Source organism: Diadema antillarum, unplaced genomic scaffold (genome assembly GCF_040938485.1).
Source record: "Diadema antillarum isolate AM-2024a unplaced genomic scaffold, OU_Dant_1.0 scf00000141, whole genome shotgun sequence".
Classification (NCBI taxonomy): Eukaryota; Metazoa; Echinodermata; class Echinoidea; order Diadematoida; family Diadematidae; genus Diadema; species Diadema antillarum.
Window position 1 is genome coordinate 1,495,147 of NW_027271030.1, and position 72,089 is coordinate 1,567,235.

General features: G+C 38.0%; 2 protein-coding genes across 2 annotated transcripts in view; one reads left to right on the forward strand and one right to left on the reverse strand.

The window, feature by feature from the left end:
- Window positions 1-2,656: 2,656 nt before the first annotated feature.
- Window positions 2,657-29,718, reverse strand: LOC139721327 (protein dead ringer homolog). Its single transcript, XM_071632647.1, has 7 exons — window positions 29,683-29,718; window positions 28,132-28,968; window positions 27,200-27,272; window positions 11,740-11,923; window positions 5,150-5,412; window positions 3,506-3,712; window positions 2,657-2,826 (listed from the first exon to the last, which is right to left on the reverse strand). The coding sequence occupies exons 1-7, from the start codon at window positions 29,716-29,718 to the stop codon at window positions 2,657-2,659; spliced, it is 1,770 nt and encodes a 589-aa protein (XP_071488748.1).
- A 38,359-nt stretch (window positions 29,719-68,077) lies between these two features.
- LOC139721272 (monocarboxylate transporter 12-like) overlaps window positions 68,078-72,089 on the forward strand; it is a 7,990-nt gene continuing 3,978 nt past the window's right edge. Inside the window, exon 1 of the mRNA XM_071632594.1 lies at window positions 68,078-68,329. Coding sequence (XP_071488695.1) covers window positions 68,078-68,329 — 252 coding nt within the window. The remainder of the gene's footprint in view (window positions 68,330-72,089) is intronic.

The window sequence follows — 72,089 nt, forward strand, 5'->3', positions numbered from 1 at the left end:
CCAATATGAGACATAACCTTCACACTGAATGAAAGGTTGAACCAAAGACCTCGTATGCTAATATACAAGCATTACTTGCTTTAAACACCCTTTAAAGCTTGCCACTCTGTTTCAATATTAAGATCTATACAGCCTCACACACTTTTCAGCTATACCAGAAGTATCCTTTCAATGTGCATACAAAGAAAATAAAGCAAAGTACAAATGAAATCACCATTACCAGCACCTCATTCTTCCAAAAATATCAAAAAAAAAAAACATGTGTGTAGCACTCAATCCATATTGCATCACTCTATCCCTGATCACAACACATTCAAATCGTGACAAAACTAAAAATGCACCACAAAATAAGGCAGAACCATTTCCCTCAAATTACGCAAATTACACAGCATTACACAGTCAAAATAAAAATATGTGATGACTTTCGTAACAGCAAGTCCTAAAATTTGCATCTGAACTTGCACTAGTTGCCGTAAAATGTAGACATGCTGAGCGAACATGAAATGTACCGTGAAACATTATAATACACTTGAGCAAGTTAAACTCATTATCAGGGATACTGCTAATGAATTAGATGGCTTAACTCTTCTCCTTTATGCATAATGGACTTTGATCAATAATGTATATCACCTTGCGCTTTAGATGTAAAGAGGCATGTCTCAAGACTGAATACAAAGCGAACATAAATCCGAGGAGAAAACATGGATAATTCCACTTTAAAGCAATATTGCAGCTCATCTTTCATTCTACCCTCTCATAAGAAAATGATTGTCTCAAATACGTCCAATCCTGTGTGGCGCATATCTTGTCTCATCCATAACATGAGTGATTCATATTAACGTGATTGGAAAACACACAAATACACATATTGCACTTCAGCTTCAACTTTAAATATTTCCTCCCACTGTTGAGCTCAGGCAGCATATATGCTAAATTTTTGATCGTCTCTCTGCAAATTGAAACCAAAATAGGCGCAGGTCTCTTGAACTCTTCCATTTCCATAATTCCGCCTGCTTTATAAATTAAGAAAAGAAAACTGAAAACAGCATAATAATGCACAAGATTGCTTGCTTAATGGTTTCTTTTTTGTTCATGTTAAATTGTTTATCTCTTGTAGGGCCAATGAGGAAGTAAGTATGGGAGGGACTGAATGCCATAGATTGGTTTTTGAGATTTGTGCTGTTTTTTGTGGGTTTTTTTTTTTCAGTCCATGTACCTTTCATCAATAATCTTCTTTTCTTCTTTTCACAACACAGGAAACTATCTGGATGAATAAGTCTTCTAAAGGTCACTGGAGTAGTTCATATCTTGTTCTTATTTAGATCGGGTGAAAATGAGGAAGTATGTGTTCACTGAACATCATGATCCAATCGTGACTAAGCACAAAGATCTCCAGCTGACAGCTTTGGTGCAGCATACCTCTTGTAGTTTCTTGCTGAGGTCACATGATATGGTCATGTAACAATGTCACATGACTTTGGTCTGATGTCGTCAAGTCATTACTATGTGTTAAAAAGTGCTGGTATAGAATTGAAAGTCAGTATGATGCTTCCATGCATTTCGCCAACACGAGGTAACAATGACCTTTTATCTCATGTTCAGTCTTTGAGTTACAGTTAACCCGTTGAGGATGGACTGATTTTGCTACAACACGCATTTCCCATAGACACCTGCCTGAGTGTACTCGGGACTCGTCCTCAGTGGGTTAATTAATGGTTCAGATGAATTCATTATCACAACACAAGAATAAGCAAACTCATTATGAATACAACCGCCTAATTCAAATATCAAAATAAATAACATTTCCGTCATTCACAAACTCTCGAACAAATGAATACAAACAGAAAATTGATTACAAGAAAATTCATCGATTGTCAAAATACGCTATATGTACAATATGTTCATTTCAGGAAACATTTGATTGAAACTATGCTCAGTAGTGAGATAGAGGAGAGATAGCACTGCCTCACTTCAGGAATGTTCATATCTGACAGCGTTCCTGTACCTAGCTTACAACAAGCCCAAGTGCTACCAAATCCTACTCGGCCTCTTTTCTCTGTGAAGCCATTAGTGAATAAGTAAGTTGGTCACAACTATCAGTATGATAGCAATTTTAAACTCTCGGTTCCATCTTGTTTGTGATTTTTTTTTTGTTGTGTGTTCATCCCTCAGAACAAGAAAGCAAAGCAGCCCTACTTTCCCCTTTTCTGCCAAAAAAACAAACAAACACTTTATTTCAAACTGATTTCAGTGGAAACTACCTAATGTCATAGATGCTACACTCATGGAATATCCATTCTGCTGCCTGCTGAAACTTTCCATGAAATAGTTCCACACACAGATAATTGGGCAAAAGTATTAACCAATGGTAGGAACTTTGTCTCTTCCTACTTACAGCATGACTGATTTCATACTGTTTTTATAAATATAGCACACAACAGTGCAGATATCTCATCGCTCCGAACCACACCAAAAATTTATCAGCGCCCCTTGCTTGGACAACAAAGTAGGTTGTTAGTGTTTTGTGTCATGTGAAATGCAGAAATTAAAGTACTATCAAAACTTATTTTACCTCTACATTTTCTTGGCTTTTCTTACTCTTTTAAGTACTTTACACATATTATACAACAATTAAGACGTCCCTTTCTCACGATCGTTACTTGGGAGAAGCACTGGACCGTGGGATTGGTATGCCAATCAAGGGGTGTCCCGGTGCACCCCTGGGGTACAGCACGCCCTGGTAGAACACCCCATTGAGCTCGATGCTCATTACCAGTGAGTTGTCACCTCGCACTTCAAACAGAGGCATTCCAGACTCGGGGTGGGCTGGAATAGGTTCAGAGAAAGTAAATATGAAATATAGTCACAAGCAGTCAATATTATATTTCATAATTATGTATACATATAATATCATATGTTTGTGTATACATTATACAAAGGGAGAACTTTGGAGTGCTAGTATTCGTTTTTTCTTCTTATCTCTTATCGTTGAAAAAATACATCTGTAAGGTGATTAACACATGACTGTACAATGTGGCTGAAAAGTGATCTACAAAAGTCAGTATCTATCATTAGCATTACATTCATCATCATCAATGTAACACCTGGACGTCTTTTGAATGCCATGAGTACATCGACTATGTGTTTGTGTTGTCTGTATTAGAGAGAGAGAGAAACTCCATGTTCATTGCCTACTGTAGTATCATGTATAAGAAATACTCAATGTGTAGTGTATGTGTGTGCACGTGTACACAATGTACAGTGTATGTACATATCGTCGGTCTTATACCAAAAGGGCCTTGAACCACTTCCACTGTTATGCAAAAAGGCCCGTAACACTATAGACTTTGTACACTCTTAGTGCCCTTTTGGCATAACAAGGGAAGTCATTCTTTACGGCCCTTTTAGCATATAAAGGCCAATGATATGTGAGAGATATCAGATCAAATAATGATAAACATTGTCTTCTGTGTCTGAGTATCAGTGTGTATGGTAGCCAACATACCTCGCGCACTGCTGACTTTGAGGTGGGCAGTGGGCATAAGCAGGTGCTGCTGCTGGAGATGAAGGAGGCGCTGATGGTGCTCCTCTGCCAGTAGGGAGCGCTTGGATGGGGGCGGGATTGCACCCCTCTCTGCCAACTCTGCCAGCATCGCTGCATGGCTGAGACTTCCCTGTCTGGGCAGGGTGAGGGGGATGTGATCATCCTCACCTGTAATGGACAAGAACAATATATTTTTAACCCGTTGAGGACTGGCTGATTTTGCTACAACACGCATTTCCCATACACACTTGCCCGAGTATACTCTGACTCATCCTCAATGGGTTAAAAGGGAATTTCTGAACTCTGAAACCAAGACTTGCCTGGACAAGGCAAGAGGGCCATGATCACCTTTTTTTTCCATCAGTTATTGAAATGATGAATGAATCTCTATAGAGTTTCTCTCTGTGTGAATGACAAGAGCCTGGAAAAATGAGCCTTTAAAATGTCCCAAACAACCACTAATTATGTAATTTGTGATGCTATTTCACCTACACAAATGTACCCATCAAACACCACTCTTGTTCATTCTATGGCCACTGATAGCATCTTTCTTTTGTCCATTTATTTCAGTCATTTTGATTGCAGTCTGTTTTCTTGTGTGTCTAATCATCTCTTCTACAATGGGACAATCTGTATGACAGATCAAACAAACATACCTCACTTTACCATAACTTCTAGTGATCTTTCCCTCAGAAAGAATACACCCCAGGACAGACCCTATTCAGAATTGGGCTTAACATCTGGACTCTCCAAAAAGGGGTCCTGTGTGATGCTGACATTGCAAACACATTGCTAATGGTAAAGACAGCCTAAAAGATCAACTGCTACACTTAAAGGGCACTGGAGCCCTCCCCCTAGAGTACATGGTACAAGCACTGGCATTTTTCTTACCACAAGTGATTTATGATTACAAAGTTGCCAGTAAGATAAAGCTTAAAGGTAGGGAATCCCATTTGCATGCCTTAAATGAAGAGTTGTATAAATACAGTGGTATGTTGAAGAGAATATCATTTTAGAAACTCCCATAAAGTATTGAAAGTGGAAGGTAACATTTAGTACATTTTTTTGACGGTTAGATTTTGAATTGAATTGTTTTCGGGGCTCACCGTAAATTCCAGTACATTACTAGGCTACCTTTGCAGACCCATGTACTGCATGTGTGTCCATCATGTATATTTTGTGAAGAAAGTTCATCAACACTTACAAACATTTCTATATATACATTCTTACCACACACTCTATATGTTATTACATCAGCTCTTGTACTTTTAGATTTGTGTTTATAGATCACAAATACAGAAGAATGCAACAAAAAGGCTTAAGTGTGGCTGACTCACAGAACTACTGAGTAGTTGAATTTTGTGCATTATTCAAATTTTAGATAACTGTTGACTTCCAAATTTCTAAGCAGTGGCCTAAGCAAGTCCCCTGAGGTTCATATTTAATGTTTTGCTGCATTTTGGGAGGTCTGTCAAAGGTATCCCCTACCTTTAAAGCAAACCCTCCAACAATTGTGAACACAATGTTATTATATCACATTGGTGTAATACTGCTGTTTGTTATAGTATTACTCTTATAGCTGCTGTTGATTTATACATTTTGTACCTGGTGATGTTGATGGTGATAACCTGGATGGAAGAGTGGGAATTCTGGATGGATGTGGAATCATGGTAGGCGGAGGAGAGCCGGTAGGGGTGTGAAGGTCCAGCCCATGGTAGGCCAGTGAGGGGGGCCGGGAATGCATGTGTGGGCTGTGGTAGGAAGGGCGACGCCCCTCCCGCCGGTTACCATCAATAGCAGACTGAAGCTCGGAGGGAGAGCTGAGGTTCTTCTTCTCACACTCATATGGGTACAGGTACTTCATGTATCTGGTAATATATAAAAGCGGATACAAGATCAAGTTAGGGTAAACACAATAAAGGACATTGAAGCATAATGCAAAGTTCGGCTGTCAGGTAGGAGTTTGATAAAAAGCGAACAAACGGCAAACATGATACATTTAAAACCTATACATCATGCCGATAGTGTGCAGGTTAGGGTTATGATTTCCAAGAAAAACCAACATGGAACACCTAGGCACTTTTATTTCAGGGACATAGGAAACAATGAATCATCCATTATTCTGTAGCAGTTGATGGCTACAAATCACGATGCAAACTTAGCTCCAGGAATCAAAAACATTATGAAGGTATGCTGTGCATCAAGGTTCTGGGTATTGATATCAATTAACTAAAATGCTGTTAGCAAAACTACAAAACATTCTATGCTAATATAGGTCAATTCAAAGCATCTTATGATATGAGTACATGATGAATTTTCCAGATTTTTTTTTCTAATTTCATTCATTTCATTTGAAGAACTTGATGGAACTTGTACAAAATCAATTGGATTTTAAGAACATGTTCTTCAGAATCTTATAAAGAACAGCTTCTTTAGAATCCTACACATGGCTGAATATAAGAGTTCAAACAGTTCATAGCAGCACACAGAAAACAAGATATCTAGAACAATAATGATTAAAGTTTGTCGTATATGAAAGTACTCAATAGTATGCTTCAAATGTGTAGGAAACATAAACACAATTCCTTAAACAGTGACCTTGATAAATGCCCTAATCATTGAGAAGTCATGAGACCTAAATTGTAATTCTAAATGCCACAATACCATCTGTCAACTCCAATCAAAAGTGCCTGTGAGTGCATGCACAGTCTAGGCCAAACACCCTGTACACATTTATGAGAAAAGTCTGTATTCAGAGAGTACAAAAGTATATTCTCCTGGAAATGTAATTTTCCACAGATCATAATTATTCTCTCCCCTCCCCACCCCCACTATCACTGGGCTCATGAAGAGGAAGCTTGAATTATAAAATTCGTCCGGTGGTGGTTGGATACATGAAGGCAGAAAGTTGGCTTGGTGTGATACATTTTACTTAACCTGTTGAAGACTAGTTGCGAGTATATTCAGCCAGGTGTTTGTGGGAAATGTGTGTTAAAGCAGAATCAGTTCATCCTCAACGGGTAAAAAACGAAACTGAAATTCATCCAACATTGATTAGAGTGAATTTCACCAAAGCAGACTTTCTATCTGCTAAAACCTTCACCAATTAAATTTGCTTTTGCTGGTATACTCTGCATCTATATCTCTTTTCACTATACTAATGTAGTCTTATTCCAAACCAGTATGGGAGGAAAAATATTCTTGCTCACACATCTAATATAAACAGAAATGCCATTCATACTTGAATCCCACACACTGTTTTGTAACTGTCGTACATGCCACACTGCTTTCATTCAACAGACTGTTTACTTTTAAAAGCTTCTCTAGTCATCTATTTTATATTTAGCAAGAGACATGTAGATCATATGAATCATCTGTATTTAAAATTTAATGCAAACACATCACATTGTGATATGCAGAGCACACTTTGTTTGTCTTCTCACAAAGGTGATGTATTTCACCTGACATTTTTATTCGTTCTTATAATATTTTCAAAGGGAGACATTTTTATGTGCCTCAGAGAGTTATGTCAAAGAATGTTTCCAAGTGCTCTGCACATTCATGATGGAACTTTTTTGATACTAAAGCACCTCCCAGGTGAAGATTAGCAAGATTTACTCACCTTATCACGTTGCAATTTTCTAAAAATTCGGAGAAAGAAAATTGTCAAAGCGCCACAGATGGTTAAAAAAAAGAGTTTGACCTACAAGTACTCATAGGGGTAGGATGGTGAAATACATTTAGTATCCTGCTTTGTTTAGCTTGTAAAAGACTAACATGTAGATTGTCTACGTATATAGGCTCTTGTTGTGTACAATTTGGTGTTTTATTATCACATACATTATTTTATTTTACTTTTTGTTCTTTTGTTTGTTTTCACTTTTCATTTAACTCACACTTGTACATACTCCCATATACTATAATCTCTCATATCCTTGTATCATTATGTATAATCTACAAGAATTGTATTCACAAGTCTGTTATAGTGTTGTTTATGTTCCCTCTTTGTTTCTACTTTCATACCCGAAGAGTGGGCCGAAAAAGTCTTAAAATTCATCTTCTACAATTATATTTTTGCTATCTCTTCTTCTTGTATGAAAGAAGAATATCTCTCCTTGCATAGAATACATTCTTCAGTTGACCAGGTATGGCACTATAACCCCTTTCCTCTCTCACTCTCCTTCCCTCCAGCTTTCTGCATCAACTTTCTTATGTTCATTATCAGTAATCTTTCATTTGATACTCCTCGTTGAGACTCTGGGATCTCGTTCACTCTCTCTTCCTAAAGGGCACACAGATACCTCGAGAGATTAAAAAAACTTTTTAGCAGTTTGCCACAGTTGCGAACACCGCCTGATCCGTGGAGCCACTCACTCATCGAGACACGCAGAGCCCCCGGTTACACCTGGGCTGTTTCTACACCACAAACATTATTTAAAGCACAGGCACAGGTGGTAAAAATGTGGGTCGCAATAAGGTCACAATAACTCTGTCAATAATGTTATCAATGAGAAGGATCGTTCCAATCTTCCTATCATACTCAACTTTGCATTGACAGCATATCCAAAGCAAAATCCCTCTAGTTTTAAACCACCAGATAAATCGTCAAACAAATTGAGTATTTTGTACATTTTTCCAATTTCATGATTATTTACTCTATGATATTTACTGTTTCAAATAAACTTCATTTTCAATTTTGATTTTACAAAAAAAGGCAATTGTACACAATCATATGAAGCAGTTATTAATACAGATACCTGGTACTAAGAAATTGTGAATCAGTCCATGTGATGAACTGCTAATTAGCTGCCACCTTTATGCATAGTAATGGGAGTAAACTGTCCCTATTCTTGAGTTTTGCAAGTTTTATATGCCGCTATCCATTTACTTCGAGACCCACTGTAACTATTTCCTCATCATTAAAGCCTCTTGTTCTTTATAGTTTCATGAAATGATTGGATAGGAGAATTCTGTGCCAGTTTTAACAGATCAGTCAAAGAAATGAATAAAGAAAAATCTTCAAATCAGTATCATTTCAGCTTTAAAAATTCATATCTGATTCTTCAAAAGGTGGCATCAATGTAGGAAGTGTTAACTTTGGTAACAGTGGAAGAAATATATCAAAAAGTAACAATGCTTTTCATAGTTTTCTAAGGCAAGTCTGAATATCCTAAACTACGCTTAATTTGTCGTCTAACAGAAATTGGTGAGTCCATACAAAGTCTGTTGGGTTGAACAATCAAGTAAGGAACAGGTTGATTTGTAACACCAGTCTCAAATCTGTACATGATTCTTCACTGACATTATACATGTACATCTATAAAGAAAAAAAATGTTAAAAATGCATAAAAGATTTTATGTCTTTCATCTTTCATGTCTAAGTGAACAAAACTTGTTTCACTTCAGTCTTGAAATTTGAACTAGGTTTCTTTTATTTCTTTTTAAGTTCTAACTCTGCTCAGGTCCTACACGAAGACTATGACTTTTATAATGAAAAAAAAAAATGTCAGGTGTTGCTGAATCTATACCAAAAACAAAATAGTCCCGCTAATTCCAAAGAGAGCATGTCCAGACTCCAAATGAGGTGTATTTTGCAGATGAATTAATCCTAATCAAATGCACCTACTACTTCCTAAAAAAGTTCTCCTTCTCTGCTCCAGTATCTTTGGTATGACAAAGCAATGGAGTTCATGCTGCTCCACTTTGTTTACAGGTGTCCGAACTTCAAGGTCTGTCTCTGTGGACAACAGTGAAAGATACATTTCAACCACAAGAACCTATATATCAGAGCTATGGCCTGACAGCTTTCAAATCTTGTATGTCCAGCCAGGACTATCCTTCCATTCCCATGTCACTCCAGTGGATACAAAGTTCCCACAAAGAATTTGACTTCGACTTTCATACAGACACACACTTCTCCTTTTTGATATTCACATATAAAATAAGTATGCCATCTTCCAACTGACTTTGTCTCATGTATCACTACACTTTTTGCTTGAAGTGCTTGCACGTCATTAATTTCTTCCGGAACCATTTATGAATTACCATGCTAAATCTAATATACCATTTTTAGGGCTCTATCAATGCCTCAGTCGTTTCGTTTGCCACATTGCACAGCATTCTGGGATCTCATTACAGTTTCGAGGAACTGCCCTCATAAATATCTCTTCATAAAAAATACTGGTACAGCTGTATGTTACAACACAGCCCCCACAATGTCAAAATAAATCCCTCTTTAAAACTTTGAGTCAGACACAGTTCCTAGATCACAAATTACGGAGTTATATGTCCTGCTCCTAAAATTACTTCAATCACCTTCTTTTCCTTGATTGTTCTAAGTTCTTTCAATATTGTAAATGAATAAAGACAACAAAATTGAAGACATCAGCAGACCTGATGAAGTAGACCACTATTGTTGTGATGATACAATTCTAAACATGTAACATTAAATACAGCACAGCTATTACTCAATCCAATTTGCCATGAGATCTACCCCAGGGTTAATGGAAAATAGAACACTTTACTCATTCAATAATTGCAGACTAATATCAAGCAAATGTGAGAATCTTTTTTTTTATTTGCTATACCAAAGTGACTTATTTCTCAACTTGAAATGACATATGAAATTTGATTTGACTCAAAGTGACTGTGGACATAAGACCTACGTATCCATGTTTGAGAGTTTCTATGCGCAAGACTTCAAGGTGACTTTGTCTGTAGTGTTCAAAAAGATCTCTGCCAAAGAAATAAAATGTTTCATTGTTTCCTGTCAGCCCACATTTGCAAATATAATAGCCACATACCCTTGAGGGATAGATATCCATTTATATTTAGTTATATTTAGTTACATGTTTATTTTTTATTTTTATTATTATTCTTTTTTAAGAGCATGGTGAGGATACTGGACTGTCACAAGTGCATGAGAATTTCAAAGTGTGCAATTTATTACCCTTTGCCAACCAGTGGGTTTCTGTAGTGTTAGTACCTGATACCTGACACAGTAATGAATGACTACAGGTCTATAGATGTATCGTCAAAGTTGAAAATGAAGAATTCAGATTGTTTGAAAGAAGGCACAGCCTTGTTGGTTCATGTTAATTTTTTTCCAGGTTTTGCTTTCCTTCATTCTTTCCATCTTCCATTTTAAGGACAGGTTCACCATCATATAGAAATGGATTGAGTGATTGCAGCGATATCAGCAGAACACATCAGTGAAAGTTTGAGGAGAATCAGTCAATCCCTTCAGAAGTTATGAATTTTTGAAGTTTCAATGCCACCATCATTGGATGAGAAGAATACTACAGTTTGTGATGTCTCATGCATAGAACGGTATAAAGAAAACATAAAGAAAATTCAATATGAATTCAAATTTCTCACATAATAAATGAGCATATATTCCCATTAACACATGTTGGTAAAAAGTAGAGGGAACGATTACTTAAAAAGTGAGTTTGTGGAATTCTCTTTTGTTTTTCTAGTAGTAGTTTCTGTAGTAGTCTCAAACTTTCCTCAAACTTTCCTCAAACTTTCACTGATGTGCTCTATAATGGTATTGCTGCATTCACTCAATCCACATATACATGAAGTTAAAGAACAAGTCCATCTTCACATACATGTGGACTGAGTGAATGCCGTAATATCACTAGAACATATCAGTGAAAGTTTGATAAAAATTGGACAGTCCATTAAAAAGTTATTAATTTTTGAAGTTTCTGCGCAATCACTGCTGGATGAGATGACTACTACAGTGTATGTCACATGCATAGAACAATATAACTAAAATATAAAGAGAATTTCACAAAATTTAATTTTTGGAAAAAATTACACATTTCCTTGACTTGTCACTGACATATTAGGGCAATAATGTTCTCCCTTGCCTTCTGAAAGAGGCAAGTCAAGTGTTCTTTCATAATGCGAGAAAAGTGAAAATATGTTGAATTTTCTTTATATTTTCTTTATATCGTTCTACGCATGTGACATCACAAGCTGTAGTGGTCTTCTCATCCAGCAGTGACTGAGCAGAAACTTCAAAAATTAATAACTTTTGAACAAATTGCCCGATTTTCCTCAAACTCTTGCTGAAACAACTGTATGTTCTACTAATATTGCTGCATTCACTCAATCCACATGTTTATAACAGTGAACTTGACCTTTAAACTTGTCAGTGATGAGAATGAGATGAGGGATGAACTCACTGTGTCCTGAGAGTGAAGGCTGCACTGGTGATGGAGGCAGGGAGGTTGAGCCCCTTAGTGATCTCCCTCCACTGCTTCTTGTTAATCACTTCTACCAGTCCCCCTTTAGCCACCACCAGGTTGTACAGCTCATACAGGTCCAGCACCTGTTTGGCCATGATAGGAATCCTGTTCACTGGCGTCCCTGCAGTTCAGGCATCAAGACAAGCAACGAAGATGAGAATAACCTTTTGAAAATGACTAGTAGAAGCAGTGGCAGATCCAGAGGAGGGCGCACTGGCGTCCCCTTATTTTTTGTTACAAACAAGAAATAATAAGAGAAATCTTCTTTTTTTTTTTGGGGGGGGGGGGTTGCACGCACCCCCTTTAATTTTCCCTCTTTATGGAATTCCTGGATCCGCCCCTAAGAGGGTGACAGCCATGCAACAATAACTCAAACACTGTGATGGTACACTCTCCAGTCATCAATGTTGAACTACTGTTAGTGTAGACACATTTCAACAGTAATATTAATTTCATGGGATTCAGATTTGTGGAAATATGTACTCCTTATCAATCTTGTTTGCATGGTTTTCCAAGAGAGAAAATAGATTTCATAGAAGCATATTTTTTACATAATCTGAGAATCTTTTAAAAATCATGAAGATAATTCTTTCTGTAATATTTTCTTTCTGCTTCAAGAACAGTGAGTAGAAAAGAAACCCTGAGAGATTTTGTGGTTTCTGTTTTCCCAGGTCTTTCAGAATCTTTCTGAAAACATCCACACTTGAGACTGGCAGAAAGCCTCAAAGCATTGATCTACTTTTGTGTTTTGATAGCTTCTACTCTGCAGTGTAGGTGAACAACTAGAAACCTGTCCCCTGCCCTGAGAAAATAAAATTAAAAGAGTCAAAATAATGAAGTAATATCATACATCCTTCATCTGACAAACTCTGACCACTGGTAACCACTAAGAAATGACTTTGTATCGATAACATCATAAATTATCAAGCCACGAATGTCTAGGGTAACCTAATCATACCACACAAGGGTGTCATTCGTTCAATTTTGAAGATCATTTTGTTTTCACTTTAATTTCTGTCTGTAATTCCAAGGCTTTGACAATTAGACCCACTAAAAGCGTGTCCACAAATATAAAAAGCCACATCTTGTTTCAATTAAGCATCTCAATTATAGCCCACATACGGAGGTATGCATTGCGATGACAAGATAAGAATGGTGCATAATTTACAAATCCAATCTTCATTAGAGCGGTGGTAAACACTAGGCTGAGGATTAAGTGCTAGCTCTCGATGAGTGCTACAAATTGCACGACTAGCTCGAGGTGTAACAAGATCCCATGCTGTGAGGATGCTGAAAATATGGGTTTAGGAAAACACGCAGCAAATCTAATCACCTCCATGCAATGGCAGGAAAAGCCGTATAAAAGGAGGTTATTGTCTCAAATACGGGAGGTGGAAATTGTATATCAAAGGCCTAATTCATTTGCATTGATACAGGAAGCTGGGCTAATTGTGCATCTTCGATATAATGCGTGGCCACTTAGCTCAGCGAGACAAAGCCAGCGGAGTTTTCGCCGCTTCTTTTTCTTCTCTTGTGTGACTTCACTGAATTCCCGCACATGCGTCGGCTCCTTTGTTAGGATTGGCCCAGAAATGGAAGAGGAATGTCGGCGACAACTTGCCAGGCATTTGCAAGATATTGATTTCTCTGGTCGGGGGTGATTAATTCGGCATGAAAACCAGAGGAGACAGTAATTAGCAGAGAACATGGTCTTTTTTTTCACACTGAGTGATGTATTTTTGCCAGGATGCCCAAGGACTATCTTTAACGGTGTAACTACCAGTGTTATCAACATCATCAATTTTCATCAACATCATTGGTATCATCTTCTCTACAAACATTATATAGATCCACCACATTTTTTCACCATCAACCTGCTGATGAGGTTAGGTCGAACACATAAACACACACTGATATATCAAAGAAAGAAATCCTTTGCCTTGCGGGGCTTTATCCTCCCTTGTCCCGTTATTGACAAGCGACTAAATCCTGCCCACTGAATCGGGAAGGATCAAAACCCCAAGACAATGGTGTACGTCGATAAAAAATTGATGGGGGGAAAAGTAGGAGCTGGAGAGAGTGCGTTACAATCCTTGCCGGCAGTGTGAGAGAGTTCTGTGCTTTGTAAGTCTTTTGTCCTCCCTGGGTTTAATTCTAATGGCTAACCCTGTTCGACCATTGTCCCAACCTGTCGATACGCACTCTCTCTCTTTTCTTTGGCCGCACAGGACATATGTTCCCACACAATGGGTAACAAGTCCTCCATCTGTCAGGTGTGTGCCATCCTCGCAAACCACAATGACATTTTTCATTTGATCTCTCATGTGCCTTTGTTGCGCCCCACCACGGAGCGTCAGACTTTCCTATTGATTTCAATTTTATTGTTTATCTAATTCTGGTAAACAAGCTTGTGCCCCAACATGAAGGCCACCATAACCAATATTGGATCAAAGCTACGAGTTCAATTCTTGGCTCACACTCCCGATGTCCTTCTGGAGGTTTTACTTTCACATACTTGTTACAGATGAACACACTTCATTTCCATTTTTCACAGCAACATATCACATTCTTTGCGAAGAAATTCCCCCTTTGAAAAAAAAATCAAATAAAAGTTGTTTTCTCTTTTTGATAATTTGATATTCATTTTAGCTGTTAACTTAATACAATCTTTTGATGACAATTTGTCAAACACATGTTGTACTGATCAATAGCATACTTTCTCATAACTTTTGCTAACGTTATCTCAAATCATAATAATACTTTTAAAAAATGATAGTCACGATCTTCAGAAGTGTCTCAGAACTTTGATTGCAAAATACTATTTGCATAGTACAGGATGAGGGAGAGGTATACACCAATAAAACTTGATGATCTTTGAGAACAGTTCCAAAATATCAGGGGGAAAGTCTATTGTATCTTGCTACTAAATCTGGATTTATACCATACAGGTATCAGAACACACACACACACACACACACACACACACACACATACACAAATTATGTATACAAGCTAATGGGAGAATATGATGTAGTATTTTGAAAGGAGAATTGAGAAAGGGGCAAAACTCTCACTTAAGTCCCAGCCCACTATCAGGTGGACCAGAGTCCGATCTTAGCCTACAATCGCCTTACTCCGCTAACCCTAAAGGATGATCGGAAACAACGCGGTAGCCTCCACTGTAATCATTGAACTCGCCACGCTCGGAATGGACCGCAATCTTTGCAGCCAAGCTTGCCATGATCTTGAAATCAAATAACTCCAACATTTTGACAACTGCCTTTTTTGGGCTATGGTATCAATGTCTGCTTGTCATCGACCTAACCTGTGCGTACTTCCCATTAATGGAGGCTTTCCGATAACCCACATCTCTCCACAGCAAGCTTTGGGCAGAGAAAGAGAAGGGGGCTACAGATATTTATCATTTCATACCTGTTGAAATGTGGAATGAATATTTACCTTCCTTGTTCTTTATTCCCGGGCGACAATTCATGGTTTATGTTTTCCCATGGTTTCTAATCAACCAAGGATGAATTTAATCCTGTCTCACCCTAAAAAAAGACAATATCGATGGACATGAGCTTCAGGGGTTTTCTTTCCAAATGCATCTTATTTCAATCTTGCAAACGTGTACGATGACTATACCCCTGAGAAATACAAATCTCTAATGGAGACCACACAATGCACAATGACAAACATAGTACTTAACTTGCCATGCAAATAATAAAAGGTTCAGTTTGCATGCTGAAGAATACTATTTCTAAGAGGTTCAGAGTTGCATCGAGTGCAGATTGGGGAATCAAATTTTTGCTCGGTAGAGGCCTTCCTAATTAAAGGAAAATTGATTCTAAAAATGATATAATGGTACATTATATTTTCTGCGATGTAGAGTGTACATGTGATAAATCACAACTGGTTTACCTAGCTCAAATGCAGAACAGATTTTAATGGTACAATGACAGTACTAATGTGATCACTTTGGTGCAGTAGGGCAAGCAATTTCCCACAAACTCTGAAGGCAGCAAAAACTTTTAACTGCAGGTTGTCACTTTCACCGTTTTGTCTGATTCAGTTTTAAGAATGCTTTTACTAAAACAAGAAATAAACACAATATAGATAATGCCATTTACTGTAAAAACTCTTACTATGGAAAAGAGAGACTCATATTGCTAAACTTCAGTATTCCGTAACAATCGTTTCTTGTTCCCCACAACCTAGAAATAGTGATTCTTTTCAGTGACCTCATCCTCTTCAACCTTTGGTTTTTGATACAAGCTTCAAAAATTGATCTAACCTCATTGTTGTCTTCTCTGCAAGCCATTGTCTCAGATTGCTACCTATGTTCAGCTTGTAAACGATGCAGGTCCATTTGTTTGTTTGTTTTTGTTTGTTTTTTTTATTGGTATTTGATAACTATTGCTGCTTCTTCTCTCTTGTTGTTGCTGTTGTTGCTTTTTTGTGCCTTGCGCTAGAAATTTTATCCAAATCCCATGAACCAACAAGCACTTGGAGATTGAGATGCTTATATCAGATTGGGGCGTTTGTCATCTGAGAGGGGTGTTAAGAGGATGATCTTACCTTACTCCACGCAAGCAACTTCGTGATGCACTGATAAGTTTGGAAGAAATACTCAGAGGAGGCAGAGGTGTACAGGTAAGAAAGCCTGGTTCTCTTAATAGACCCCAGCACTGTATCAATAGCATGTTTTCATCGCAATAACCTCTCCAGCTTCCGATAAAGCCTATGAGCGCAGGAACATCTCATGTCTTATCTTGGCCGACCACATGTGTAAGGAAACTGTCCCTCATCATGGAGGGAGATTGTACCCCCCTCCCCCTTTTATTTAGGGAGACAAACAATAATAATGTGGGGGTGATCCACTGTTTGGTATCTAGGGATGTCTTGCTCGATGATTTCTACACTAGAGGGAAGAGATACTAATTGCCTTTGAGAAGAGCATGATGTACCCACCTCTTCATGTCTGTCTTTCTGTTCCTTCTGAAGACTGTAAATTACATACAAAGTTTCAGATGAAAGAGATTCTATTTCTATAAGTCAGGTAAGTATAAAAATTAATCTGAACATTTTCACAAAGGGTGTAAACAATACGGAGAAAATAAGAATTTCACTTAAAACTGCCAGTGCCTTGCCATGAAGGATAAACTGACAATGAAAAATTGAAAAATTAGTTGACAAAGTCTGTGTTGCAGTCAGAAAGGATTTCTCACTCTCGAAAGCTGCCTCAGAATCAAAGTGCAGGTCATCTCCCGGAGATTTCCGTATATCATTGAGTGCGACCTGCCCATCATCGGGAATCAAGACTTTAGTCTGGCGTGTAATTCAATTTTAGGCACAATTCATGGCAGGCATTCACCAGTTTGCGGAGGATTAATCCGGTAAGGACCCTACGTCCAATCATCTGATCAGAACTTGGGAGAGGGCACGAATTAGCGCAACGATGACAAATAGCCGCCGTCCTCTCAACATAAGGGAGAATTAATCAAAACCATGCCAATAGGCGTGGCACTGTAATGGTGGGAATAAGTCTTCACAGCCCTGGGCAGACACACAGGCAGGAAGCGGTGTAAACATGGCACCTCCAGTGGATCTGGGTAGTATGACAATTACTTTCTAGATCCACAAATATGTTCCCTATTAGCCCTCTTCATTACTTTGAAATTGATTCCCCATGGATATAAAAGTGACAACAAGTCCCCCTGGTAGCAACTTCCACAACACTGAAGTAAGACTTAACTGACTCTATCTCTTTCTCGGTGATAGTTCAAGTTACAGTCAGTAGTATCTACTGTATACGCTATAATTTTCGCGTACATAAATTTTCGCGAATTGCCGCTGTCACACATTTTCGCGAGTGGTTAAATTCGCGATTGGGGGACCAGAGAAAATATCAAGTGGCAAAGAAAGTGTGAATGTTCAACTTACTAGCAAATAAGAATGATACTAGTTATACACTGCATGAAAAAGACTTGCAAACTCTGCGAACTAGTAAGTTAGAATTCAATATTTTTGAAGTGGTTAAGTCCATCGCGCTAGATTTCTGACGAGTGCATGGTCCCCTAGATTTCTGACGAGTGGTCCCCTTGCGATAATGGATTTGCTCTCTACAGTATTCGTAAGTAGATGTGGACGTGCGTAAACAAGCTTAGCCAGTATGGTCTGTTCGGTAAGCCATGACATGGTATACTAGTAGTTTAGTACTGAAATGTTCGTATCATCAAGGCAAGGGATTCATTTTGGAAGGTAATATTTTCGCGTGTTGTTAATTTCGCGAATAGCTCCCGACTCGCGAAATTCGCGAAAATAAAACCCCCGCGAAATATATAGCGTATACAGTATTCATTATACACGTTGAACTAAATTTGACGAGTGCATTTTTTCTGCAACTTGTCTTTCTTGTAAAAGGTATTGCTTTATCTCACTCTGAGGTATAATCCAGGGACAAGTAAAAGACATTAATTGGTTTGAATGTAAACCTTGTACATATTCTGCCGTGTGCAAAGATGTGCTTCGTAATTAAAATATTTTATTTCTTTTGTGCTAGAATTAAGTCTACTCCTGAAAATCTATTGAAAAATGGGCCCATTTTGCTATTTCATTTTAAAAAATGAATATAATAACTACCCTCTTGAAACATTTCATATCTAGCAAGAAAGAGCAGCGCTCAAAAATCCACTTGATCTGACTAATCAAATCTTAAAAAAGACAGAGCTTGCGTGGCCTATAAATGACAACTAATCAACACTTCTCAAAAAACACCTGTGTCATAATCATATTTTGCAACTTCCACTTAATGGTTTTCATCAGAGGATATCAAGTTTAACTGGGGCCCCGTAATCTCCTCTTTCCTCCCGCCTAAATCACCAAACCACCTCTATCCCAGGGGAGGATTTGCTAGTTAATGATCTTTGATCTCCAGAGAAGCCACTTTAGAACCCTTCTTCAATTCAGCCATCTCAGGTGAAGCAGACAAAAGAAAGGTAAGAAAAAAAAGAGAGAGAGAGAAAAAAAAAAGCAGTTGATTAAAGAAGAGAACTGTAATTACTGCAGTCCTTCAACTACATGTACTTTTTATCTGCAGAACCAGTGCCAGGAGATGTTTTGTCTTTTCTGGAATAACACATCTCAACAGAATGCTCTCCAGAAACGTCCCACTAAATGATCGTTAAAAGAAAATAAGATCAAACAGAGAATCAAAGAGACTTGTTCAATGACATATGAACTATGGATTCATAATGCTTTTGTTGTTGTTCGCAGACAGAAAAGTGCACTCCTCTTGTTGTCAGCCTTGGACATAACTGGTGCACATATCCCTGAGAGAACGGTGATTAAAGTATACACCTGTTGTTTGTGAAATACTAATCACACAAACCTGCATTTACATCACATTGACATGACTCGCTGCTTCATGGAAGAATGAAGAGTGCCCCCTTTGCAAAATTAACAAGGTGCCAGTATCTACGTTAAAGGGTATCTTGGCTGCAAAACACAAAAATAAGAGAATAAAAATAAAATAATGATATGAATTAGCATGAATTACTGTAGTGATGTTCTCCCCTTTTCAAAAACATCTTTCTTTTTGTACTGCTGTCAAGGATACTCTGGAAGTCTGATTAATGAATTTGAAATATATAAGTCCTGATACAGTGTACAGCTGTCTACTTGATTGTTGATTTGGATGGGGGGGGGGGGGGGGGGGGGGAGGGGTCTCAGGCATAGATTAAGGAACAAAGTTGAGGATTATTTTAATGTGCCTTTGAATTTGACTTTGGAGAGGGGGGGAGGGGAGGACCAAACTGGGCTGGGTTATCAACAGAAGACAAAGTTATTGGTTTTAAAGCTTCAGAAAGACTGCTGAAAATTGAATACCTTGCATTGATTTTTCGTTTTAATTCACATGCTAACACCAATTGAAAGTTGCCCCCTTCAGTTAGTCAGCAGGTCCCTAATGACATTAGCTCTACAGGGTTCAATGACACGGGCATCTCCCTTTCATTCCTCCTTTATATCTGGGAAAGTCCTTACTAGGGATCTATAGATTCAAAGAAGGATTCAGGGGGGATTAGGAGAAGTAGTACAGCACTTTTTTTATTCAAAAGGATTACGCGAAGGGGAAGATGGAGGGAAAAAAAGGTAAAGCGGGCAACTGTTAGTTTCCCATCAGTAGGGATTAATGAGGAATCCTCTACAGCTTTGAATTGGCTGGAATGGAATCAATTATCTATTCAGCCGCACTGGACTACTGACAAGTTCAATGCATCCGGGCGGGATGGCCAAGCGAGTGATAAGAGGGGATCAAAATGGTCCTCCATTGATGCGTATTGATTCTGGATGGGATTCACTGCTAAATTTGGCCGTAAGAGGTAGGAAGATGGGATCGATAACCACAGTATATAATGTGCTTTTATAATGATGCCTCCACTAATGCCAGCTACTCTGTGTGAACATCTTAAGTCCAAGTGTTCTTTCCCACATATACGGTACGTCACTTTCTTATTCAGAGGAGGGGCAACTGAAAAAACTAACAACAACAACAACATGGAAACAAGAGTAAAATATTATTACAACCCATGCATGGTATGGGGGAAGTGCAAGATTTTTACATATTATCAAGATCTTCCGCAGTTTGACATTTTGGGAGTAATGCGACCAAAAGTCTTTTTTCGATAGTAATATATGACATAATATACCTTTAATCATATCATTGCTATTCTGTGGACAGCTACTAAATGGCCTGTGGATATACCAATGACAACTGAATGATAGTAAAGCACTTCAGTATTACCCATTTGTGTGGTGACCACAAGGTACCACACACAGGGCACTCAGTGTGCAGGTGCTTTTAGTGTATTCCTCAAAACAAGAAGAAAAACATTTGAGGTTCTCAGAATCTTCAAGAAATCAAATGGCTTTTTTAGACTGCATTATCTTATTTTTGGTGAGATCACTGACTGACAACAATTCCTCTTTCTTCTGTGAAACCATTCCCACTTTCAATTTACCCCCACAACTGCAGTCATTTTCAGGCTTTATGCTCCCAGTTCTCCCAATTGATGTAATTAATTGAGCTGGGTGAATGACTGACAAATGTTGAAGAAGAGAACTGAGTCATTAATTGCCATTATGCTGGAATAATGGAACAGTCTGTGGTCACTGCTCCTTTTGCATAGTTATCATAAACCACACAAATGCAGCCTAAGAGGTGCATTCTTTGAGAATGATGACGACCTTTTCATCGGGCAGCACCTCAGCTGAGAGTGCCAGCCTCTTTCCCAGCCAACACACATCAACCAACATGCCATCCTATTGATTTCCTTTTATCATACAATTTGATTCTGTGATGTTTTGTGAAAGTGTTCCCTTTTTCCACTGCACAAACTGACTCAAGGTATTTCCTACCAATCAAAGACCAGCTATTATTCAACAACATCTCTTCGTTCCCAGAAAAGTAATTCCTTCTGTTTTGTGTTGTCCATCTCCACCACAAGCTCTTGGGCGGTGATTTGTGTTTCTTTTTTTTTTTTGGACAATTGAAAGAGTGGCCCACTTCCCTCCAGAAACGTGGGTAAATGGGACAAGCCAAAGGGAAGTAAACAGCTCTTTTGATTCCAGCTCGATACAGTGGCAAGAAGAACTTAAGAGGCCCACCAGTGGCTACCACTGCTCAATGGCAGAATAAATTTGCCGGATGATAGTACCGGAGATTAAACCTCTTTCTTCAGATTGGGAAGCTGGATGAATCCTTGATTAAACACCAACCATTGTGACAAATACGTCCACTTGGGGAATGAAAAAAAAAAAGAAGAAAGTAGAGGATTACTGCTGGTGTAGTTCGTGTTTTTTTCAATGGAGCTCCTTCCGCGCAAACTTGGGATGCCGATTCTACCAGCTAGGTGAGATAATACACGGAGTGGGCCCGAACAATCAAGCTCGAATTTTGGATGGATCAAACACCCTCAAGGGGGAAGAGGAATGTGTGATTCCCTTTCACACACCCACTGTCACGGTGACTCAAACAAACAGGAATTTTCAGTAGCGCTATTGGGACGGCATCATCATATTAGCTTTTAGATTTAACACTGGATGGGTAGAAGACAGGGGATACTTAGAAGGAAAAATTTGCGGTAAAGCTTAATTTGGCCGGCTTAGCATCCAGTTGATACTGGAGGAGGGAAAAAAAAGTTTCTCTTAGATGTATTTCACCCTGTACCTGTTTACAGGTGCCACATTCACTCAAGCTGCCAACATCTCAACAGCAAATAGAGCCAACCACTTTGGTCAGTATTACAAGATAGCGGAGGACAGCAGCATGTTCCAAGATGTCTCTTTCTATGCAGCATTAAGCAGCCACAATTAGAGTGCGCAACCTTGCTCGTCTCCAGTCAGTTAGAGTTAGAAGCTTGCAAACTGACAGCAAAAGTTACGATTAAAGGGTAACTTATATAAAATTGTTTAAAGTTATATATGCTGTTTTATTTCTATCATAAATTTTATACTAGATGTCTATCAAAATGTGAATACAAAATTGAACTCTGCTTTCAAATGAGTGACAATTTGGAGCACATACATGAAACATGTCTCCCTTTTAAATCCCAGTGGATACTTGTCTGAGAATAAAGGTGGATATAGGTTAGCATGTGATAGCTTCATAGTTTTGATATCAAAGAACATGTTCTGTTTCAAATGTGATCAGAATTATGTTGAAAAGCTGTTACAGCTACACTGTTGTGTTTAACATACTCCTACACAAGTTATCAAAATAGAGGAAGACTACAGAACCTTGGTGTTGTAACATACAAGGTCTTTTTGTACACAAATGACAGCCTTTGAAAACAGAGTGATCATTGGTGATCATTCAGATAAATGAAAATAGATTTCTGATGTATTAGAGTGAAAATGGAAACACAAGACTTGAATATGTTCATTAGAAAGGCAACTGGGAATAAGGCTGCCCCAGTTTTACCCTGTACAACAACAGACCTTTCTTGGGGTGTGCAATTAAGATGACATAGATCTGCTTTGAAGTCTTCCTCCTCTCCAGAATAATATTAAGTCAAACCTAACCAGTTAAATGCCTCCAAATAACCCCCTTTTTGCAGTGCTTCCAACTCTGCATTGAACGCGCTTCCATACACTTTACCCACTATAATTTGTAGATAACAGGGATAAATTTACATCTTTTGTTGGTGTATCTCTCTACTCGACTGTAGTACATGAAATCTTACATCGGTGAATGGGAAGCAAAGGATCGAGGGAGTTGATTTACTGTCAAATAAGGGTTCTGCATATTCTTTTTACCCACAAAAGCCCGGGCGGAAACGATTGTATGAATCCTTAAAAACTCTTGGGATAATCGTGTTCCTTTTCCCATTTCATGCACACTAGAAAATCCAATGTGACAAGCACTGAAGCACCCCATCTACAATTCTGTATTAAGAGTGAAAGATGCCCTCAAGTTTGAAGAATCTTACATGCTAAGCTGGTCTGCTGCAATCCCTCACTGTAGGATGCAGAAAAAACAGACAAATTATTGTATTTGATCCTTCTGGGATCAAAATCTTCAGGACTACTGTTTTAATGTATTCAGAGATTAACTGTAGAATGAAATGTCAAAATATTGGACAATTATTATCACACCTATATCAATGACATTTCATTTTCTTAACACTTTTCTTACTCAACACCAAAAATTATTCATCACTGTGTGAAAAGTCATAATTCATTGTCAATCTAAAACATCCAGTCAAAGTGTATATTTCAGGGCCCAAAATTAGCGGTGGCCCAGTGGCCTGGGGCCACGAAAAACTGATGTCGGGGCACCAAATTTCCAAAAAGGCTATCTTTTGGTGGCCCCACTGAGCAACTTAAACTAAAAAAAAGAAATGAACTGTTATGTTACCTTTTATGTCGGGTTGATACATTTCAATTTTGGGCCACCAAAATTTCAAATGCAAATATTTTGATAGTGGCCAGAATAGGCAACCACAGAGAGATGTACAATGTAAGTGTCGAGCCCTCTACTTGCTAATCAAAACTAAGCATTAGACTTGTACTTGATTTTCTAAAAGGAAGGAAACTACCTTCCAATGCAGAAGGTTTAAAAAACCCTTGAATTCATCCATGAACACAAGGCCAAAGACTGTATGCAGTCTAGACCCTTTTGTTGCTCTAGCATTGATATTGATTGTTACATGTACTGACCTAGCACGCGCCTGTAAAACTATCTTCCATTGTTCTTGGAGATCATCATGTTCCTTCACAACAAAATGGAGCAAACTGCCGTAAATTCCCATCAATCACTCAGTGAAAGTGGGAAAAATAATCACTTATTCATGGTATTATACACTAGAATAGTACCCATGATGGTAACTCCAATGCTGACTAACATTTCACTTTTTAATTTTACACATTTTGTCAAACAGCTCTCTTACAAGTTACATTGACACAAAATGCTTGATGCTTGCAGCTAATAATTTGATGATATCAGTGTTTGCTCTTGGTGTTATCGTGGACCATGGAGCACCACTTAGCGTCTTGTCTCACCCTCATTTACATTGGATCAAACTCGTCTTTGATCCATTTCTTTTCATCCGAGATGCCACTCTAAGATAGTGCTGGCTTTTTTTCCAGTGAAATCAATTTATTTCTAATTAAGAGGACCAACAGGGGGTTTGACAGCACTGATTGGTAATTAATTCCTTCTTTTGTCTTCATGTCCATGAACATCAAGCCATAACAGCACTATTACAACAACCTCAACTTTCAAATTATATATTCCATTACAGTTATGCTCTCAGCATCCAAGCCAGATTCTATTTTAGCAATTAGGCCGAGTAATTACTATTCCACTGAAATGAAGCCTTTTGATTCTTACTGAACCTGCATCTTAAAAGAAACAGCAACTTCAGAGAAGAACAAAAGAAGATAAAAAACAAACAACTATGTACACACTATTACAACATACTTAAATGTGGAAAGGTAATTAATATTAACAACCATAAACACTCCTGCTTTTTATGCATTACATGATTAAACCTACCTGACATTTAACTAAAGTTTCTACTACAGACTTTTACATACAAAGTTCCCATGAACACAACCCACTGATGTAATATGGTTACTGTACTGAGGTTTATTGTCTGAATGCTATAAAAACAAAGCAATATTTGATGTAAACATTGTGTGGTGAAATTGTCTGTTTTCCTAATGTTCATCAGAAAGCAAGTTAATGAGCTGAACCTTTAGATACAGCACATTACACATGCACAAACAAATAACACAGACACACACACACACACACACACACACACAAGCACACAGAAAAAGAACAACCCCAGTTCCACTTTTCTCAAGAAAATCTGTGCAATGAAGGTCAAAATGTTTGATTTGATACCAATCCCAGGGCAAGTTATACACTCAATCCAACAATGTTGTGGGGGATCTACATCAGCAAGTGCTTCAAATATCTCCTCTCTCTCTCAAATATGACTACAATGATATTGAGAGAACATTGTTGTCATCCATTTTCCAGATACTGAGCATGACCCTCTTTGCCAAACCCTAGATGCAACCCCCCCCCCCAACAAAAAAAAAAAAGAAAAAAAAATCAGTAGGCAAAATACCGCTCAAGATGGGACATCATACAATATCAAAATCAATGTATTGTGAAAATTCTCTGTTACTTTGCTTTGTCAGTGAAGATAAAAGTTTGATTGGCACTTTTATAATTAGCCCAATGCTTCAAATGCAATCAGCAATTTCAGTAGCTGGCTATCAAAGTTTCATGCTGAATTTACTTCAGAGTTCATGAGTTTATAGAAAGGTGGTCATTCTTCATTGTATGAACAAAATTGACAAAATTTGGGTAAGCAATCCATTTGTGATGATGCATTAAAAGTGAATTTGATCTTTCCACAAATCCTGGGTTTCAGGATCAATTCTTTCACATGAACATGAAAGAAGAACAAAATCTTACAATGGGCGATGCTAATCAGAAGTTTCCGATGACCAACCAACAGCTCAACAAGATAATAAAATGAGGTGGTACTAAGTTTTTTTTTTCCTTTTGATATGATTGGAAATGGAAAAAAAAAACCCTCAACATGGCAGTGCTTCACACTTATCTTTCATCTTAGATAACTACAATAGTAGTACCAAATTCTCAATTTGTTTTAAGTACATATGCTGTACAAAGCTTCTCACTAACAGAAGTATTTTGCTCTCATTTGCTACCATGTCTCCTGTTAAGACATATCATGTTTGGTCTGTTTCTGTTTTGTTTATCAGTACTGTTTTTTTGTTTTCCTTATGGTGCTTGATTATCACTAATACTTCACTTGCAATGCTCTGCATTAACCTGCTCATCAAAGCAAACTCTGTATGCATTTCTGGTAAAAGTATGGAAGCTGCCCAGGTTGGATTTGAATCAGATTGCTATTATACCACCTGCAGATACCAACACTTCCATTCCGATTTCCAGCGACAGATTGTGCAGCATTCATGAGAGAGTAGCATATCCATCTAATTGGTATTGATCTGATGCACGCTGACATCATGTCATTAATTTGCCATCCAGAGAACCAAGATGGGACTGACTGAAATCAAAAGCCATGCTGAATCAATAGATAAATTTTCAGTCCCCTCTGGCCCGAGCTAAATCTGATAAGTAGTCCCCCTCTCAGAGTCAAAATTTGCATAATTAATCTGATTTTGCACTCAGAAGAGTTGTCAATGCCAATTAATACCTAACTCTGGGTGTTGGTCAAACAGATGTTGCAGTTTCATAAGTATGTTACCATGTCACTTAATTTGATAGGTATATCATAACCAGCATATCTCTGATTGCCAAACAATACAAAATTCGTAGAAAAGCCCCTGAATGCTTAGAATTCTGGATGCAAATACAATAAAGTTTTTTTTTTTTTTTTCATATCGGGTGATAAAAAAAGTCTAATGGGGGACCATCTCATTTACCTAATACCTACAATGTAGCTGTTACTAGCATTGCATGATTTTGTGTGAATTCTATTGGTGAGATCCAGTTACATCAGCTGTCTCTAATCTCACACTAGAACATGATGGCCATGAGTAGTATGTACTTTAGAATGTAGCTACACCTGTACTTCGTGACAAACTAACAAAATAAGGAAAAAACATGTATGATACTATACTGAGATGTACGATTACTGGGTAGTGCTACAATTGTAACAATACCGTTCTGTATTATTAACATCAGCATTTGACCAATTTAGGTATCCCTCAAAGGGAAAAGAGAATAGAAAAAATTCTACTTGACTTGGAAGAAAACTACAACATGTTGGTGAAGATGAAGAGGAATTGCTGAATCAAGCTTTGAAACAAGTGAAGACCTGTTACTCACCTCTCTTCTGCATGAAGCTAAAAAGATCGTCCAAGAACTCCTTTCTTTTAGGATCTGCTGATAGCTCATACAGCTGGAAAAATGAGGGGAAATGAGGAAAATAAAAAGTCAATGGATCATATCCACATGTAATCACATGAAAACATTTAAAGACACAAGTATTCAAATGGTAGTTGAATTATTACCAACCCCAGTACTAGACTCGATTTCGTAATTCTATCACTTAATCCTCAGCGCTCAGTACAAATTTGTAGTTCTGTTCAACCAACAAGAAATCAAAGAGCTGAAAAAAGAGAAATCATAATGACAAAAACTAAAAAAAAATGACCATAACCTTATTATTACCATCATCATATCAGGTTTATGACTACATCAGGGTGCAAAACACAGAAATATATAGAGTTGGGACCTGGAAAATTACCCCCTCAAATGTCAACGTTTTAAATGTCTGACATTTTTGTAAGAGGTTCCACTGCACAAGCAGTGACTATAGACTGAAAATTTTATCAAGAGACTTTACAAACAGCAACATCTAAACAGCTGCTCACACTGAATCTCTGAAGATGAAAATCCTTTTTCCTTAGTCTCTCAATTCACAAAAACTTTTACAGTTACAGCAGTCAATGGTTAACATGAGCTTCCACTGACAATTCAACACTGTAGCTGCTAGACTTTGGTTTCATCGAACTTACAACAGTCACAAGGTTATCATAAAAATGTTGACTTTATACTTTTTTTTCACATTTCAAGTGTCATTAAATTGTCAGCTGAGAATGAGAAGGGCATTAAGTTGCCTCAAACAAAATGGGTTTAGTGGCAATTTACACCCTTTTCATTCTCACCCGACGATATGCACATGGCTTTATGACCCGTGTTGCACATTATTTTTAAGATCTGTTAAATAGCCATGAAGGGATGGTAACATCTGGTACCTGTTTGAACTGTTCTTCAAATGACCACTCTGTCTGTGGTTTCTCTCCATCCCGGTCATCCATGCTGGTGGTTTTGAGGTCATCCTTCAAGCCGATGTCAATGTCCGTCTTTTCAAGGATTTCCTCATTCTTGATGAGGGGGTGCGAGGCTTTCACAAATGAGTGAGGAAGGTCTGGGCTGCCACCGTGCGCTGCACGATGTGTGAGGTAAGACTCGCTGTCGCTGTCATGGATGCTACCATTAGTGTGTCGCGGAGACAGGTCTTCGGTGGGACCGGGAGGGGAGCTGAATCGCCGGTTCTTGTTGATGATCTCCTTCAGATGTGAGTTCGCACGCATCATGTTGAGGTCGATGTGGGCTTGGGCTGCATCGCGTCTGACACGCAGTTCCTCATCTCGCGTCTGCATCTCCTCCTCGTTACCCTCCTCCTCCTCCTCCTCCTCCTCCTCCTCCCTACGGTTCTTGTCGTGGATGCCTTCCCTCTCTTCCCTCATGAGACGTCTCCGGTGCTCCTCCATGAGAAGTCTCCGCTCCTCATCTTCCTCCTCCATCAGCTGCCTCTGCTGCTCTTCCACCAGCCTCCTCCTCTGCTCCTCCACGATGCGACGCTGCTCCTCGATGATGCGCCTCTGCTCTTCCATCACCCGCCTCCGCTCATCTTCTTCTCTCTCCTTGGTAACCGCCTCCTCACGATCCAGTTCCTCATCGCTGGCTGGATCCACACTCATTCTCCTTGGTTTGTCTGGATGATCACTCTCTTCATGGCCATTCTGGTGTATGTATTGTTCCAGGAGTTCTCGCCGTGACATTTCATACATGGCGAGGTGTCTTGGAGACTGGAAGTGAAATAAAAAATGAAAAGAAAAAAAATCAATCAGAAGTTAAAAAAGAATAGAAAAGTACATAATCTCACATAGCAATGGCAAATAACAAAGGTTATGTAATAACATTCAAACAAGTCTTTCTGGTCAGAGATGAAGTACATGCAAGAGTTATTCAGGAGTGACAATACTACCAAAAAAAAAAACAACAACCAAACACATAAAGATTACTAGTAGAGTCGGAAAAAGTTTTTTATTTTTTTTTTCAGTTGAGGGCTCTCTCATTTGAACCAGAGTAGGAGGAAAACGACGATTTAAGATGGAGGTGAAAGATTAAAGCCACCATGAATTATACATAAGATTGCAAGGTAGGCCCTATTAACAGATGTGTGAGCTTGTGTTGCGGGATGATGAGGTGGAAAAACTAGGGAAGATTGTTTGGCATAAAATACAATTTAAACAGAGCTAGGTATCAAAGCAAAGAAAGAAAAAATGCAGTATAACTGGCTAGAAATTAAAAAAAGACACACAAAATCAACTTTACATAACACTAGTTTGACTCTCAAACTCGTAGTACAAACTCTGGATAAAATGCAAGTGTAAGTCACAACGCAAATCAAGACAAGATCATAATGAATTAGGGACCAATACCAATAGCGTGTTGTTTGGACTGAGATCAAGAATTAAGATGTTCTTTTTTGAGTGATATAACATGGAATTCATACTCACCAGGTGTTTCGGGGGAGCAGTCATAATTGATTCCATCATCCAGTAACTGATTTGATGCGTTGGGGAGAATTTCCCTGCACAGTTGTTCAAATTCGATGAAGAGGTATCGCAACAATATAGTCCAGTCTACCCGCAGCAGTATACCCAGAAAACAGCCGTCTCTTCCGCCGATGCTGACCGCGCGGTGCCTCACCCGAGCTCTGATTGAAAATCACTGGCGCAAACTTTCAACCAATTCGGCTCTTTTGTAATACTCTACGTCTTATTAGTTGACAAATTGCCACGAATTTATATTACTTCTGCACCCATTTGATCAGGTGACGCAATTTCTTAATTTCGTGAACTGTTGGAACCTAGGTTCTATGTGCTCCACCAAGAATCCAGCAACCTTCCCTGTGTTCCACGCAGGATATCCCTGTCCTTGGGTCAGAAAACTCAGTACTAAGTATGTGAATGAGCGAGATGACACCGATGCGGCAACGTGCGGGCGAGCAAGTCTCCTCAGCACACCATGCCAACTGCACAGATAATGCACGGCCGCCGAAAGACCAATGGATGAAACAACGGTGATGTAAAGGAATGTACGTAGGTGAGAGGTGTTGAGCTGCGCGCTATTGCGCAACAAAGCTCTTCTCCAGAAATGCGACCCCTCGGCAAGCTGCTATAACTGGCTTTGCTGAGCAGAAGGCTCACGACAGAAGTAAAATCAAATCGAGATTTGAATTAAAATCATACTTTCATGAAACATCTTCCGATAGAAGAATTGTAGACGTAATTGTGGAAAGAGCCAATCGCGATCTATCGTTGCGGTTAGCGGCGGAAGCTCTAATGAAGAAATTAAATTTGCGGCAGGAAGCGCTGTTTATCCGAGCGTTTGGGGCTTTTCTGCACTTTCGGTAACACCGATTTCTCACTTCCGCGCTCCGGCCGTCGTCAAGGCTCGAAACGCCCTTGAATAAGGAGGAGAGACCCAATGCGGGAATTATTGACCGGTTAAGAGTTGTTTACCGGGCATGAGGATGATCGTGTATCGATTTGTTGATCTCACCTAACATGTCCCAATCATATCGCGTCTTGTCCCATTTCGCGTATCGGGTAACTTTTTAACGACCCACTTCCACTCGTAATTGGGAAATTTCCTATCCCTCCCCTGATTGGAATAGCATGTCCTCATCGTTATTTCAACGAACATAATCAACATTGCAGTCTTTTTGTGATTGTTGCGGAGATGCGAGTCAAAATGTGGGGACAATGAACCTGTGAGGTCAATACACCCGATCAATGATTAGGCTCTATTAAAAACTATGATGATGATTTAGGATCGCGCCGGTCTAATTAGAATGGTCACGTGTTTTCTGGCTGATGTAAATTATAATTGTTGTTCGGATCGTAATGGAAAGGGTGTGGTGTCCTTGCGGTAGGCTATCAATCCAGCTATGACCTCTGCACTTTACATATCATGCTATGATAATGCTATTTTTTTCCTTCAACAAATGAACACGTATCACATTAATGGCATGCTCAATGTCGTATAACTCTTTCATTCGCTCTTATAACTGTATAAATAATCGATATGTATGTAAGAGTGTGAGTGCGCAGTTATTCAAATTCAAATTCAAATGGGATGTTATTTCCAATATCATTACTTTAATTCAAATAAAACAGTTACGACAAATTAATGAAACACAAAAATTAGGAACAAGCAAACATATACTACACTTGAAAGTGGAAAAAATAAGTAAGTGTGTAATCTATAAAGTAAATTTCATATAACGAAAGAAAGATGCGGGCCACTCGATTGTATTGGAATTACACAAAAGAACAAAAAGTAAAGTAATGGAAGCCCACATAGGCAGACTACAGGCACGCAATAATCGGAAAACAAAAACGTTACATTACGCAGTATTAAATGGTGTAAACTGCAAGCAACCATCACTATGTAATGAAAGTCATTCCTTGTTGTCGAATGACACTCATGACACTAGGCCTTATTGTCACTACAGTATAAAGTATAAGCCTACCTGGGGGGGGGGGGCTACAGTGAACTCACAAACATAAGTTGATGAAAGAAACTGCATTAAAAGTATATTTCAGTCATGACTGAGTGGAATTAGAATGAATAACTGTGGTCAAGGCATTTGGAAAGACAGAACTAAGAAAACAAAATAAGATGTGATATAAAATATCTTATATCGAGAAACGTTCAGTTACATTCTGTTGCTTATATGCGACTACAATGTCATTCTCCAATTTACTCATCCTATCATGATCAGAACTTGTATGACTTTGCATACAGTTCCTAACAATTGGTCATTTGATTAGAAACCAATGACGTCCATATAATATTATAAGAAAAAGAAAGGTTTGCTATACTTGCATATTTTGTATTGCAAATAAGGTATACAAGGAGGAAAATAGACAGAAACAAACCTAAACCCATGTCACGACGACCAATAAGATATGCTTTTTGTTAAAGTTTACCATGAGTTGATATAGATTATCTTACGTCAGTTTCTTTGTTGCTATCATTGATAAGTAAACGAACTGTATTATTGGACACGTTTTCCTTTGAAATGCCCCCTTCAATATCCCCATTGGTTTTGATTTAGCTGACATCTGAAAGAAATCGATCCTTAAAAAAAAGGGTGGGACCCCTTCTATTATGATCACTTTGTTTTAATTTGTGTTTCAATATATCCCAGCCATTTCAAAAGAGATTTTCATCACATAAGCTTTGATTTCCTTTTAGAATTATAATACTCTTTACGATTTAATTATCAAGTGATTTTTAGGTATCTTCCAAAAGGTTAAGAACTGAATCCTCATCTCAACCAATCCCGTCCCTTTAATCCCTTTCAAAATAATATACATTGTCAAACTGTCCACCATTCTTCCCGATAACTTTTACAATCACATATATCATAATATCATATGACATCAGTCCCTCTTGTTTATAAGAAGAAAAACCTACCAACCATCTCAACCCCCCCCCCCACCTCTGTCTTATGCCAAAGTTGTAGGACCAATTTTATATAAGACTCGCTTACAAGATCATAATTATACCATTTCGTTTTATTCAAATAGTACATTCATTGTCGTCTTTATGACAATCTCCCCTTGATAAAAAACAACAACAACAACAACAACACCACCACCACCACAACAACAACAACAACTTAACAACTCAGCGCATGTCACACAAATCCGTCTTACGGGTTTGAACACAGTGGAGCCATGTGTAATGATCATAATGACGCTAATTCTTGGGCAAGTCCGTCGTGTTCCACGAATACACCCATGTTTTGTTTTGTTTTTCTCGCAGGAAATACGAGTTTAAAGAGAGACACATTTCTAATGATTGTTGTTATCTGGTACGTGGTACTAAGCTGTCAGGAATCAACAACCATTAAGCCATTGCTCTAAAATCACCAGAGTGAAAGCGCAATTCAAGTGAGGGAAATACGTGTATACATCATGATAGCGTTTGCAATATACATGAACACCAAAACCTCATTTGCAAAGCGTGGGATCTTATCAATTTTCTGCCATAAAGCCTCCTCACGGTTTATAGGCCTATGGGGGGGGGGGGGGATAGTATCCCCGCAAAAACAAAAAACAAAACAAAACGACACAACACACGGCAACAATCACAGTCATGACAGCGTTAGAAACATTAGAAATCTATACATATACATGTATTAACTAACAACACACACAGACACATATTTATACACATTTATGTTGTAGGGCCCTTACACGTATGCATGATTGTATCATATTATAATAAACATATCACCAAAAGTTAATATAAAGAGTGTAATATGATATGAAACGAACCCTCCAAACCGAATCTCAGGAACATATATAACAATAAGTAAACATAAAGAGCGTCGAATCATGCCAAATTCCCGTCATACCAATGAATTGGGTGATAATTACTTTATTGATACATTTTAAATCGACTGTTATTTGACTTGACCAACTTGTTTGCTCCCACCAACGGAGGCGTAGTGATGCATGCACTGAAAAAAAAGCCTGACAAAACAAACAGTAGAAGCTCAAGATTCATCTAGTAATTCTGTACACTTTATACAGGAGATGATGTTTGATGAATATACCGCAAGATCCCCCTCTCTTCTTCTTCTTCTTCTTTTCTTCTTCTTCTTCCCTCTCTTCTTTTTCTTTGGCTCTAAACCTTCGAGGAAGACTGTAACCTCAAGTAAGTACCCCTTAATCCCCCTCCTCTATTCACAGCGTGTCTTGTAATTGAGCGACATTGAAATTGGGACGAAAAGACTTGGGATTAATACTCATTGAAACGACTGTAACGGCTCAGCAACGGAGTTCAGTTAGGCAATTTCTTTTCCCACCGCATGATAATACCCCCACTCAACCCAGCGGCACACCTGAACTAATTAAACCCAATTCTTTCCCAGCGCGGTTTTAAGGACCGCATTCTGTCCATCCGATCAGCAGTGCACCCTCCCCACCCCATTCGCCTCTCATCTCCTTACTTTTTCTACTTTTTTTTACTTGTTTCTTCCAAGGGGCATCTGAAGGTCATCTCAAGTTATCCTTTTAACCGTTAGAATCTCGTTATATAGTGATAATCCATCCAAAGTCATGAATGGGTGGAAGAGTGAGTTACGGGACAAGTTCACCTTAACCCATGTGGATTGAGAGAATACAGCACAGTACTCATGGTACGAGAGCACATCGGTGAAAGTTTGAGGAAAATCAGACATTCCGTTCAAAAGTTATGAATTTTTGAAGTTTCAGTGTCGTCTGTATGAGAAGACTACTGCAGCTTGTGATGTCACGCTTGTGTAGAACGATTCGGATATAAAGAAAATTCAACATAATTATTTTCACTTTTCTTGCATAATAAAAGAGCACTTGACTTGCCTCTTTCAGAGGGCAAGGGGAATAATTAAAAAATCCCTTATACGTTAGTATTAAGTCGAGGAAATGTGTACTTCTTTCAAAAATAAAAATACATTTTGTGGAATTCTCTTTATATTTTATATCGTTCTACGCATGTGATAGCAGTCTTCTCATCCAGCAGTGACCGCGAAGAAAATTTAAAAATTCATAACTTTTGAATGGATTGTCGGATTTTCCTCAAATTTGCACTGATGTGTGCTACTGATGTTCAACATTCACTCAATTCACATGTTTATTAAGGTGAATTTGTCCTTTAATTAGCAATCATTTGCTGACATGAACCGCATGTGATAATGTTTTATAACAACGCAACGTTACAAATTGTCATTCCGGAAAGCATTGTATTGAGACACCAAGACATACCGCTTTTTTGGGAACTTAAACTCTGTTACCAAAAGCTCGAAGTTGTTAAAAATGACCACCCCCTGTAGAAGTGATGTCTCCTCATTCACATTAAAATTAGTGATTTTAATCAAAGACTTTCTTTCTGAAAACCGCGGAATCGTTGAAAATGATCGCCCCTGAAGAAGCAATGTCTCCTTATTTACATGAAATCTTGGTGATTTCAATCAACGACTTTGTTTCTAATAATCGCATTTGGAGAGGGAGGGGGAGAGGACCCGTATGAATTTAATCAGAACCAGTAAAGAAAGAAACAATAATGAAACACTCACACAGAAATAGAAAGCAAAACAAAAACGTAATAGATCAGCAAATGTTTATGGTAATATTTCAGAGAAGTATAATGACTTGATAGCGACCAATGACTATCAAAAGAGTCAGGGAATTCGCTGATAGGCCTGTAAAGAAGAGGTTGATTTTGCCTGGTGTGTTAAAAAGAAGCATATTTTCACTATTACAGTGACTTCGAGTTTTGACTTTATACCTTTTGCGCACCACACAGCAGTCTTGGAAATATGCATAATGACTTAAACTTCATGATGCTGATATTATGACAAGATTGCATGCATCATGCTGGTGAAAGCAATCACATACCAGTTCAGGCCAAAATACAGCTTGCAGAAGCCCTAGCAGTACCCACTGAGTCTTTTATATCCCCACTATGTCTTTTTTTCTCTCTTCCCCGTAAGATTGTCTCACGCTGACAGATTCTCCACTCCCCGTACCCTTTTATTTCCTCCTTGAATTTGTTTATACAGAGTTAATAGCTTCGCGATTCAGCCTCATCGCTCCTTTAAATGCAAGCAGGGGCGGTACAATGGTAGAGGGGGTGTTGTTCGGGATGGATGATACCCCGTTACCATGGTCACAAGAACACCATAATCCTATGGGGTGCTGCATTAAAATGGCCTTCTTAAATGGACACTCATTTAACAGTCTTGCTGAGTAGCTCACCGGAATAGAACCGGAAACAAGACGGCTTTTGTTTACCTCCCCTTTGCCACTTTAACACCCATGCTATCGCTAGTAGTTCTCTTCCCCCCCCCCTCTCTCTCTCTCCTTCTCTCTCTGTTTCCCCATTTATTCTATCTCTTCCCTTCCATTTCATAGCGATAACAATACGTATCTCTGCTGTGTGATTACGTCCCCTCTCTTAATTTCCGCCTTACGTTCGAACTCTTTTTGACATTGCTCGGGCTGTTTTGGAAAGGATTTGAAAATAACATTGTATAGATGATGACTGGCGGGGGATGGAACATACCGAATGTTCCACCCGAAGGGTTGGAAATGCTATTGAGGGAGATTATAAGTCCCGAGACGAAGTCGAGGGACTTATAGTCCCCCGAAATAGCATTTCCATAGCCCTGAGGGTGGAACGTTTGGTACATGTTCCCGACAACAAAAGTCATCATCTGTTATATCATATGGGTTATTCAAATCTGCTTTTTCACATTGTATGGAATAGGCAAATTTATCCTATCTATTGCGTGAAAAATATGATCGTCCAATCTTTTGGTATCGTTTGTCAATTGTTACGTGAAAATGTTTTCCCATGGGAGAACATTACAAAAATGTTTTGCCCATGGGCGAACATAACCAATGTGCCTCCATCACGCGACTGTGTTTAGCCAATCACTAACCGGTATTTGACTAACCCATTTAATATAATGAAACAACATATGGATATATGCACGCCAACACATACATACACGCGCATAAACTCGCACGTGTGTATATCATGTAAATGCGCGCAAGCATTATACCTGCAGTTAAAATGATATTCTATGATGCATCAACAATAATGATGGATGCGTTCTCAACATCCACTCTAATACGTAAAATTGCCTAGATGACTTATTTCCTTTCTTTCTTACTATCTTTTTATTTGTTTTGAGTGGAGCTTTCTGAAGTAAATAATAAATGCACAGGGAGTAGGCCATAAGGACATCTGATTTGACATGTAAATACATAGTCTCGTGGAAATAGCCATTTCATGCAGACGGTACAAATGGACTTCTAGATAAAAGCTGATGTCGCTGATTAAATCTTCTCTTCCCTAAATATCAGGGCGCAAGATTTGTTCTTGTGTTTACAGCAAAAGTAAACATTTGTCACTTATTGTAATGGCGTGTAAGAGACAAACTTGAGTTGAACAGGTAAAAGCATGGTAAAAGTCTGCCGACGACCCTAGTGAGGGCGCTATTCACTATGCGTTCTTACTGAAAGATTGGAAAGACGTGCTGCGAAGTACAGCTCCATGTTTCAAGTATAAGCCGGTTCACAGTTACCGCTAGTATTCAGTGACCTTTGGAAATACAAATTGTATAGGAATTGTTAGTTTTCTCTTTCTTGAGGCGGAAGAAGTGGAATAATCTTTCAGTGGAGCGGTTAAAATAGCTAAACTGAAGGTGGTAATTTGACCTGTAAATTGGTAAGTGGTAAATGCTGAAAGTCTTTTGTTGATTTAGTTGATAAGAATACAAATTCACCTGTCAGTCTGGTTTAATCATGTACGCAAAAAGTACTTTATTGCGTAGTTTTCATAAAAACCTACCCATTTTTTAAATAGTTCATTTACAAGTCAAGTTAAGAGAAGACCTGCACATGTTCAAATTCTGACTGTGAATTGGTTTATTACGTACCTCAACAACATTTATTACTGAATTAGCTATAGATGATACAGATTTTGTTTTTCTAAGTCACAAGATAATATCAAGGATTTGAACATTTGACGTGTATTTTCTTAAGAATTCAATCTTTTTCATTGATTTCATCTCCAACGAATATACAACTGTGATTAAACATTACATATACATAGTTATACACAAACAGTGCAACATTGTATAAAAGGGAAATACATGTAGGGCCTACTGAGATAGAAAGCACGACATTGTATGCTGCGATTTTTTTAGGACTACATCGGAACTACACGACCGCGATAATGCTATTATTGACCGTAGATGGCACACTTTGATTTAACGACAGAGTCCTTATTGATATTTTTAGACATTGTGTGATTTCAAGTTCGGTGCTCGTGCTGACATAGTATGAGGTGTTACAAAAAGCATCTCCCACTTTGATCCTTAATAATTCCAAAAACTATATGTAACAGACAACACTGTCATTTAATAGCTGAATAAAGTACAATTTTGTGGGTGGTTATTTGAATATGAAAGCATAAATCAATTTCATGAAATACATGATCAATTGTAAAGTTAAGTTCCAGACTTTGGTCAAATTTGAACCCTCTTTACAAAACTTAAACTTTACGCAGTAACCAATAGGCCTAATGTGTATGTGACTGTGTGCTTAAAATGACCCTGAACAATAGACTAATCCAGATGGAATACATGAATACATGAATACATAAATACCATGAATACTACCTTTTCAGAGCTTTGCTGACTAGGTTTCTGGTCTCTCTCTCTCTCTCTCTCTGTCCAAGCAAATGAATGCTTTAGGCCCTATCAGGGGCGGATCCAGGAATTCCGTAAAGAGGGGACGCCTTTGCAAAATTCAAGGGGGACGCGCAAGCACCCCTCCCCCATTTTTTCATTTTATTTCTTTTGTTTCAATCACACAAAAAAATAAAGGCGGGGGGGGGGGCGCAACCGGTGCACTCCCCCTGGATCCGCCACTGTTTTTTAATAATAATTTTTATAATGGATTGACTGGGCACTGCTGGTCTGAATTCATGGTATAAGGGTAAAATGCATGCACATGAAAAAGGTAATACAATGTTTTCGTGTGCTTGCATACACTGCATTTCAGGATGAATAAAGACTAGCTGTGACAATGGAATTTCTCATGAATATACAGTATGAATATAGCATTTAAATCCTGACAATTATTGTTCAGGGCCATTGTCTGGAAGCTAACCATACATTCCCATACACACCAAATTGACCCCTGTGCAAAGATGAAGTTTTGTACAGAGGGATAGTAAAAATAGAGAGCAAAATTTGAACCCTGAATAAAAAAAAAGTCTTGAATTCACTGAACCGATTCATGCTTTCATTTTAAATCACCTTCAACGGAATTTTACACTATTCATGTATTGTTCATATCAATGTCAGTGTCCTCTGATATAAAATATAGGTTTGGAAGTATGCATTAAAAGTGGGCAATGTTTTCATAACACCCACGTGACCAAAACCCCGAGAATGGCGAGCAGTAACAGAAAAAACAGTTTACAGTAGTCATTGGAGATTGATGCACACAGTTTGGAAGGCAGTGGTGAGAAAGATGAATAATAGCTGTGGAACTATAAAAAGACGTCGGTACATCAGGCCATGGACCTACTAACGATTGGACTTTCAACCAAGCCAACCACCTTGAAGAACGAGATCCGCCACCATCTCCTGACTCTTATCGGGTACATACAGGTGTCTCGAAAATGATGATTTGCATTATCACGCATCGTCAATGACAAAAGAACTGTTTCCCTAATTCCGGTTTTGTTTGGCTGATGCACCTTTTCAGACGAAAAATGTCTTTGAATAAACGCCAATGACGAGAAGCAGCAAACGTCAGACATTACTAATTTCGTTTATATTCCTAAGAAATGCAGACTCACTCACTATCCCTAACACATAGCGAGACATACATGTCCACTTCCCTTGCTGTCTCTTTTTACTCTGGAAAAAAATGTGCGGGAATAGAAGGAAAAATGAGTTTACAAATCATAATCAATTTGCTAAATATTTAGCTTTCTGTCTAGAAGTATCTTCATTTTGCTAATGAAGATATCTGAGCCGTGATAATCATACTGATGTATACCACAACCGCCCATGCATTTTCCTTGACACTTATATTTCTTCTGCACATTTGTGTTATAATTTCCAAAGCTGCGTTGTGTTTTGCAGCGTTGGCTTGCCAGCGGAGGAAATCATGCGATCAAAGCAGGGAACTCAATATCTAAAATGTTTTGTGTGTGTGACACTTTTGACACAGACAGAGGCATACATTAATTTGCGAAAATGATGAATGTCCATGTGTAGTAGGTTTGTGATCAGACAAAGATTAGTGTGGTTTTCCAGTGTGTTGCATGCACGACCTGCTCACAAACACGACAAAGGATCGTTACAGTGCTTGCACATAATGTCTCTGGTATGTGGCTCTCCTTCAAAACATTATCAATAGGTACGTTGACAGTGCTAATACTTCCCGCAAAATGTCCCAGTATAATTAGAAAATTAGATGTGATTCATACAGATACCGTGTCGCTCTCAATGCTTCGAATACACGACCAAATTGTTTTCACATATAGCTGTGACAAAGGCTGTCACACGTCCTTGTATTATAGTGTCATCCGCAATGGGAGACAAATAACCAAAGAATACAAATATCAATTTACCCCACCCTATATATAACTTCTTTATTATTTGATGTATCATATTTGGCATATGGGTTGATCGAGCAGGCTTTTGAATTGAATTGAAAGGGTATTTTATTGAGTAATGTCCATTGCAGCCCGCAGGCTGGATTGCAGACATTTTACAGAAATAAGCACGATACTACAAAATATGTACAATTGTATAAAATACATAGAATGAAAGATGAATATCAAACATATCGTCACACAATATCAACATTCAAAACAAAAACACAATTCCCATTATACATATACAATTTCTAACATCACTATTCTCATTACCATAAATAATTACGATTACTTTAAAAATATCTGTGAATTCAACTTCTTTCTCATCTTCCTCTGTTTTCCTTTTTCTCTTCTTTTTGTTCTTCTTATTCTTCATTTTCTCTCTCCTTTTTTTCAGCTTTACATTATCCAACTTTCACTTTTTTTCACTTCTACCTCATTTTATTCACTAACAATATCCAAAATTGATTATCATTATCATAACCACACATTTGATATCATTACAACAAAACCACCGTTTACAAACGTATTACTCTTACTACAATCAATATCACGTTCCCCCCCCCACCCCCCCAAAAAAACCCTTATATATTATCATTGTTACTTAAAACATTGATTTCATATTTCAAAACAATTTGTCAAACATAAAAAAAGAAAAAAATCTTCATATATCACTGATCACATAACACAGAACATAAGAAGGCAGGTATTGCACTATTGTGTATGGCAGTATTGCACTGGCTGAGTCAGAAAAGTTTGCCTGAGACTTTAAGAAATGGCACATGGCATATGGGGAAAATGAAAAATTGGAAATGAAATCAACAATGAACATAAAAACATATTCTGTGCTTATTTTACATATACTGGTTACTTGCACTTGTTGATGCAGAGGTTGTTATAAACATTTCTCAAATACTATATGACAAAAATATATATTGCATTCATGTCATTCACCAGAAAAAAACAAAAACAAAAACAAAAAAAAAACCTTAATCACTTACAACATTACATTTATATCAATAGACTTGTTAAAACATAAAGCAGGGAAAAAAAACAAGACTTCACATATCACATGATTCAAGTATTAAAAAAAAAGACAAACAAGCGTGCATTTCAATCAGACAAAAAAAAGATTAATACTGTAAAAAAAAAACGGCAGGTGAGAGAGAAAGAACATCCTAACTAACAAACAAACAAACAAACCATATGTTTAGAGATCAGAAATGAACATAAAAAAACAAAACATTCTGTTCTTGAGATTTGGATTTCTGTCCCTTCCATTTGTTGGTGCAGGTGGTGCTACAAACACTTCTATCACATTAAACTCGGTTACATTGGCACATACACACTCTCTATACAGTATCTACACATGTACATGTATTTAAAAAAGGATCCTAATCTACAATGTATTGTTAAAAGCATAAGCTCTACATGACCCTACATTTGAAATTTCCAAAGGTCACCCATTCACAATGTGGCAAACGGGATAACCAGTGTCTTCTGTTTAGACTCCTCCGCGCCAGAGAATCTCAGACATATTACCTTGAGTATTGCTCTTATGGGCTGACACCTCGCTGAATACTCTCATGATGACATGCTCCTCGTCAAGCGATTTGTGCAGCTTGCTGATTTCAGTTGACCATTATCCATTATCCTACGTTGTAGCCGGGAGGTAGGAATCCCACCACTCATTCGCCTCAATACGTTTTGACAGTTCGGCTGTATGGTTTCATGCACAGAACCCTATAGCTTGGAGGACTATCACCAATGATAATGGCTGGGACCTTTTCCTGAGTCAATGACGTGTTAGGCATAATGGCGGATGACATCGAGTGATGGTAGTCAAAATACAAACGAGTTCTCAAGTATGTTAAATAAGAGCTACAATGATATAATATTACAAATGTAATTGTATGATTGTAAAATTGCTCAAAGATGACAGTTGAAACTCCGTTGAAATAGATCCAAAAGTCAAATCAGTTAACATGATTATGACAGTTTTTCAACTGTATGTAATGCCCATTCCATCAAGTATCTGGGTCAGAATTTTGAACGATGTACAATTGAGCCAAAACAAGGCAAAATTCAAAAAGTAGGAAATTCATCTAATCATTCATCTTACCTGAAAGAGTATAACTCAAGCTTTAATATGAACCCAATTATACTGGGATTTTCCCAGAGGAACAAGTTTTTATTCACCGCTGAAGTTTACCATGTCCAGAGCAGCGAACGTCCGTGAGGAATAGTACTGCACATACATTTGAATACCATTTAACATAGTTTCCAAAGATCTGATTCAGTTCAAAATCCTAACGAAATATCTGAAGGGACATGTGTACGTGATTGCAGAATATTAAGCTTGTACTCTTAACCTGTACGTAATGGTAGACAACTGATGATTTAACTAAATTCGTCATTTCTGTGGAAATATTGCTCTTCCGCTAAACACTTTCTTAACTTTACGCGCATTTTACAGAAACTCAATATTTTCACCTCTTATTTCACTATCCCATACTTCAATCCTCACTCCCAAATAATAATATACCTTTTTAAGATGTATCTCATCTGGGCAGTCTCTATAACCCAACAAACATAGCATAGTTTTCATCACGGAGGTTCGCATGTAGCTCACGGACGTTCGGAACAAACAAGATATTGAACAATGCAGCTCTCTTGAGTTGGAAACGCATTCTACTCACAGCAAACAGCAATTTCATGTCGAGAACAAACTCCTCTGCAAAATCCTGAATAGATATTACCAATTCTCAATTATATAAGCTTGTTTATCTTCTCATACTGAGGAATCAAAGAAAACAATTTTTCCATCTCTCGTAAATGAACGTGCAAACGTACGTGTAATCTCAGTGACGTAGTCCATCCTTGAGAACGAATATATTTATCAAAATTTCGTTATCATGAAAATAAATATTCAGGTCCTAAACTTTTTATATAAAGTCTACAATGCAAAATTTGCTTTTTATATAACGAACATGATCACAGCTAAAATCATGACAAAGAATTAATATAGAGAAACAACAGAAATGTGCTCCGTTACAGAAATACGAAGTTTACCTGGTGAGGGCAAGCGAATACGTTAGGAAGAAATCCCTCTGTGTTTGCTCCTTGTGTTACACACTGTTACCGAGGAGAATTTGTGTTATTATATTAGTCAGAAATGATAATAGGTTCGATACTGCGAAGTTTCGTCATAACAAGACACAATAATTCCATATAACTTGGATGGATGTTTGTGACTTCAATATTATACAATACGGTTTGTTATAACAAACCTTTTGTAGCGCGTCATTTCGGAGGCTCGTTATTCATACAGTTTGTCAATACGAAAATTGATAGAGTTCGTATAATTATGAAGCTTTTTTATTCGGTAAATGATAGGAATCTCCGAAGGTTAACCGAAAGGCTTATTTTATTGGAACATGAAAAATTATGTTCGCTTATCCAAATGTGGAGAAACAAGTTAACAACTAAAATCCTCCAATTTCAAAACCTCATAATAACTGTTTTCACCTAAACGAATATCAGGCCCATTCCACTTTTAGAAGAACGGACCTAAAAATAATGATCCTTAATATCTATTTTTCGAAGAACATTTCTAATAACAAACCTCCTAAATTAACTACAATTTTTTTTTCTATTTTGGAATAACAAACCTTTGGACATCGGAGTAACGAATCTTTGGAAGAGCGAACGTATCAAAGTGCAACCTTAAACCTATTCTTAATCATTACTTTTTTAACATGTGTTTTCAAAGTAAGCACAAAAGCACAAACAAATTGACGATCTCTCTGTCTCTTAAATGTAAAATGAAAAAAAAAATCTTGGAAAAAATTACAAATGAATATGGCTTTTCATTGATGAGTATAAAACAACACCATGTGATGATAAGCGGAGGATTTGTGTGTTTTCATCAGACAATAATTGTATACTGCATGATTTTTGTTCGCTTGTGACGGCATTTCGATGAATAAAAAACATAAACAAACAAACAAAAACTTCTCCAGAGGAATTTGGTATAAGGGGAGTGCACTGGCAATTCTATTCTCTGTGTGTTGGATCTCGATCCCTTCTCTATTTCTCAGTCGTTTTCATTCAACTGCTTCCACGTCCTTTTGAAACTTTTCCGTTTCTTATTCAACACATGCTCATTACAGACTTCTTCCGTCATTATCCTGAATGTGATTGCGTAGCACTTTTCGAATTTGTTTTGGTTTGTTTTATTTTGTTTTTGTTTTCTGTTTGGTCGCAGCATGTTCAGGCTACTGAGGGAATGAGAGAAAATCGTCATGAAGAGAAAAACAAGAATGAATTAAGGCATTTAATATTATGACAATTACAGCGAACGTCCGTTATGGAGACCAAAACTGGATGTGTTCTGTTTGAGACGGCAGCTACCATACTCAAAAGATAAACACTTAGAGCACCTGTCACTAAAAAGTGGCACTGATCCTCTTTCTCCTACTATGTAATCCACTGACTTATTCAACCAACGAACATCCGTGAAAAAACGTTTTCCGTTTGTTATTACAGGTAAATTGAGTGCTGAACGCTATTCACTTTCGGGTATGAGCGGCTCGGTGATTTGGTAATATTTTCAAGTAACATTAATCTTATGTGCAGTGATATATTTGTAATTGTCAGAAATTTCCTTTCTCGGACAGAACTTCCGTGAGCGAAACTTTCAGAACCTGTAACAGTACAAATTGTCTCCAGAACCTCATTAGAAAGAAATTTAAACGCACAGAAATTACAGATTACGCAAAATTCCATTTTCCTATAACTTAGTTTTAAGTGTTTAGCTGTTTTTTGTATAATTAGAGGGAAAACAAGCGTAAAATTGCGAGTAAATTTTCAATTGTTTGTTCATCATGATCACATAACGCCTTAAAAATTCTGAAACTACTGCTCTAAACTCATTTTCTACTTTGTAAAACTTTATTTGTCGCTATTCGAGCCAAAAGTTTTAAAGAATACAGGACACTTTCGGGACAAGTTATCCCTATCGGAGGGATTGCATACGTCACGGACGTTCTCTGGAATTATCACGGACGTTCGTTCTACTACTAGGGTCATGTTCCAGGACGGATAACTAATCGGCAGAGAGTACCTAGCCTTCCTAACTCTTTCAAAAATTTGAAAATGTATTGTCAATGCAAATTATAAGAAATTTGACATCGTTACAACATATGTATTGCTCAGAAGGGGATCAGGAGGTGAATTTTCAGAGAAAATATTAATTATTTGCTTGGTTTTTGATGAATTGCATGGTCCAAAAACTGCGGACGAAACTCAGTCCGCTCCTAACATGACATGCAGCTCCTCGGCTAGAGAGCCAAAGGTAAAATGCACCTTCGCCATCAAAGCAAGATGGTGTCCCACTCGAAAACGTTTTAATCATCACGGACGTTCTTTTTTTCTTGGAGGTTCGTTTAAAAATGTAATTTCGGTTCCTATTTGGCAAAGGATGGACAGAAACTCAAAACAAACATATTATCGTGTTGCTAGATCTTAGTTGATTACGACTCAGAACAATATCACCAATAACGTTTCATGGGCTACGATCTTTATTAGAAAATAGCGGAGGCACGTCCGTGACGAAAACTGAGTATAATTTTGCATAAAAGAATATTACGTCCCATGTACAGCCAGCAGACGTACAATTTTTGCAGGATATGTTCATTAGGTGGAACACCAAATTTTCGTATACGTTACAGTTGGGACAACAAAGTAGAATTTGCAGCAGCGATAGAAATAAAAGCATCACGGACGTTCGTCTGTTTAGGACTTTGATATTTTAATTGTTCTCTGTAGTTTTATTCGTGCTCATAAAGTTCTTATAATTTTGTGGTACATACCCATGATATGTCAAATCCAGAACATGGTCAGATATTAAATGCCACGTACCATTAAAAATGCACATCATTAGTTTGAAAAACAAAAATTATTGTGAAAATAGCGTTTTTACCGTATTTTTACGCTTTAAGTCCTTGTGAAATGAAAAATATCAGGCAAAAGTCAACCAAACCATATATTTCCTGAAAGGAAATTTACCAATCTTTGAGATGACATGAAAAAATCTGGTTTCTTAGATCATCCTGGCGTGTTCTAAGGGAAAAAATGTCATAAGGTACGAAAATTGACAATTGTACATCGTTCAAAATTCTCACCCATCTACATGCGAAGTTCAGCTACACTGTATGACGATAACGGGGCATTCTCAAATGAAGACGTGAGGTAATGTTAGTGGGACATAGATAATGCAAAAATGGGCATATAAAAAATGATAGTCCATACAAAATGTGTGCCTCAGAAGTATAAGAACTATAATTTATATACATCGTGAATAAATGACATTCAACATAAAACGTTTCCCGTAGGTTACAACACGTTATAGTCTTTTTTGTGTGGAAAATGTGTGTTTATTCAGTAAGTTTTAGAAACATGGGCGAGGTGACTTTGTAAGAAGTCCAAAGTTATGGAAAAGTTGACGACCATTGACGAAAAATACAGATTCTTCATTAAAATTCAGTGAAAGTAGAGTGACGCTTGGGAGACACTTTTCTGGTGTTCCGTTGCCAGAGTTGCAGAGATAACGTCTAGCCCCCATTTTTGTTCCTCTATAAGTATACATAGAGTATTTCTGGACCTCCGGATGATTTTCAGATTTGTACATTTGAACAACTATAAATTAGTTATACTGAGGACAGACTTTCAGAATTCATGATAATTGGGATGAAGAATAAGAATGTTTTCCAAATTTAGAACAAATTGTAATGAACAAGGATGATGACATGGCAGAATCACCATAACAATTCATGAGTTGGGGCTCAAGGAAGCAGAACAAAAGAAGAAGGCATGCATAGATTATACACAGGTGAACTCGCAAGCAAGCAGTATTGTAATGGAATTACACTGCTACATTTCTGAAATAATCATGAACCTCCTATGTCATCATCCTTGTACAGTGTAATTTGTTTAAGGTTTTTCAAAGTATTGTTTCTCTGCTCAAGCACCACAATAAATTCCACTAATCTATACATAGGATTGTCGATTTATGTACTACATGATGTGAAATTATCAAAAAAAAAATGGTCTGGAATGTCCCTTTAAGGCCGTGTCACACCTTTCCGGGCAAGCTACGCGGGCTTGTGGCGAGGAGATAGTTTCCAGCACGTACAAGATTTTCCGCAGGCGAACAAGAATGTTTGCAATTTTGGCACTTGTTTCTTACCTACTAGACGCGTGTTACCTAGAGCCCGTTTACAGTGCAAAACAATTGATTTGTATCAATAATTCATCGAATATACCTTGACGATCATTTAGGGAATGATGGATGTGTAAATCTCTCATATATATGTGACCCTGCACCTCAAAACAAACAAAAAGTCGCCAGACATGAATTTTTAGTTAAGACCATATTCTGAAAGAGCAGACTTTAAGCTTTAAAATGATGTATAACTCAAGTCAAATGGACTCTCCTAACCTATCTAAATGTTGGAAAGAAAGCACAAACTCAGGAAAAGTGTGTACTGACAAAAGAGGCTCTGAAGTACAGTGTCTATTCAAGCGCTTAATCTTTACCAAACCTTGCTTGCTGTGCGATGAATGGGACAAAAAACAGGAAGTAAACCACCAGCGTGACAACAATGAAGGGATTATTGGATCAAATTCAAATTAAGCATGCCTCATTAACACATTCTGTCCATAATTAATGCCAACTTTCAAAGCAGTAGCTATATCCTTTCAAAAGTGATTAGAGTTGAAAGTGAAGAGTGTGTACAAGGTTTTTCAGAAATAAGAAAGGGACACTAAAAACACACCTAATCACACTATTCTACTAAAAAACGTTCGACATAAACTGCTAAAAAACACACTTTCCCGCCCGTTTTATGATACCAAATTTTAGCATAATGTTAAAGAAGACCTGCTCTTTCAGAAAATATGAAAAGGTCAATATCGGTTTGGTTGACCCATTTCACTTATTTTCAGTCCTCACGCAAGATCAGTGTGTGCGACTTTATGTTCGTTTTGAGGTGCACGGTCACATATATAGTTATTGGTATTTTGAACATTGTTCTAAAAAAAAGTCAGCAGTAGTATACCTTCCATCTGAATATCAGCTCAAAAGTAATGTTCCAATTCCCAGTGTATTTCTGCGCTAAAAAAAAAAAAACACAAAACAAACAAAACCGCTCGAATTCACAGTTGAATTCCAGGGCAAAACTAACGCTCGAATTCCCTTTGTATTTCTGCGCTAAACTAATGCTCGAATTCACAGCGATTTTCTGCACTGAACTAACGCTCGAAATCCCTGTGTATTTCTGCGCTCAACTAACGCTCGAATTCACAGTTGAATTTCAGCGCAAAACTAACGCTCGAATTCACTTTGTATTTCTGCGCCCAACTAACGCTCGAATTCACAGGGATATACTGCACTGAACTAACGCTCGAATTCCCTTTGTATTTCTGCGCTCAACTAACGCTCGAATTCTCAGTTGAATTTCAGCGCAAAACTAACGCTCGAATTCACTTTGTATTTCTGCGCTCAACTAACGCTCGAATTCACAGGGATTTACTGCACTGAACTAACGCTCGAATTCCCCGTGTATTTCTGCGCTCCACTAACGTTCGAATTCACAGTTGAATTTCAGCGCAAAACTAACGCTCGAATTCCCTGTAAATTGCTGATATCACAAATTCGATTTTGTGATATCAATAATTCAATTCGTGATATCACAAAATGGAATTTGTGATATCAGAAATTCGCATTTGTGATATCACAAATAAGAATTCTTGATATCACAAATTCAAATTAGTGATATCACAAATTTATTTCGTGATATCACAAATTCGAATTTGTGATATCAAAAAATCATTTTGTGATATCACGAATTACCATTGGTTTTTCACGTGAAACCTATTTTTGATATCAAGAATTCGAATTTCTGATATCACAAATTCATTTAGTGATATCTCAAATTGAATTTTAGATATCACAAATTCGAATTTCTAATATCACAAATTGAATTTGTGATATCAAGAATGGATTTTTTGATATCACAAATTTGATTTCTTGATATCACAAATTAAGTTCATGTGCTACACTTACGGGAATTTGTGATATCACAAATTTAATTCTTGATATCACAAATTGAATTCTTGATATAAAAAATTTGATTTTTTGATATCACAAAATGGAATTTGTGATATCAGAAATTAACTTTAAATGTAAAAAAGGCTTGCCATACGGCCGCGCTTTTAATCAAAACCTTTCAATATTTTGTCGTAGTGGCGCTCTGCTTGTAAACAAACGCAATTTGGTATAGTCTGGTTTTCAGACCCTTTGCCAACTGGATTCCGTGGCGAAGAAGTCTCCGTTCGGGCAAAGGCCTTTGCCGAAGGAAAAAATTCCTTTGCAGGACAAAACCACCTTAAACTATACTAGTTTTCGACGTTGAAGGGGTTAATATCCTGAATAGCGAAATAGTACGGGCAGAGGGTCTGGAAGCTAGACTAAAATTGGCCGCGTATTTGGCCCAGTTTGCGTTGGCATTGAGAAAAGGCCGGGCTCGGTCGCGGCCGAGCGAGACCACCTCCAGAGAGTGGCCACATGCGCGGCCAATTTTGGCCCCGCATTTGGCCTTTTGCGCGTTTACACCGAAATGAAGGAGGGCTCGGCCGCGGCCGAACCGCGGCCCAGCCCCGCACTGTAAACGGGGACTTAGCTTCTACTTGCGTGTATTCCGTGTGACCTGCGTGAGAATTCTGAAACCGATCCGTTTTCTGTTACGAGCGTCTTATGGGTACTGAGAAGTACCTGCGTTGGAGTTGCCTGCGAGGGTCTCCTACTGGTGTTCTGCGTGTACCTCTGCGAGCGAACCCCCACGACTCACTTGGAACAAGTTTTGAACATGCTCAAGGCGTTGTCATACTGTATCTGGTGAAGTTTTGCGGCTTGACTTGCGGGGAAACAAATTTGCTACCCGGAGCTCTCCGCAGTTGATCCGCACCTGACAGTACCTAGCGCGTATTTCGCCTGTAGTTGCCCGGAGGTGCTCACGCAAGTCCGATTTAACCGCAACCAAGTTTTGAGCATGACCAAACATTTTTCCGTGTGAGCCGCGGGGATGCCCGGAGAGGTCCACGCAGAACGCCAGTAGGAGGCCCTTAGCGGCAGCACTTCGCAGGCAACTCCCACGCAGGTACTTCGCAGTTCCCGTATGCAGCCAAGATAATGACATTCCGTGGGACTTTGTCATTCCTTCAGAGGAATTCCATCACTGAGTTGTCAGCCCCCAAAGGTCACACAGTATATTCGCAAGTAGAATTTAAGTAGAACGCGTCCAGCAAGTAAGACACATGCACTGACTCGCCAAAATCCTTGTTCACCTTCAGAAAATGCCGGTATGCTGGAAAATCCCTACACGCAACAAGCCTGCGTAGCTTGCCCGGAAAGGTGTGACAGAGCCTAAACATGGTTGCGAGTAAAAAAGATTTGCGTGCACACCTCCGGGTGGCTACGGGTGAGATACGTGCTAGGTACTGTCATGTGCGGCTCATTCCGGGGACCTCCGGGCAGTAAAAAATTGTTCTTTGCAAGTCGCACACAAGGCTTTCCCGGAAAGGTGTGACACGACCTTTATAATAGTATAACAATTAATATTTCATTGCGCTGGAAAATCCCTACACGCAACAAGCCCGCGTGGCTTGCCCGGAAAGGTGTGACAGGGCCTAAACATGGTTGCAGGTAAATTGATTTGTGTGCGCACCTCCGGGCGACTACGGGTGTGATACGTGCTAGGTACTGTCATGTGCGGGAACCTCCGGGTAGTAAAAATTGTTCTTCGCAAGTCGCACGCAAGGTTTGCCCGGAAAGATGTGACACGGCCTTAAACTGGCCTATATAAACATCACTCCATACCGCCGCTCCTGTTATAAAAAAAGAGTGGAATACTCTCGCAGGTTCGGATCGCATGCATGATTAATTCTTATGACTGGACGTCGGTGGCCGTGGCTTATGTCTCTTCATGTCATTTCTACGCTGCTAATCACGCAAATCACAAACACCGTGCTAGTAAAAAATACAGGCCTACACATAGCAGCGCCGCATATACCTCCCTACCCACATGACTAACTGAATTGACTGCTATTTACCGCAGCTACTAACTCGGTGCCACGCTGAATTCCCTCCACACCAAAACTCCTTCTGTTATTGAATACATGATCGTTCGATGATGGGATCCCCCGGTCGACCACGGTTCCGATGGCTGATCCTTGCTGGGATTGCTTCTATCAATTTTCTCGAGTTGGGGATTCTGAAGTCATACGAGGTCTTCTACGAGGATTTGACGGTACAGATTCAGTTGTCGCCAGCAACAGCAGGTCTGGCTATGTCTAGTAGCCAAGGTCTGGCCTACGCTCTCGGTAAGAATTCTCAATCTAGTCAAGCAATTGTTACAATTTATCTACTTGGATTTAAAAGTTGTATCGCCTGTCTTTAAAATCAAATGAATTAGCCAAGTCATTCTTATTCAAGTAATTGACTATCTCTTTTTCTAGATAACGTGATTGTCACACTACAGACACTTTAATATCAATCCGTATAAGAACCAGTATGCTTAACTTCGAAATAAAGAAATTATCGAATACCTTTCAGTTGATGATGATACTATCATTGTTGGTATCCTACATAAACTGAGACAAATCAAATTATTGAAGTACATGACTCTTCTATCAATGAATGTTTCAAAATGTAAAACCTTAACTTCTCTGTTTACAGCGGAATCATTCACAGTCCACTGTAAAACAGGATGGTATACTCATGAAATTGAGGAAAAAAATCGAGTTATTCCAATAAGATAATAAGTTATTACTTTCCCATTAGAACATGCCTTTTGTGTCTATTTCTAACTCATGTTAAGAATGAGTACACTATTATAAGCGAAAAGATAAATTCTTCAATATATTTTATAAGTTTGTTTATGGCTGACGTTTGTATAACTTTATTTTCATTTCGATATATGAATAATTGAAATTACACTTGAGGATACCATATCTTTAAATTTGGAAAAGGAAAATAAAATAAAACAGTTTCATGGTATAGACTTACAGAAAAATGCTTGGAAGACTGATGTATTTGAAAAGTAATCGATTAGAACGCAATTTGTGTTACAGAATCCATAGACAAGAGTGGCACCTCAAAACAAACAATAACAAAAAAAAAATCTTTTTGTTTACAGAGTTCAAATGATATCCATCTACAATATCTCAAGGAATGTAAATGCCGCCCCCCCCCCCCCCCCCATCCACACGTAATCGTAGATTACAGCATCAATCCCTTCTCCTTCCTCGTAAAGTTATACAAAATGTTTTGGTGACGGATCATTTTTGATTGCTGCCCACATACCTTCCTACCACATTTTAGCCCACTGTCTCCTACTTTGGTTTCATTCAGGCCCTCTCTGAAAACTTATCCATGTGTAAATATTTTTTTTTTTTGTGTGTAAGTTACGAACATTAATGCGTACGGCTTTTGTGGTGTGTCGTATGTTGTTTGTTTAACCGTTTTCTTTTATTGGTATTTGAATGTTGTAAGGTTGTGTTTTGTGTAATGTGTGTGTATGGAAAGCGCATAGGGAACATTGAGTTGTTATTTATGCAATATAGAAGCTCAATTATCATTTGTAAAGAATTTTACGTGTTTGCAAAACAAGTATACTTGGGACAGTACTTGGTGTCAAGTGTCCTGAACAGTTTTATAACAGAAAATCTACTGTATTTATCTATCATCTTTGTCTAATGAATAATGGAGCCTTGTAGTGCGCCATATCTGTCACACAGTGGCACTCCTGGCGCAGAAAGGAAAGACCTCCTCTCACATTGCTTCATTCAGGAAAAGCTCACAATATTGAAAGATAGCGCACAGTTACTGAACAAAAAGATTTTGAGTTCCCTCTTGAAGAGGGGGAATGAGATCTCCATTCTCAGTTTCAAAGGCAATGAGTTCCAGAGAAAAGAGCCAGACTGGGTGAAAGCTCTGCTGCCCAATTTATTTATTTATTTATTTATTTCAATATTCTTTTAGCAGGGTATCCCTTTCAGCTGGTTAACTGTTCTACCAAGGGGCCCTGCTCACATTATGTACAGATAAAATGTCATGAACATCAAAACAAAGTACAAACAATGAAATAACTTTTACTACAAATCAACCACTACACCAAAACAAATATCCAAACAAACTCAAACATTAATACAATTACAGCTTAATAACAGCTTGGTCGGGCAATTAGAAAAGTATTGCCACTTCACCTACCCCCTTATAGAATTGTTATCATACAATATCATCGATTTTCGGCCTGAATTATCATTTCTTCATACAAAAAAAACCCCAACACGAGATATGAAACTCGTCACACTGAAGACGAGTTAGGTGATACGCTTGGGGTCATCAGATGTCGGTCATCCGTGATCGACAAAGAAAAGAATGTAATACAGAACCTTGAAGTTCTAATGAGATACTTAGTTGAACTTTTTTGGGCCTACATTATTCAGATCACATTTGTTTTTCTGTCACACAAACTAAGTGGAAATTCTGTGCGTGTGCGACTAAGTCGATTTACGGACTTTTTGAGTACTTACAGTGCATAAACTTAGACCCCGTTTACGGTGCGGGGCTGGGCCGAGCCGCGGCCGAGCTGCAATCAAGGACAACCTCAATTGCGAGGCCGAGCCCCGCAATTTAGTCCGTTTACACTGCCGGGCTCGGCCGCGCTTTTGATTCGAACCTTTCAATATTTTGTCGTAGTGGCGCTCTACCCTTTTAAACAAACGCAATTTGGTATTGTCTGGTTTTCAGATCCTTTGCCAACTGAATTCCGTGGCGACGAAGTCGCCGTTCGGGCAAAGGCCTTTGTCGAAGGAGAAAATCCTTTGCAGGACAAAACCACCTTAAACTATACTAGTTTTCGACGTTGAAGTAGTTAATATCCTGAATAGCGAAATAGTACAGGCGAGGGTTTGGAAGCCAGACTAAAATTGGCCGCGCATTTAGCCCAGTTTGCGCTTACACTGAGAAAAAGGCCGGGCGCGACCGCGGCTCGGCCGCGGCCGAGACCACCTCCAGAGCGTGGCCTAATGCGAGGCCAATTTTGGCCCCGCATTTGGCCTTTTGCGCGTTTACACCGAACGCGGCCGAGCCTCGCACTGTAAACGGGGTCCAAGTGATCCTCGGCACGTACAAATAAAACATGACAATTAAGTGTTTATAACCATCCTGGCTTTAACAGTGGCCTTTTAAAACATGACCTTTGACCATTATTTACATAACCAATATGACTCCCTCTAATCTTGCTATCACAATGATCAGTTCAGAGAGCTCTTACAACTATATACAAGCCTGTGAGATTTACCAGCAGTAAAACCAATGAAGCCTCCGATACAAAACAGGGGATATAGAGCAAGTGAGTCTGTTTACATGAGAATGTGATTTATCCTGGACGAAAGTGATACCTCAATTAAAGAGAAAAGGGCAAAACATCACCTTTAACCATGTAACTATAGGTCTCCTCCAACTAAGAGTACACTTTGAACGTAAGCTTATACGTGAATGATAATTTATGACGATCTCACGTGATCGACACACATTCAAAGGGGACAGTTAGAAGTGGAAGGAGTGCTTAATCGTGTCATTAATTCCTAATCAATGACACCACTACTTTAGGCATATCATAATTTCTCATCTAAAATCAATGGCCTATAGGACTCATGCACCATTACTTGTATCGTGCATAAACTTTGTTTTTTAAGCTTTGAGTGAAACGTGTCATAACATAATTCTGTAATTCCATCAGCAGTGATCGATATAATAAAGAAGAAAGATATATCACCGTATTGAACGCTTAGAACCTAACGGGGGGGGGGGGGTATTATAGCATGATACTCGGTTCTTTACTGCCCAGATGCCAACAACACCCATCACCCACGGCTACGCATAGAGAAACAGCCATGGCGAAAATAAAACTTTGCTTTCTCGTAGGCAGAATGACACAGAACCCCGTCAAACACACTTTTATTGGCAGGGATGGGCATGAAAAAGTGTATTACTAATACTAAACAGCGTATGCATTCCATTCATGTGGCGCGAGATACCTCTATAGCAACATAAAGCCTGTCTTCAACTCCGTTGGTCGAACAATGGCAACCTGAAATTTCAAAGAGATGAGCGAGACGCTATATACACCTGGCCCAGAGTTAATTTATTCAGTTCTCATTCCTACTTTAAGTTGGGTTATGCTATTGTAATCATTCCCATCTGCAGTATAACAAAACCAAAGTGAGGGAAAAGGGGAGAGAAAAACGAGAGGTGGCAAAAGGAAAACTGCATGCACAACTGCAATCCATGTCATTGCGTGTGACAGGTGAAGCAAATGTATTAGTTGTTATAGCAGTGGTTTATGAGCATAAACTGGCAAATAGACAGACAATGTCAAATATAAAAACCATCAATTTAATGTCAGAGAAGATGGTAAACAAGATGCATTGAAACTGTAACTAAATCGCTGCTCTTCTACTCGATCACGGAACGTCTAACTCTATATTCAACAAAAAACAAATGTTAGGGGAAAGAAACAAATTTAGATAACATTCTTAAATTAAAAACAAGAAAAAAAAATGTCCACGTCAGGATTAAAAAAAAAAAACGCCGCACGAACATGCATTATATTCTAGATGGGAACACGGTCTTGATGCAAAGGTCCAATGATTGTCTCATTACTTTAAAAGCAATCTATGGTTCCCTTACCATCACCAGTACCACACCACAATGACGTCTCTAAAATCAATGGTAGCACATTTATCATTGCATCATGCATTAACTCCCTTTGCCTAAACTACCAGTGGAACGTGTCATATTATATTGCGTATTTCGATCAGTAGTGATTGACTTTAAAGAAGAAAGATGATGCAAAAAATTGAACGCTTACCACATTGCTTATAGGGCTATTCCAGTTTGGTACTGATCTGTTCTATTCTCCCAGATGCCAGCAACATAATATCACCTATGGCTAACTAGTGAAACAGCCATGACGAAAATAAACGACAGAGAACCCCGTCATAATCACTACACTTGGAAAGGTGTTGCCCGAAATTCCTCATTATGAAGCAATATCAAGTCACTTCCTTCCCTGCCTGTCTTTAACTCCGTTATTTGGTCAAACAATAACCTGGAATTCCAAAGAGATAAGCGAGACGCCATGCACCTGGACTAGAGTTAATTAATTCAGTTCCCATTCATGTTAGTTATGTAAACGAACACGTTCCTAAATATCCTGCTACAGTATAACAAGAACAAATGAAGAGAAAAGGAAAGAGAAAACGAATCGTGGCAAGCGGGACACTGTAACAAGGGGCAATTTACAACATTAAGTGTGACAAAATTATTGAAGCAAACCCAATCTCCAAACTCCAATACAAAGCAAGGGAAATAGAGCAGCCGTGTTCACGGGTTACGTACACTTGATAAAATAATACGATAAATGACATCGGAGTAAAGCTGAACTGCCGAAAAAAAAAGAGAGAAAAAAAAAGAAGAAAGAACGGATAAAAGTCCTGCGGGGGTCGAACCTCTCGCCTTCCGGTATGGCGTTATGAAGAACCAGCGCGCTAACAGATTATGCCACATTGCTGTCCTGAAGATCGAGTGCAAAACTTAAATGTAAATACTATTGTGACAGTGTCGACTTGTGATGGCGCTATTCAATTTCTCACAAGTGGCAGCGTGGATTCGATCAATATACAGTTGCAAAGAAAAATTGGGAATCGTTCCGTACAGATTGCATTCTCATTTTCAGTTTTAAATTGCAAAATTGTCAACCTGATGAGGAGATTTGAAAACATAAAATGCATGATTACTAAAGCTTATTGTCTAAACTACAACATATTTATGTTTCAGAGGAAATGGAGCAAAATCAGATGAGGTAAAGGTGCTTAAACGTTGTCAAGTCAATGCATGGTTTAAAAAAAAAATCACCTCCCATAGACATAACACGTAAACTTGTCTGATTTTGAGTCTTTACCTTTAATCACAATTTCTAGTGTGATGACGTCATCATATTTCAAAACCATCACATGGACTTGAAAGGCAAATGTTCAAACTGCAACATATCTGAATTTGGGATAATATTGAGCTTAAACAACAGAGATACGAGCAAATGAATGTCAGAAACAGTACCTCAAAAAAATCAATTCCACTTTTTTCATCTAAAATGACGATATGATGACGTCATCGCGTTTTCCTGGCAATATTGATACCAGGAATGTTATTTACAATTCATATACTTTTGTAATATGCAATAGAAATATAGGGTCAACGGACGATTTAAAGAGCCATGGCGAAATAAACAAAGACATGTTTTTTCACTATATTTGCAGAAAGACGCGCACGTGGAATTTCAACTTTGACGCCAGTGCATTCCTTTGTTATAGGTCGAAATCGATCGGAAATCAATGGATATTGTTACTCAAAGTATCAGGAATCCAAATCAGTCAAAAAAATTGCATTTTCATGTTGCTTACGGGCTCTGCGCGCGGAATTGCGCGGACGGACGCGCACGCGAGAAAATGTTTGAAACGCTTAAAATTGTCTGAAACTTCGAGATTTCCCATTGGGAAGTCGTTTTGAGCCTTTTAAAATTTTGACGCGCGCTTACGCGCGCGTAATGATGACCTGTGTAACTAGCGTTAAAAAGTAAGATAGAGCGTGACCTGAACTTCATGTCCACCGAAAATGATACAGAAATGACATCTAGTTATGAAGTTATGATCGATCATGTGACAAGGTCCGAAAATCACAAAATGGCGCCTAGATGACGTCATAGATATGTTACTGTCATGAAAACCTTATTGTGGCTAGATTTTGTCATGAGACATGTTGACTGAAAATGTCATGTTATTTCGTTATGTCATTCTTGAGATATTGACGACACAAAATTGTCCAGAAAGAAAGAAGAATAAAAAAAAATAAAGAGAGATTTTGACAATCACAATAGGTGATACGCTGATAGCGTATCACCTAATAATGAACTTAGTGATATATAACACAACATAACATAAACACACGAATCTCTCTCATACATACACTGTATTCTATATGTATGCTTTCATAACCTGTCAACCATGCTGAGTATACCCTGCATAATTTTTTTGACAACAGGCAATGACTGCGCATTGAAGCTTGATAATGAAAAGAGTTCTTAAAGGTATTAGCCCACATTTGTAAACCTGCAGCAATTGGTCTCATAGTTAGCATGGAGTTTGGGTATGATTGCAGTAACACCTGTGCAAAATTTCGTTCCAATTAGTCCATTACTTTCATAAAAATAAATGAAAATGCACCGTATGCATACGTATCACGCTCGCTAACTCCGGTCCACGTACGTACTACATGCATGCGATACATGTGTAAGTTACATGTACGTAGCTAGCCCGCGCTCGTAATTCGATTTTGGGTCGGGTTGACCCGGTTTGAAAATTGATTTTAAAACGATGATTTTCTCTCTTTTATCGAATGGTGTAGACAAAGAGCAACAGGTGAGGTATGTTACTGTTATAACTTGTACTTGAAGTCATACTGGACCTATTTTATGCAGTTTTGATTTTCGTGGGTTTGCAAATGTGGGTTAATACCTTTAAAATAATCTGTTTCGGGGGCATTTATGAATAAGGGACAATTAACGGCATATCGTGTATGAAATGGTGTGTGTGTTACGGCAATTAATTGTCTGAGATGACGTGGGCTCATCCCATTGATTATCTTATACAAATATTATGCAAGTCTGATACTGAACTCGTTGATGTATTGATTGCCATTGTAAATTGGAGAGCATGTGCTTATGTGGTGTTAGTATACTGGCTTTCAGAACAATTCTTGCATACCGATTTTGTAATTTTTGGAGTTTATCCAGATGACAATGTGCACTTCTACCCCAAACAACAATACAATAATCTATTTGTGGCAATATCAAACTATTGTATAACAAATGCATTATACTTTCGGGCAAATAATGCTTAATTTTACGAATACATCCAATTATCCGAGAAATCTTCCTAAATACTGCATTGATATGCTTATCCCATCTGAGATTACTATCAATAATCACACCTAAATATTTGAATGAATCAACACGTTCAATATTATACAACCTTTATACACAATATGCAACTTATTCTTCTTTATCCTCCCTTTCGATCCAAATAACGTAACTTCGGGGTTTTTTTATATTCATAACAAGACAATTCATCTCCAACCATTGACCGATTAAATTCATTTTATCTTGCAAAAGTTGACTTAGTTCCTGTACATTTTTCGAACGAACAAACACTGCAGTATCATCTGCATACAAACACATTTTTGAATCATTTTCTGAATCAGCTGTACAAATGTCATTTACAAATAGCGTGAAAAATAATGGACCTAACAGGGAGCCTTGAGGTATCCCAATAGAAACTTTTCTAAACACAGACTGGAACCCATTAAAACAAACACACTGTTCTCTATTTCGGAAATAATTAACACACCACTCTAATTCTTTACCAACAATACCATACCTACTCAATTTTTCAAACAATATAGTATGATTCACTGTATCAAAAACACGTTTTAAATCCAGAAATATCGCCCCAATAGCATAACTTTGATCAATACACCTTAACATAATTCATTCAAATCAAGCAGAACTGTACTTGTTGAATGCAGTGGACGAAATCACGATTGACAATCGCTTAACAAATCAAAATCATTCAAATGGCGATATAATTGACCATGAACTAATTTTTCCAATGTTTTCATTATGACTGACACCACAGATATAGGTCGGTAATTTTCTGGTTTTGTCTTTTCACCTGATTTATGTACTGGTGTGACTCTTGTCTGCTTCCATTCAGCGGGTATTATACCTGTTTCAATGGATGCATTAAACAAATGAGTAAGAGGCTGTGTGATAAATGGGATGCCCTCTTTTAACAGCCGAGGGTGAATGTCGTCTAATCCAGGTGCCTTGTGAATAGACACATTATCTAGGGCTTTGGCCACTTCTGCCTCTGTTATTTGAGCAAACATAAACTTACTGTCAGTTGTTGTTGTTGCTGTTTTATTTCCGTACTTAAAAAAAAAAATCAACACATTTCATACATAAAGGTCAGTAAAGAAAAAAATACATACGGAGGGTAGTCCATTTTCAGTAGTGACAATGACAGTCACTTCTGGTCAGTAGTGACAATGACAGTCACTTCTGGTCTTCCATGGTGCCCTGTACACAAAGATTTCATACAATCAGGGACTGATGATAGAATAAAATATACACAAACACAAATAGAACGGTACATACATTACTACATTGTAACTACATATATACTATATCATCACACATTGTTCAAAGGTTTGAAGCACAAAAAAGATCAAAATTAATAGAAAGGATTTCGGTTTTAACTAAATTGAACTTAAAAACGGGTAAAGAGGAAATTTGACGCAAACCATTGGGTAAGTTGTTATACGCTGATGCACCTCTGTATGAAAAAGATCTCTTACAATAATTGGTTTTTGGCCGAGGTAACTGTAAATCGTTTTGATTACGGAGGGAGTATGGTGATGTCTTGTACTTAAAAATATCTTGCATATATTCGGGGCCATGTTATTCATAATCTTATACATAAATGAAAGCAGATTAATTTTTTGTCTATTGATTACTGTATTCCACCCTAAGCTATAATGAACATCACTGGTAGTAATATGGGAATAAGGGTTAACTTTTAAAATCAATCTCCCGGCTCTATTTTGCATCTTCTGAAGTTGGGAAAGAGAGTTACCGTTGGCGGATTGCCACACTACATCACCATAATCAAAATGAGGTAACACAATATAGTGGGGTGGCTTAGTGAAATTATCGTGACACGGCGGACAAAAGCATGATTTTTTCACCAAAGGTACTTCATGATGTACCTTCTCAAAAAATAGGGTGCTCCAAGAAAATTGATGCTGGGAAGGAGGTCAGAGGTCAAAGGTCAATGACCTTTATTTGTGAAACAGGTTTTTGGCTATTTCTCAGGTCAGGAATATCAAATCTGGATAAAACTTGGCAGGAAGAATATTGAGAACAAGTAAAATATTTTGATTGAATTTGGAGTGAATTTTCCAAAGGTCAAAGGTCAAAGGTCAATGAACTTTTTCTAAAAATCATGTTTTTGTTTATTTCTCCAGGTAGGAAGATTCAATTTTCACAAAATTTGATATGAATGTTGTATAGAAGGTACTAAGAGTATAAACCAGGGGTCAAATATAATTGTTGATTTGTGCGTTGCCATGGCAACCCAAAACTAGGGTTTTTAATTGAAGTTAGTTACAGGAGGCTATTTTCCAGTTTGGAAGAGATTCCATTTGAATAGGTACAACTGATCGACGGGATGTATACAGGTTTGAAATACTTTTCATTAGTGTTAAGTGGTATGTTGCCATGGCAACTACATATATAGATTTTGGTTAAACTTAAAGGAGACGTCAGAACTTATGAATTTGAAGAGATTTCCATCAGGGTTGGTATAATTGATCAACAAAAAAGTCGCCAGACAAAGATTTGTCACCTTTATAGCATGTGGGTTGAGTGAATGCAGCAACAATAGTAGAACACATCAGTGAGAGTTTGAGGAAAATTGGACAATCCGTTCTAAAGTTATGAATTTTTGAAGTTTCTGCTCATGCAGTCGAGGCTGGATGAGAAGACTACTATACCTTGTAATGTCACATGTGTACAATGATATAAAGAATGAATAAAGACAATTCAACATAAATTATTTTCGCTTACAAAAGGATACTCAACTTCTCTTTCAGAAGGCAGGGGGAATAATATTACCCTTGACATACGTCAGTAGCAAGTCAAAGAAACTATGTGAACTTTATTCAAAAAGTATGGTTTTGTGAAATTCTCATTTTATTTTCCTTAGAATGTGCGCATGTGACATCATGCACTGTGGTAGTCTTTTCATCCCGCCGCGACTGTGCAGATACCTTAAAAATCATAACTTTTGAACGGATTGTACGATTTTTCCAAGCTTTCTGTGATGTGTCCTACTAATATTGTTGTATTCACTGAATCCATGTGTGCATGAAGGTGGACTTGTCCTCAAAAGAGCAGACTGTAAGCTTTAAAATGATGTATCACACAATTCAAAGGGATTCCCCTAACCTATCTAAATAATAATACCGGTACTGGAAAGAAAGCACACACTCTGGATAAGTATGAACTGAGAAAAGAGGCTGCATTGTCTATTTTAGCGTTTAATCTTTACCAAGCTGTCTCATGTCAATATGTTCGTCTTTTCTCCCCCCCCCCTCCAATTTTCATTTGAGTTTGTCATTATCAATTTTTGATGATAAGAACGATGCCACAAGGCATTGTTTCTTAAAAATGCTTCACCTGCTCCTTCAGGTCCAAAATCTACATCAATATATATAATTTTCCTGATCTCCTCAACATTTTCCCAAAATAAAGCATACACCTTTTATGCATTGAGTCCTCCTTTTTGTGGATAATTAAAGGCAAAACCCCAAAATTAGTGCTTGAAAATTATTCTTAAGTGTGAGTTACGGATAGAAAGAACCTCTGTAAAAATGAATCTGTATAATCAATGTTAAGTATTGTCAATAACACAAAATGTGAACAATATTTCTATGATAACATGTTTCCAGACTAAACCGTCCGCATTTATGCTTTAATGAGAAAAATACTGATATCTCTTTATATGTTTTCTTTGATTGCAAAAACTGTATATGGTAGGATGTCTTGTGATACAACAGGGGGGGGGGCATTTCATGAAGCAGTTTGGTCAAATATTTTTCTGACAAACTGTTACAAACTACAGAAATCCTTGCATCTGATTGGCAGAGAGCAAATTTGTCCGACAACTTGTCAGACAAAATGCTTCATGAAATGCCCCCAGACCTACACATATTATGCATAAAATGTGATATCCTGAACATTTTTTTCAAGTCACTCTCCCAAAAGTGTATATATAGGACCTTTAAGTTTTTCTTGTGTTTGTTCCTGGCAGATTACTAGTACACAAATGCTCCAATCCATGATGACCTAACGGAAATTAAGGAAATTAAAATGAATATACAGCTGTACTGAAAACCAAAACTACAGATACTAATAACTTACTTCATTCTTCTCTCCCCACCCCACCCCTTCTTTTTGGTTTCTTGATATACTAGTAGATCTAGCTAACTTTGATAATTGTCATTATGTAACATCATCTTCAATTGACAAGGCGATAAAACTTAACAATCATTTCATTATGCTGCTGGACTAATGGGGTCAGTTGAACTATATTGTTTTTAATGTACTATACTTTTTCCTCCTGTCAATCACATGTATTTTGGGTGGAATGTATTTTGACATAAAGCATCATAGAATCAACCGCCTTTGGGGTCGGGAAATTTGTCATATTGTATTGTGATTTAGATTCTGCTCTATGCCGATTTTGTTTTATTTCTATCAACTTTTTAAACTCCCCCATAGACTTTGTTCACCAGCCAACTACATCCCACCCTCTTTGGATAATGTGAACCAATCAAACATTGCTTTTACTTTTTAATAACATGTCTATACATAGCTATCAGACCAAAAATATTCAAACCGCTTTAAGTCTTTATGAGTGAAATTACAAATATCAATATATTTTTAAGAATATTCAAATTGTCTAAATTCAACTTCATCTATGAAAACAAACTTTTAACCTTTTTAAACATTTGAATGACCCCCATAAGAAATAAGAAACATATAGAGAGGGGAAGTGCGGACTATAAAAATTGCTTACGGGAACCAGGTAATCCCTGCGCTAAACCTATGGAATTCACACAATCTTGGAGGAAACAGGTTAAATTTGTTAGGAAATATGTAGGGTAATACCCAAAACCTTAAGTTCTCAATGGAATATGCAGCTCTTCTACTGGTAAACTAGTAGTTCTGGGAGAAAAAATGAGCTGTGACATAGTCCTACACCTGGCTAAGTCATTGCCCAAGATTTAAAGTATCTGAGCCAGAGTCACATGTCACTCTTTGCCATTTCTCTACAGGAGGTAGACAGTACTAAAAAAAATCCTTTACCAGAAATTATATCAAATTATTTAATGAAAAGGTGCTTAAGAAAACTGGACTATTCCAACACACCTCCCTCAGGTCTGCAACACAGACTAACCACCTGCTACCATAGGAACACCAGTAAATATGGTGTATTATTGGTAACATGCACATAATATGTCGAATTATGGGTCTGAATTTTAAGACTAGCAACCATGTACATTGCATTGCATTGTACAGAAACCTGGCGAATGCCCTGTGTATAGTCTTTGAATTCAGACATTATTGTTATGTACAAATTAAGGGCATTTTCTCATTTTTTCTGTTAGCGGATTTCTTGGAGCACCCCCTAATTTTGATCCTCATATATATACAAATGTCTGAGGAAAAAATGACACTTTTGTCCGGCGTGTCACGATTATCAGTATATTTGTCACTAAGCCACCCCACTAATAGAATTATATATCAGTTTCAATTCAGTCATATTAACAAACTGTCTCAAACGACCCATATAACTAATCATTTTACTTAACTTGTTGCATAGTTGTTCAATGTGAACATCCCATAATAACTTGTTGTCTACAAAGATTCCCAGATATTTAAAACTATTCACCTGAAGTAATTGTTTACCCCTAAGTTTAACATGCAAATACTCTTGCTTTTTTAACATATTATTTGCACCAAGTAACATACAAACAGTTTTATCAAAATTGATTTTTAAATTGTTATCAGCCATCCATGATTCCATACATACAAACTCTTTTTGCAAAACATTTTCTACAAATTTCGGGTTTTTATGTGAGTAATAAATAACCGTGTCATCGGCATATAAATGGGCCCTGCAGTCAGAAAAAAACCGAATTGATATCATTGATAAATATACTAAACAACAATGGTCGTAACAAAGATCCTTGTGGCACTCCGCTAGTTAATAATCTTTCATCCGAAAGGGTATTATTGATTGACGTCCTTATTCTTCGGTTCGAGATATAACTCTCGAACCACTCAAGTTCTATGCCATTAACCCCCATGTTTTCCAGTTGAGATAGAAGGATCATGTGATCAACCATATCAAAAGCTTTTTGCAAATCAACAAAGATGGCGCCAACGTATTCACCCTTATCAATAGAGCGGTGCCAGTCGTCCGTGACGGTAGCAAGTGCAGTAATAGTAGAGTGCTTGGGACGGAATCCTGACTGGTTTTTGCTAAGCAAAGAGTGCAAGTTTAGATAATCAAGTAACTGTTTTTGAACAACTCTCTCCATGACTTTAGAAGCACAGGACAATAATGAAATGGGTCTGTAATTACTACAATCCAGCTTATCCCCTTTTTTATATATCGCTACAATTTTAGCTATTTTCCATTTATCAGGCACTATCCCTTCAACTAAGGATTTATTTATAATGTAAGTGAACGGCTCTAATATTTCTGAAATTGACTCTTTCAATATATACATAGAAATGTCATCTAATCCAAGAGACTTCTTTGCTTCCATTAACCTCACATACTTCAGAACATCTAACTGAGATACAAAACAAAAATTGAATTGTTTATCAGACCTTTCCCGATTATGCGACTTTTGAAAAAAACAATTCAGTGAACTTAGGGGGGTTATTAGAGCCTGTATTTGACTTCGGTATCTCGAGTCTCGGGTCTTGAGTATTGCTCGTGTTCCTCTTCGACGTCTCTGCTTTTTTGCAGCTCTTCTTCAAGACGCTTGATCTTGGATTGCAGAGCATCCATTTCCTCTCCTTTTGATTCAAGGTCGTGGTTTATGGCTTCGTAGACGTTCTGTGATACGCTTTCCATGGTGGCGTCCGTGATCAGCTCCACCAACTTGTTGATGAATGACTCTGCAGAGATTATCTCTTTTATTTGTCCCTGTAGTTGAATGGAGTTGGACTGATCAAGGTGAATGGCAGGTCTCCGATGAGCATTGTCCTTGCTTTCGGTTGGTTGAGCAGCTGAAGCGTTACCCCTTGCTCTGACTCTGTACACGGTAACTCTCCACCGGTCTCTTCCCCGTAGCTAGCCATCGGGGAGTTGCCTTCAGCTACATCGATGGTTGTCAGTTTTTCGTCACCTTTTTAGTCACCCAGTAGTTTCCTCCTAGATCTCCTCATCACTTCCAAAGTTTCATAAGATTGTCCTGGAAGTATTCTGCTATAACTTCATGTGAGTGAGGTTTCTCAAAGATAGCAAAAACGAGAGATTTAGGTGCAAATACCGGAGCTGTCGCTGAGAATGTCCGTCAAGGTCGAAGGCCTTCTCAAATTCCCAATGAATGATGAATACAGGGAACTCAAAGGGTATGAGCAGTGGATGAACGAAGAAATCTAGTTGATTAGTACTTATGGGATAGTTCCTGAAGGTAGCTGTGTGCTGTTCCATGTAAAGAACGGAAAACCAGGATCAAAATCTTGTAGATAATTCTCTTGTCAACTGGAAGCCAGTGTAACTTATGGATGACGTGAGAGATGTATGAAGTTTCTTCGTTAGAGGTACCAGTCTAGCAGCAGAGTTCTGGAGCAGCTGGAGGCGATGTACTTGGTGCTCTGGCAGGTTTATCAGGATCCCATTTGCAAAGTCAAGACGAGAAGATATAAGAGGGTGAACTAAGCATTCAGTTGTCTTAGGAGAGAGATACTTGCGAATGTGCGGTAAATTTCGCAACTAATGTGTTTGTTTAATGGGGAAAGACTGTACAGAAGTTTACATTACGCGATGATAACTTTTCCTCTTTCAATACAGGTTATGTCAGCAAGACGTTGCTTGGTGGATTGACTTTGAGACAACTGATAATCGCCGGTGGTTTGGTAGGCTCTACTTGTCTCATTACATCCGCTTTCGCTCAGACAGGCAGCCAATTCGTTCTTTGTTTATTTGCATCAGGTATGTAAGTTCAAGTTAAGGGAAACACAAGCACAAGCTACCCTTTATTTATTTCATGACGTACAAGAATCCTTACAAATCGTTTACGATGTGATTTGCTGAATGCATCGCAATAATTTCAATCTAATGGATTGATTTTGATTTTTCGAATGGAAGAAGATGTTCGTTTTTGGAAAATCATAGCTACAATACCTTATCTTTAAGTGATGATTTTGCAAGTGTTTTAATCGATTTCAAAGTTACGTGACAGGAACACAATAATTTTCTGCACACCTCAAACGAAACACCGGCATACTGTATGATATGTGAGATCCTTTCTCTCTCCCCATCCCCTCTCTCTCTACTGTTCTTTGAGACTACGTCTTAATAATGAATTTTGAATGAAAATGTTTTAGAGGAAATTGGATTCCTTACTTGAACTGTAACCAATCAGCATTTAGTCTAGTAGTACTGTTATCATCAGGAAAAAATGTTACATCTTAGTCACCCGCATACAGACTTTAAAATAGATCATGCTTCAACGTTGCCAGACATGTAACCGTTAAATGTATGCCTTCACGCTTTGATATACGGGTTTTTCGCTTTGATTTACAAGGTGTTGGATACAGCTGTGTTTACTCACCTACCATGGCTGCCCTCTTCGTTTACTTTCCCGACATGTTTGATATTGCATCTGGTCTGGTGTACACCAGCGCCGGAGTGGGGATAATGGTACTGCCCATTGTGGCGGAGTACCTGGGGAAGATTTACGGATGGCGAGGCGCTCTTCTCATTCTCGGAGGACTCAGTCTATTTTCGGTCGTATGTGGCGCCCTCCTCCGCCCCTTTGAAAGGACTGAAGACTCGAGTAAACAAAAAGGACACAATGACAAGCATAAGGTGAGAGGAAAGGAAGGAAAATAATCAACTGAAATCCCTGTAGACATTAAGATTACTCTCTAAAAAAAATTGAGTGAAAATTTTCACTCTCAAAGGACTGAATACAAAAAAGAGTGAATTTCGAGTGAAAATGTTCATTTTCACTCATTTTGGAGTGACCTCAGGGATCACTCGAAGATTTTGGAGTGATCCCTGACGTCACTCTAAAACGAGTGAAAATGAACATTTTCACTCAAAATTCACCCCAATTTCACTCAAATTTCACTCTTTTTTGTATTCACTCCTTTAAGAGTGAAAATTTTCACTCGATTTTTTTAAAGAGAGTAATCAAATAGTAAATGCGACGTAGTATTCACTGATACTAATAATTATTGTCGATGACAACCACTTTCATCATGACTGTGATCGAACAAAAAATCTGATTTTATAATGAACGAAACCATCTGCTTAAGACTGCCACAATAATACTATTGAAACTGGAACCAAATCATTGGGCTTTATGCTGACATTATCACAGTTACTCACTTCGTGAGTATTAGGTATCGCTATCATCAAACGATAAACATCACTTTGATAGACAGATTTGAATAATTGATTACATAATCAATGACACGTTGAATATTCACGTTACGGTAGTTTAATAGTGGTCATTATTTTTTCGTGATATTGAGCCATAATACATCTGTATATCATTATATATATATATATATATATATATATATGGGCCGTGACGCAAGAAAAGGGCCCTTAGGGCATTATATACCGAAAATGAGTTTTCACCTCCGTATTGTAGAAGAAACTCTGACGTATTTGGATATGCAAACCTTTGTCTGAAATTCCACTCCTAAATGCTCCAATTACGGCATTCAAAACAGCATGTTTTGTCCAAAATCCTGTCACTTTTTGATGCGTCTATGCATTTCCGCGTAGTTAGCTAGTTGATCTTTTTTGCGCGTATTGATTTGTTAAACTTCCGCGCCGTTTTCAGGGCCCTGTTGCATAAAACCCTTATCGCTGGACTTATCGCTCCTTTCTAGCGGTAAGTCTTCAAATCAGCGGTAAATTTTATAATCTTTGATGCTGATTGGCTGTGACGCCTAATTTTGACGGTAGTTACCATTGAAATTCAATGGTAAGTTTTATGCAACGGGCCCCTGGCGTTTGCGCGCAGCGGCGCTAAGGGCCCTTTTCTCGCGTCACGGCCCATATATATATAATATTTTAGGAGTAGAATTTCTTTTTTTTTTCGTTTGTTACAGTGATGGCCTATTTTCATGAAATTAGTAATCCAGTGTTAATGAACATGTCTTCTGCTTCTACCGCTTTTTTTCACCCATACAGTGTTTTCGCTTTCCTTTTTTAAAAAAAACCCCAAAGTTTCCATCTGAAAAAAAATTCATACAAAGGTTATCGCATTGTGATTATGATACCAATGCGTCCATACACAAAAAACATTAAAAAACAACAAAGATTTTGCTTACCATTTTCAGTGTCTCGAGTCTCTTTGATTTGAATTATTGGTCCTGCATTATGGTTGTAGGAACTACATGCACGTACATGTTCATGTGTTCACACATTATATGTAAGCATTTTTCGGTTGTTTACAAAGTAGTTTTGTCTCCGCTGCCTTTAAAATATGTAACAAAAAGTTATTAGCGATAAAAATGAGTAATATAGAAATAATTCAGGAGGGTTACAACTTAAGCGTAGCTTGATTTGCTTGCAGCCGTTGTACATGATAAAACAAATAGAATGGGGTATGACTTGCAATTCAGAGATAGGATAGAAGAAAGGGGGAAAAAGGAAAGGAGGGATATGATTGTGTTCACTTAGGTGTACACAAAGTTATATCAACTGCATGGATCACTGATCAGCAAAGTATGACAAAATATTTTCTCATCGAGGTACAGATGAGAAGCTTCGTATGCCAGGTCATGGTCTATCTCCCATTTGTTAGTTAGCTCCAAACACTGTATAGTACGACTTTTGCTCCGCTTCTTTGAACTCTTTCCTTTTTGGGTATCCACCCCCCCCCCCTTAATTTTGTTTCCATATTGAATTCCCCTGTGTTGTCCTCCTTGGTAAAGTGACACTGAAAATACTTTATCATACATTATCAAATTTATTTTTAATGTATATGTATTCCGTTCCTTCAGCTGAAAATAAAGAAGAAATAAGAAGAAATAAAGAAGAAATCATAGTGCCCAGACAGGTTTGCCAGAGGCCATTATCTAAGTCACGCGAATTGCTTGTCGATAATGGTCTCTTCCACCTGTATACTTCAGGATACCATGATATGTATACGCATACATTGTACTATACACGTAATTATCTATACTTTATATGAGTACTCCTGTCTATTTTTTATGTTCTTTTTTTAAAGAAACTTTTCGATTTTTTAAAAACTTTTTCATGACATTATTTGTTCAAATGGAGAAATAAAACAAACTGAACAAACAATTCTGTTAAAAGGGCACAAATTAGTTTATTTACCACTTGCGGGGTTTCATCGGCTGACAAGCAAAAAAAAAAAGCGAGATACAATAGGGTGACAAGGAAAGTTTCTTAAAAAAACAAAACAAATACAGAGGGGACCATTTTTTCAGTGTTTTTCTTTCCATTTCTTTTATATGAAAAAAAAAGAAACAAAATTAGAAGGGGTGCCGGTACGCCCCCTCCTCGATCCGTCACTGGTAGCTCATGGTTAGGTTGTGTGGATATAGTTTGCCATTGTCACTATCATGACTACAATAGAAAATCCAAGTTCGTGAGTAGCTCTGAAAATTGGAAATAAGTACGGAATGAAAAAAAACAAAAACAAGAGGAAGCAATAGCATGATATCGACGTTTCCCCCATGGCCCCTTTATCTAAAGCCTACCTTTTGTCCACCATTGAATAGTTTGATTCCGAGAATCTCACACTGAGTGACAGGATTATTGACGTAGTTCACAATCTTGCCTTTAAAAGAAACAAAACAAAACAAAACAAAACTGTTATATATCCCGGAGATGACTATTGTATTTATCACTGTGAGGAATCCTTTTTAACCTTGTTTTTTGGTTCTCAATGGAATCTGAGTATCACATATAGGGCTTTACATTTTACAACTTAACTTTTCTACCATTTTTTTTAACTCTGGCTTTGAATGGATGTTGTCACCTTTCTGACCCCTATTTACCAGAGCGTTCCTTCAAAATTTGGTCATAATTGTATGGTTGGTTCATACAGCACGTACTGCACGGTCTATTGCTCTGGTATTTGCCATGTCAAACGATGGCGCTCAATAGAGCATCGTCAAAAAAGGTGATTTGTATTTTGGGGTCTATTTTCCAAGTGAGAAGGTGGCTGGCTAGCCATTACTGCACTACCTGTCTCTGCATGGGGTCCAGTCGGATGTGAAGGCGGGACAACTTCACCGGGTGGTACACCTTGCTCTTCACGATGAATGAATGAAGAGGGATCTTGTATGTGTATGAGTTTTGACTCTCTCACACGTGGGGCCTTCACTTTGTGTCCAACCCGAGGGACAGAGTGTTTTTGTGTGTGACCGTTTATTAGTGGCAAGGCTCATCACCAATATGCCCAAAAAATGAACAGTGCTTGAAAGGAACCTTTAAGATGATGTGGGGCAGTTTTTTTTTTTAAATAGGAAATAAACAGTCTAGTGGACCTATTAACTCCATAAAGAAGCAAATAAAACAGTGCCATATTCATATTCGGGGCAACTGGATATCAGTCATATTCAAGTAATGTATTAAA

Bases quoted from the DNA above. Each gene is read 5' to 3' on its own strand.
- LOC139721327 (XM_071632647.1), bottom strand. From the start codon at position 29,718: ATGGAATCAATTATGACTGCTCCCCCGAAACACCTG. The intron at 11,924-27,199 runs GTGAGTAACAGG...CCTGAACTGCAG, and splicing joins TAGCTTCATGCAGAAGAGAG to GGACGCCAGTGAACAGGATT. The intron at 3,713-5,149 runs GTACAAAATGTA...TGTCCATTACAG, and splicing joins ATCACCATCAACATCACCAG to GTGAGGATGATCACATCCCC.